Genomic DNA, 72,089 nt, shown 5'->3' with positions numbered 1-72,089 from the left:
TAGCTATCGATATCCAATCAACATGATTTTTTACAAGCATATAGTACTCAACGAGTTCTACATATTGAATGGTTCAGATTATTGAAACGGGATCCTTGGTGGGCTCCCACGGACCCAGCAGTACCGTTCAGCCTGATTTGGGACTGGAGAGAAGCCAGTCCCATAGAAAAAAATGGTAAATTACACTGACATCCCTGAGATTTGGTCTAATTACATTTCACCGCTGACGTTTTGAAAATTACATTCTTACTTCTGTGGTTAATAGTCTCATTTCACAAACCCCCTACTTATATAAAACGCAACAACTCTTAGTAAAAAAACATAAAAAATTACATTGATGGAACAAAAAAAGATAGTGTATGAGTTAAATATCTTCATTCCGTCTAAATAATTACAATGACAGGGGTTAGTGTAATATCCCATATGTTAGAGGGTAATATGTATTAAATTCAAATCTCAGGAGGTGTAAGTGTAATTTATCGTATCAGAAATTATAAAACTTGCTATATTTTTATTTAAAGCTCAATAGAGATCACTATAATTTATCCTACTTTTTATGTTACAAAAAAAAAAATTCAATTATTTTGAAATTCACTAACTTTTTGAAATAAAATTGTATTAAAAAATTAAAAAAACTCGAGTTTGGCTCGTGATTTACTTAAAATTATAAATGTAACTTGGATTGAACCAAATGAAACCTAAACATATTTTAAGACTCGGGCATAATACCTCCTAATCATTTTGGGCTTAAAGAAAAAAATTAGAAGCTAGAATAAATTTTAGAGGGGTTGAACAATGGTACCGAATAACCCCACGAGCAACTTCAAACCTGAATTGTATATACAAAATATATTTTAAAAAGTAAGGGGTTGTTTGGAATGATCTAAATAAATGTACTTTTTATCTTTTTACGAAAAAATGTGCAGAAAAGTAGAGAAGTGATGTGGTGAAAAAAAGATAAAAAGATGGATTATTTAAGGTATGCCAAACTTGGCCTAAGTATATATAAATTATTAATAGTTTGATAATCTTAAAATAATCTAGACCTTTAAATCATATTTACTATTTAGATTATGTATACAATCAACACAAAATAAAATCTATCCATGATCTTTTGTCACTAAAAAATGACAAAATATTACACGTACTCATTTCTATTCATTTATTTCTCATCTTATCATTCATAATATGTTATAGTGTCTATAATATTTAGTATTTTTTTTTTTGGGGGGAAAATTTTATTTTATTTCCATGTAGTATGTATCATGACCCAAATCATGAATTGAAAGTCATTTCGCAATATCAAACCCCAAAAGCATGTGAATTGTTCAAAAGCAAAATTTGAAACTTTGAGAACATAACATGCATGTAAAGATATGAACTCCAACCTTCCAAAACATGTTCAATCGGGCATGATGTAAAACACGATGAATTCCCAAAACTAAGTGAAAACATTAACATGCAAGAAAGAATTCATTGAAAATACTTTCAAAACGTAATTAAATGAACATCCATGCATAAAATGATCTTCCATTCCATTATTGTAGTCCAATTCATGTGTGTAATCACTAAATTCCCTTGAATCCCATGAAATTTTCCTATACAACTCATGAATTCTTCTCCTACAAGGAATAAGCACAAGAATTATGGATTATGATTTTACCCAGATCTCAGATTCAAGATGTAGAAGCTTAATTCTCCTAGTTTCTTCCCAATTCTCTTTTTCCTTCAATGTTGGCTTCAATCTCTCTTCCCCTCTCTCTCTCTCTCTCTCTCTTCCCCTCTCCTTACGTTTGTATGCTCAAGAGGGTGAAGAAGTGTAAGTGTAAGGATGATTATAGAGTTCCATTAGCCTTATATAGGTTTGGATTAAATTAAGTTAATTATTATTTCGTTCCGAATCTAATTCCAATTAAACTCATCATAAAATTTTAAATATTCTCAATTACATGATGGTCTAGTCAATTTCACGTTCGGATGTTGTTAAGACCTTCAATTCGCATATTGAAACAGAAATTCAGACAGATATTCTTACGTCAGACATATATAAGCACAATTAACACAAAACACATGCAATTAACTAAAAATTTCTTTTTAATTACTCATTAGGCATTCTTAATTATGGTTTATTGACTAATCACAAATCGAAGTTGTAACAGTATGACTTGATAGTACTTTACCCCTATGTGATCTTGGATTAAAATGCAACCTTATCACTATCAATTTTAACAATAAAAGACAATTATATCATTTACGGCTTCTTCTTCTATTTTTGGCTTTCTTTGTAAATAAATAAATAATTTACCTCCATGACTAAGCAAAAAAATTGAAAACATAACACAACTAATTTAAGAAACTAGTGTTTTCTAAATATTTTTTTAAGAAACTTAATTTTTAATTTTAATTAATTTATGATTTAATTTGTTAAATATATATGTACATATTTAATTTAAAATGTAATTAAATAATAAATTGAGTTAAAAATTATATTAAAGTACTTTTAGAATCTAATTTTATGGTGATAAATTAAGTTATTTAAGTTAATTTATGATTTAATTTGTTATATATATCATGTATATGTTTAATTTAAAATGTTATTAAATAAGGTAATTTTATATAATAAATTAGGGTATTTAGTTTAATTTATGATTTAATTTATTATATATGTATTTGTATGTTTATGTTTATTTTAAAATGTTATTAAATAAAAAATTAGGTTAAAAATTAAAAATTAAATTAAAATAGTTTGATGATTAATTTTTGTAATAATAAATTAAGATATTCAGGTTAATTTAATTATATATAATATGTATTCTTAATTTAAAATGTTATTAAATAAGAAATTTAGATTTTTAAAAAAAAGGTAAAATAAGGTTAATTTCGCCTTATTACATTGAAATTTAATTTTTATTAATTTTTTTTCCTTTCCCATTCTCAAATACTAGCATAATTACCTGTGTTATACACATGTAGAGATGGCAATTTGAAACCGGCCCGACAGGGACCCGACCCCCCGACCCCGATGGGGACGGTTTTTCCCCGAAAAATACCTCCGACAGGCTGGGGATGGTATTAAAAATTAAATCCCCGATAATTTTCGGGCCGGGGACGGTGATAGCTCCTCCAGACCCGGCCCCGCCCCGAATCTCCCCGAACCATCTTTATAGATATATACATATGCTAAGCTTTATTATATTATAGATATATACATATGCTAAGCTTTATTATATTATATATTATATATATGTGTTTAGGCTAGGCTTATCAGATCTGTCTTTCACTTTGACTTTTCACTCTCTCTCTCTCTCTCTCTCAACTCTCTCACTGAACTCTCCACTCTTTTCTCTCTCACTGAACTTTATCAAGTCTTGAGTGAACGATCCACCACACAATCACTTCGCTGCTGCGTGAGAAAAATGGAGTGAGAGGGAGCTGCGTGAGAAAAATGGAGTGAGAGGGAGAGAGAGAGAGCCGATTCTTCGCCGGAGCCGATCTCCTCCGCCGAGAGAAGAGACCCTCCTCCGCCGACTCCTTCGCCGATCTCCTCTTCACAGCGTCGATATCTATCCCTATCTCTTTCTCTGTGTTATACACACATATATATGTATATATGTATATATATATATATATATTATAGATTGAAGCTTAGATCTTGAGATCTATTCTATGATGATGATAATATGTTGTTGATCTCTTTTTTTTTTTTTGGATCTGTTGGTGTTTTTTGATCTGTTCTGTTCTTTTTTTTTTTTTTATCTGTTGTTGATGATAATACATGATGATCTGTTGGTGTTGGTGTTGATCTCTCTGTTTCTCCATGTTGATCTTTTTTTTTTTTTTTTATCCTTCAGCTTCAAAGCAGTTTTCCAAAAAGAAAAAAAAAAAAAAAAGGTCGGGGGTTGTTCGGGGTCGGGGAAACCCGATCCCCGTTGGGGGCAGGGACAAGGGCGGATATACGTTCCCCGTTGGGGATCGGGGCCGGGGACGGGGGGATTTCCACCATCGGGGATCGGGGACGGGGAGTGTGATCCCCGGCCCCGCCCCGCCCCGCCCCGTTGCCATTCCTATACACATGTACAAATAAATAAAGAAAGATTAATTTTTAAAATTAAATAATAATCTAAAAAAATTATCTACAATATTTAGCAAAAATGATTTAGAATCAATTAAATTTTATTCATTTTTATCACAGTTACATATAAGAGATTTTTTTTTTATTCTTATGTCATTAATTGTGTGCTCTAAATTCTTAATAACAAATATATGTTATAATTTAAGTGGTAAAAATTAAAAAATAAATCACAAAAATTATATGTATGATCAAATATAAATACATTTCGTCTTATGAGTTTCGTAAATTTAATTTATCATATGATAGTGGTAAATTACATTTTTCAATATAGTAATTTTTTCGTGTTTTGTGAAGTCTAAAAATTATAATTTGTCTTATGTTATAATATTTACGTAAAAATGAATTAAAATTCACTTGTGATATTTAATTTGGACTTAACATTAGATTTACGCTAACTTGTCATTCACCTAATCATTAAAAATTATCTTGTTCTGTTCTTAACTTATATGAATCATTTGACCTATCTATTTATTAAATTAGTAAATAAATATTTGTAAATATTTTTTTATAATAAAAATAAGAAATATGGACTTATTTTATGCATACTTATTAAAAAAAACTATATATTTATGTTTAAAACAATTAAATGAATAGTTATATATATTTATGTATAAAAAAATTATTTAAGATAACACCACCCTAAATTGTAGGTCATATTCTAGTCCTAATAAATTTAAATTTTATATTTAAATTATTGTCACGACCCAAACCCGCCCCTATGGGTTTAGCACCGTAACTGGCCAGTAATCTGAGATTACCGAAGGCCTGCTTAACAGTAAAACAGTAATACAGAGTACAGGGGCTGGCGGAAGCCAAAACAGTAATTAAAAGATGTCCAATGAGCTGTGACAGTCTGTATGCAAAAAAACTTTTCATAACATGTTCACATTCAGAACAAAAACAGTATATACATACATCATTTACAGGAATTCAGGTTAGGGACCAAATCCTCATCATAACAGTATAGTACAAATATCATTCAGTGTATACATAACAGAGACAGATAGGGTGAATCCGAGACACCCCAAAAGCAGCCTTAGCTGGAACAGATCTAGAACCTCGAAGTGAGGCGCAAAGGTTGGCTTGACAAAACAAGGGCTTAGCCTGACGCTTCTAGTAACGGTCCGGTGCCTGAACACCTACATATATATATATATATATATATAAGCAGTGAGCTAAAGCCCAGTAAATAACATATGCGTCAAGAGGTTAAGAATGAATGTCCTTTCAGTATTTAAAACAATCATTTGAACAGTATAACAGTTATTCGATCGTAGCAGTCATAAGTGGTACATCCAATAGCAAACAGTACAGTAAGTCTTAACAGACCGAACAGTCAGTTGATGGCCATCATATCAGTAAACAGTAGTGGTTCCAAACATGGGAACCGACAGAGATCTCTGTGACAGTAGCAGTACAGTATAGTAACAGTAAATTGCTATGGATGCCACGAATACAGTTCGCAAATAAGACAAGCATTCATTCAGTAAGAAGTATCATTTCAGAAAGCAGTACAGTTGATCATTTAGAAAATATTCATGATTGAATATATCTTTACAACATTGTTACTCACAGAGCACTAGGCTATAAGCAGCTAGAGCGTCATCGGATACCAACCCTACACAGTTACAGAACGAACACACACTAAGCTACACAGTTGGGAAATAATAACTTAATCCCTAATTTGCCTCGATGTGGTTCTATATCAATATCCTCATTAAGATGCCTTAAACTGGGCCTAAGAATACCTAGGATGAAATAAGGATGCAAAGATGAATTTAAAAACACTTTTCAAAATTTTGCTGAAACAGGGTCCCACTCGAGCGTGGGTTTCCCCGCTCGAGCGGACATGCAGGCAAAAGAGCCCCGCTTGAGCGGACTACAAAAATACTGGATGGGTGAAATTCACGCTCGATGGCGCGCTCGACCTCCGCTCGAGCGTGAGACACAAGTCCTCGCTCGAGCGTGCATTCTCCCGCTTGAGCGGACTGTAAACACATGCAAAGTACTGGATACACGTATTTCCCGCTCGAGCGTCGAGCGTGGAGTTCCCCGCTCGAGCGTGAGTCCAAAATCTGGAATTTCCAGATTTGAACCTCAAGCTCAAAACTCAACTTCAAAGCATCAAATTCGATCATTTTGGGCTAATTTTCTGGAAAACACTTGTAAACTTATAATATGACATGTTTCAAAGATCAATTTGAGAAATCAAAGCCCAAAGGTAGTTCAATTAAACACAATTTCAAAGAAGTTTTCATGAACATGAAGAACATATGACATGCATGAATTCTAGTGAATTCTAATGCCTCAAAACATGATCCAAAGCAAAATTAAACTCAAAACCATGATGAACTCCTGGACTAGAACAAGAATGTAAACTTGTATGCAAGATTTCATGAAAATCAACTTCAAAATGCAAGAATATGTACATGCATGCATGATTCAAGCTTCAATTCAACAATTTAAGCCATAACCTGGCTCTAAACTCCAACAATCCTCTAAACCATGCAAGAACCAACCCAAAATATGAACAAGAAGGTAAATTCTCTACCTTAAGTCTCCAATTTCAAATGTAGAAGCTCAATATGCAAGGAATCCTTCAATCTTCTAAGCCTCCAAGCCAATTTTTGGTTGAAATCAATCTATTTCCTATCTCTCTCTCTCTAGTCGGTTTGGTATAAGGAAAGGGGCTGAGAATAAAGTGTCAAAAACTCCTAATCAAGTCCCAAATATTGATGTAGAGAAAGGCCACTCAATGGCAACTAGGTAAATAAAGCCAACTTATGTAATTTAACATTATTAAATCTAATTTAATCATATCAAATCACATTTCAATTAAATATACTATAAAATCACATAAATTCTAACTAGCATAAAACATTATTCGATTTCAAATTCGGTCGCCGATAAGGCCTTCAATTTACAGTTTAAAGCGCAAAACATGAACAGATCATTCAACAGTCAACAGATAAAAATGCACTTAAGCTATATACTCAATTAATCAGTTTATAATTTCAGTCAATCAGTCATTTAACATGCTTAATCATAGATTAGCACTAATCAGTGGTGAGGGTTGTCACAATTATATCATAGTTTATCAGTTCGTGACTGATATGAGCTAATTTGGGGGTTTTAATATTGGATTAAACATTAAAAAGTAGTCAATAAAATTTAGTTCAAGTCGATTTTTTTACCAATAATTATTGATTGAAGCCTAGTCCTTAGAGAATCTTCTAGTTCATGTCTAATCCACGAGTTAGTAGGCCTACCTATTTATTTAATTTTTAATTAGTAAATATATATTTTTTAAAAAATTATAACAAAAATAGGAAATATATACATATTTGTTTGGTATATTTATTAACAATTTCAAAATTAATTAAGAAATTATGTACTCATTCTTAAAATGATAAATTACATTGGTAATCCCTATATTTTAACTCTTGTGTTATTTTTGTCCCTGCAATTTTAATTTGCTCAATTTTGACCCTAAATTTATAATTTTGTCCAATTGTTATAATTGTTAGTTTTTTTTTTTTTTTAATATTGAAAATACACACATGAGTAGTATTTGTTATACTTTTATAAACAAAATTATAAACTTGTTCAACTCGATAAGTTAATCTCAACCAACTCAATAACTATTTTCTTTCAAAGATCTTAACAGGTATTATCAATTGGACCAAATTAATATAAAATCTAAAATTATGGGTAAAAATCAAACTAATTGAAATTACAGTGACCAAATTGGCACAAGAGACAAAATGCGGGGACTATTGATATAATTTACCCTTCTTAAAATATGTCTAATATTGATTGTATTGATATTAAGATATATTTATATTTGAAAAAACTATTTAAGACCAGATCAAGGTAGAACCTGAATAAAAAATTAATCGCTTATTAAAAATATTTAATAATTATAAATTCAAATTTGATCAATTTTTCATTTAAATTTTTTCATAGAATTAGGTTGTTTGATAATTTTAATTTATAGTTTCAATTTTTCCTTGTATTTTTTTAAAAAATATTTTAAAATTATATATAATTATAATTTCTTTTGAAATTTCTTTTTCAATCTCAAATTAGTTATAACTTGAATTTAGTTAAAATTTATTTTTGACTTCTCATCTACAAAAACTAACAATAAACATAAATTAATTTTTTTTGAATATTGTAAAAAGGTCAATAAAGAAATATATTATCAATAATAATAATAACAAAACATATTTTTATTTATCATGTGACGTCTCATCATTGCATTGATAATAGACATTAATAATAAATTTCATTACGATAATACAACAATAATATATCAAATGATAAGTAACATGTGATCACAATAATTTTTTATAGTTATACAAAAGTACCCAAAATTATATATAAAAAACAATATATGATCCATATTCAATTTTTATAGGATTTGGGGTGCCTGCTGTGCACCCAGTACAACAGGCACTGCTATATGCAGCCTTGTGGACTTATTTCGGGGTTCGTTTTGATAATCCGAATCGTTCACATTTTAGACTATATTGAGTAAACCATACTTGTAAAAAATTTAGTTAATCGGATAACGTTAACCCTTTAATCCACTCACATTTGTATTTATTTTAATACTTTAAATCACAATGCCATTTATTTTTGAGAATACAAATGTGAGCGGATGAAAAGGTTAACAATATCCGATTAACTTTATTTTTTACAGGTATGTTCTACTTGTTGTACTCTAAAATGCGAACGGTTTGGATTATCAACCCCGAAATAAGCCCATAAGGTCGCACAACAGTGCCTGCTATGCTGGGTGCACAGCAAGCACCGCAGTTCAACACAGCAGACACCTTGTCATGCCCCCAAAAATGATACCAATAATCCAACTCATAAACGATGAGAACACAAACGGAATTAATATACTTTAATATATCAGAGTTTGTATTACAAAAGAAATTACATGTATTGTACTTTCATAAATGTTAATTCTGAAACTACAGCATATAACACTAATTAATAATATCAAAATAAATGCCCTACAAGCTTACATCTTTCCAAGACATAGCTTAGTTACAACTGAAGAGAGTCATAAGCTCTATACATTTAAAACTCTCAGCTTGAATGAACAGTTAAACACAAAAACAATAAAAATAGGGCCTCCAGCTCCTAAGTCCTCCCAAGCTACGTTATTGGAGGAAGCATATTACTTGTACCTGAAAATGATTTCCAAGTAGGGTAAGCCAAAACCCAGTAGAGAAAAACTAACACAATGTATGAGGTTTAATTAAGATATAAGTGTCAGATAAATGCTCCACATACTTAACCAACTTACATCTTTCCATGACCATTCAATATTGATATCCACATTTCAATCCATTTCCATTATTTATTTAAAATCAATTCATGAGTCTAGTTCATTGTTCTCTAAACAACCCAAATGAGACTACAACTTATTGGTTCACAATTCAATGACATTTATTATTCAAACACTTCAACTTTGTCATTTTACGAAATGAATCGGCACCCATATATACACAAGATTTCAGGACTTTCACCCTGGACACTTCGGCCAACTTAATTTTAAATGGAGTTCATCCCCTATCTCCTCCCAAATAATGGAGTACATCTTTTATCTCCTTCAAAATAATGATACATATACAATGTATTAAAAGTATCATCATATACAATGACTATCCACAATACATATTCAATGTTTCAATTGTACCGTCATATTCAATGACATAATTTAAATGATTAGTTTCAATTCACCTAATTCTCATGCAATTTCTACAACAATCATGTTATCCTCCACCGATAGCCCAAAATAAATATTTATAGACAGATATACAATCTATATAGCAGATAATTTATCAAATTTCCATACGTGAGTGATTTAACAAATCCAACTGTGCCATTTATTCATACATCCTCCCAATTTTACATATTTCATAACAATTCCATTATTTATACAAAATAATCATTCAACACAAGTTATGGCAAATTTCTCCATTTTTTCAAATATCAATCCAAAGGCTAAATGTCACCATATTTAAAGCCTCATATCCATAAATCACAAGAGAGCCTCATATTCAAAGCCTCATATTCATTTTGTAACCCAACATAGAAAACTCTTATTTTTAATTGAGCCCAAACCCTAATTTACCCAAAATCACTCCAAAATCTCATCATTTATACATAACAACAAATATCTAGGTTAAAAACTATATGAAGGTGTAGAATATCCCTACCTCAAGAGTAGAAGCCCAAAGGAGAAAAGAAAGAACTTCAAAAATGCACAAACTCGTCTTTACTCGGATCAAAAGGAAGCCCTTGAGATGCTCAAACTCTTTATCAAAGGGAGTAGGGTAGAGAGACCCTTAGATCTAGGTGTATTTGTAGAGAGAGTGTGTATTTTAGAGAGAGAATGAGCCGATTTAGGGTTTTGGGGTGAAAAGATACAAAAATTCTGTGTAAAAATGAGCTGCTGCGAACTGATATACGCGAGACTCGCTCGAGCGAAAGAGTTGTCGCTCTAGACTAAACACAAAAAATGACCTCATTCGAGTGCAAGAAGCGTCGCTCGAGCGCAGAATACATACCTTCAGAAGTTTTACAGACGCTCACCCTCGCTCGAGCACAAAAAAGCCTCGCTTGAGCGAAGAACTTCACATTCCCAAAAATTCTGCGACTAGGAAAAAAAATACCGAGAACTCTCAAATCTCGCTCGAGTGAAGAAGCAAATTTCACAAGGCTCGCTCAAGCGCAAGGAGCCTCGCTTAAACGAAGAAGCAATTTTCTAGACAACAGTAACTGGAACAACTAGCAACTAACTTGCTCCGAACATGCCCAAGACATTTCAATACTCAAACCCAAAGAAAAATGAGAGAAAACAAGACATGGATAACAATATTAAACCATGAAACCCGAGTCCGGAATATAACAAAGGTCGGGTCAAAACTGGGATCGCTATACACCCCAATTCCATTTTTATATGGTAAAATTAACACTTAGAGGGTTCGGTTGGCAATGATTTTTTTAGTTGGTTTTTTGTTTTTTTTGACTTTTTTAGTCTGGGACTTTTTTGTTTGTTTGGTTGGTTTTCTTGTTTGGGTTTTTTTGGCTTTTTGCATTGGAAATGATATTCTCAAAGTGAAATGACAAAATTGCCCTCTGCTTGGAAATGATGTTTTTTTGACTTTTTGTTTGCGTATGGGTCAGTTTGGTAATTTTGCATCCCAACTCAAGTGTTTTGGTATTTTATGATTTTGTAGTTTTTTTAGTCCATATGTGATTATTTAGCTCCACGACAAATGCCAAACCGGGGTTTAATCTCAACCACATATTAGTTTTCTAAATCAATTCATCACCCAAACTATCTACTATTCTTTTAATATTCACTTTTTCAAAATCAACCCAAATAATGCTCTGGCCGAGCTCATCATTACCCTTGTTGTTACCATGCTCACCACCTTCACTAACCATTATGCAACTTCGGTCTAGTTTTTTATCTTTATAAATATAAAAAGACAATGTTGTGAAAATAAAAAGATCACGTTAGAGGTTTAAAGAGTTAAAAATGAAAAATAAAAAAAATGCGTGATTTTAGTTTTTCTTATTCCATATATGGGTGTTAATTTTTTTTTTAATCCATAAATTATGAAATAGTGTACATTATTTAAAATTTTATTCATTGATGGGCAAGTCAATTAAATGTTTTTAATTTTTTACAAATAAGAAATTTGAAAATTTTGTGTAAGAAATTAAAAAAATGGCCAAATCATAAAGAACAATATAGACCCCCAATTCTAAAAAAAAAAAAAAAAAACTCATAACTATATTATCAATTCACATATATCAAAAGAAATAATAACAACAATATAAACAATACACAAACATCCACCAAAAAAAAAAAAAAAAAATTTCAAATCAACTCCCAAAACAAAGATAGTTAACATATATATATATATATATATATATATTTATTATCAATTTAGTTGGGAAAAAATACATTGGGAAAAAAAAAAATCATATAGAGGGGAAAAAAAAAATACTCACATGAAAATATAAATTTACAAAATAAAAAAAAAAATCACAAACAAACAAATTTGAAATAAGTTTGGACTATTGACAAAGAGAGAGAATAACCATTGCATCATTGCATTTGGGGAAGAGTTGGCTTGGCTGGAAAAAAGATCAAATATTGAGTATTTTAAAGAGAGAATTGTATTGAATTTTTAATTTGATTGGTTTTTTAAAATTTTAGATTTATATTATTTTCGAAAAAGGTGAGTGAGATGAAGGTGGCTTACCATATTATTTTGAATTTTGAAATTCAAAATCATAGATAATTGGTGTCTTTTTTTCCTCTTTTTTTTTTTTTTTTAATTTGAATTGTTTTGATCAACATTATTTTTTGAAAGGTGAGGGTGACTTATCATATTGTTTTGAATTTTAAAATTCAAAATTGTAGATAATTAGAACTTTTTTTGTTTTTGTATTTTTGACTTACGGAACTTACCAATAGATTATTTTTTTTTTTAAATTTCTTTAAATATTAACAACTTAACAAAATTAGTTTGAGAGTTTAGAACTTCCACAATCATTATTATTAAAAAGACCATTTTCTTTATATATATATATATATATATAGATAAGCATGTGGGACACACTCTCTGTTAGTTTTGATGGAAAATATAACTGCAACATTTTAATTCAAAACCATATGGGATGTATGTGACTATTTTAAAAAGACAATGAGATAAAGTGTTACTGGATCATACCACAAAGAGATAAAATAGATTTTGACCTTTATTTTTTAAGTAATAAAATTAACCCATTTGACCCGTTCCAACCACCAATCTGATTTGACTCACCCTTGATATGATACAACCAGGTAAAGGCGTTAAACGAATCAAGTTATTCGAGTTTGACTTGTTAAAATTTCGTTCGAGATTAACTTGTTATGTAAATAAGTCAAACTTGAATATGATTTTAAACTCGTTAAATTTTTAAGCAAAACTTAAACAACTTACTACTCGACTTGATAAATGTATATGCACTATAGAAAATAGACTATTAAAGCTCGATTCGTTAAAAACTCGTTTGGAATTAATTAATTATGTAAACAAATTAAACTTGAATATAATTTTAAACTAATTAAATTATCAAATAAAATTTTAACAACCTATTAATTGTCTTGAATTAGCTCAACTTAACTTGTTTTTAACCCCAAGGCTAAAAAAACCTTAGGAATAAGACGAGTTGGGCGAGAGATTACAAACTCACATTGTGACCATCCTAATGGACTATGTAGCGGTATTATGAGTATTAAGTGCTCGTTTGGCTAAAATTTTGGAACTAAAAAAATATAAAAAGATAAAATAAATTATATAAGTTAATAAGATAAAATATTATTTTTTACTCATAATCATTACATTTTTTGTCTTACAAAAGTTAAAAAAGTCTCAAAACAAAAATCAAACAAGGCTAAAAAAGTTAGCTATATTAGCCAATGCCAAACAACTCTAAAGGCCTCTTTCTTACAAAGTTAACAAAAATTGGAATTAGAAAAAAAATAAAAATAATATTCCTTCTGTCTTAAATATTATTATTTTTATAATGTAATTATTACGCTTAAAAAATATAAATTTTCAAAATTATTCTTTGATTTTTTTTAGAAATATCAATTATCATTATTAATGAATTTAAAAAAAAGGTAAAATAAGAAATTCGTATTATTTTAATCATTCGACTAATATTTTGAAATAATAAAAATTAAAATAAAAAATTAAGGGTGTGTTTAGTTTATGTTTTGAGATAATTTTTTTTTTAAAAAAAATAATCGGGGAAAGAGTTTAGAAATCTTTTTTAGTTTGTTTAGTTGTATATTTTGAAAATAGTTTTGGAGTTTAAAAGTTTGAGATGGTTTGATATTTTGTTATAGTTGAGTAGATATGTGTGAGAAAAAAAGTGATTACGAAAGAAAGAGGAGAGAGAAAAAATAATTGATTAATGTGAAGAGAAAATGACTTTGAATTTAAAAAAAAACAATTTAAACTAAATAAAATTTTTAAAAAATTTCACAAAAATTATATTTTGAGATACAAACAAGACACTCCACTATTTTATTATTAATTTTTTTATGAGAGAGAAAAGTAAATTATAATTTGAAAAGTGAATTATAATTATAACCCACTTCCAAAACACTCCATAATATTTTAAGACGATGAGTATTAAAAAAAAAAAATTGAAAATCGCGAATATGTACACTGCCGACCCATATATATAACCAGGCAAGGCTCCACTTGCTTCTCTGCGCCTAGCCCAATAGTTTGCTACATTTTTGTTTTTTTTTTTTGGTTTAATTTTCTTTCCCCCCTTATAATAATCAATAATTTTGATTCATCAATTTAGAGATTTTGATTTGATAGGGTTAGAAGGCGAGCATTCAATCGGAAATCAGAGCAATCAAAGCTCTGAATTAGGGTTTCCCACCTGCGTTGATTGCCGCCCTTTCATCTTTTTACATATAAACACATATATAGTCGATATATATCAGTAATGTCTGTAAATTTCTTTCTTCATTGTTGATCAATCACAAGTTTTGATTCTCTCTCTCTCTCTCTCAAGAAATTCATCTAGTTAATTCTCAGCGTTGTGATCTTTTCGTGGGTACATAGTAAAGGGTTTGATTGTGAAATTTGATCAAGATATCGATCTAGGGTTTTGAGTATTTGAATATTGTGAGGGCGATGGATAAGAAGAAGGTTGCAGCTCCGCTCGTATGCCATGGGCATTCTCGTCCTGTGGTAGATTTGTTCTACAGCCCAATTACACCAGATGGGTTTTTCCTCATCAGTGCCAGCAAGGGTAACTGTTGAATTTCTCTATCCATCTTTTTGTTTTTTGTTCTTACTTTGCGATTACATATTTGTGTAGAAAATTTTCATTTCAACGGTTAGAAATTGGTATATATTCTGATTATATCAATGCCGATGAATTGTTTTCCCCTTTTTGTTTGGTTTTTGTCAGGAGAGAAAAGAAAAGAAAAGAAAAAAAATGATTACATAAGTTAGGAGAGAAAAGATTGGTTAAGTTATAAAAAAAAAAAAAAAATGAAATGAAATGATACCATGGTATATTACCAAACTAACTTTTTTTTTTTTTTGTTGATATGTACCAAATTAACTTTTTGTTATTTTATTTTTTATAGGCGTTTGTCTTTTAATTTATTTTATATCTAAAAGGGTAGTTTTGGTATTATGATGAAATGGTATTTAGTTAGTTTATTTTCTCTCCCAATCTCTCCAGCTTTGATGATATTAGATAAATGAGTTTCTGCCCATTTGGTTCCATTTCATTCTATATCTCTCATATGAGCTTATCCAAACAAGTGATATAGATCAAGAGAAATGTATATCTTTTCTTTTTTTCCCAGATCACCCAATCCAAATGGGTTGTTAAATTCAAGTTAGAAATTGATCGAAGAGTGTGAAAGATAGCATTGTTTGTTGGTATGGGCCACTGTCCACTCTTTAGTGTAGAGAAAATTGATTTAAGGGTTTGTAATTTGATCTGAATTAAGTTAATTATATACATATTTATGCATATTTGGAGAGCACCTGAACGCGTTGCTACTTAGTACTTATTTGAGAGCTGAATTTATGGTTGCACTTATCGTTACTTTTAAATATAAACCAAAAGAGGCATAAAGCAGGATAATATTATTATTATTATTATTATTATTATTATTGGTGATTTATAAGTTATAGAATACTTTGATTCTACTAAAATCACAATTTGAGGATAAAAATTTAGGGATGCACATTCATGTGTGAAAAATGTGATAGATAGTTGATGATGAGGTGATTTGCATGTGCTATGCAAATTCAGTAACTCAAGAACAATTTGTAGGCAAGGTTGTTGAAATTAGGATCCTACATGGGATTGTTGTGTGGGTCTCGTGATCAGATCATAGTATTAGATCGAGGATCATGAGATTCTACTTTTAGTACAAAATGAAGTGAAAAATTAACGCTAATTATAATTCATGTTAAATATTTTAATTATTAAAGAAACTATAAATTTGATATAATGCATTTTATATACTAACATAAATTATTACATAGTATTTAATAATAAAATTTATTAATGACAATTGATAGAATGTTCACTAGTATTGATTTTAGTTGGGAATCAAGTTTTCAATTCTTCCTTTAACCAATTTTATTCCAATAATAAATTGAATTTGCTAACTTTGATTCTAGAGATCAACTAAAATTTTAAATCTCCATTTAAACATTTTAAACATATGATAAAATTGTCAATCTTATGGAATAACCCATAATTATGGTTTGTATTTTTTGCATTTTTGGTGGGTAATGTGATGTTCATAATGTCAAAATATTTGTTTGATTAATTAACTATTGTACATTAATTCCCCTTGTCTAAAGGGGACAGGATTACTATAAGTTGAACTTTTTGTGTGCATAATGGAACTTGGTACACCGAATTACCAATAATCACAGTTAGTCTTTAACACATTCTGTAATTCTTTTGTTAGTCTTTAATTTTGCCTTTTTTGGTGGCTTCACTTGAATACTGACTACCATGTTCATATATTTGTACCAAAGAAAAAACTACCATATTTATACATGCAGTCCTGTTCCTTCGCATTATTGTTATTTATTTTCACAACTCTCTACCTCTCTTGTTTGTTTGCTCCTTTATCTTTTTGTGATGAATGTATCAATCACTCAAAATTGGTGAAATAAGTTGTTTTATGTATCCAAAAGCCATTTTTCCCCAGATTGTCTAAGTTATATAACCTTATCTGTAACTCGTATATTTTGTATGAGGTAATGTACAAAACAATTATGTTCTTTGTAATGTTGAATGTATGTAATTTTGTGCAATAAAGTATTTTCTGTTTATTTTCTTCATGCTCATTGTTGTGTATTATTTAGATTCCACTCCTATGCTAAGAAATGGAGAGACTGGTGATTGGATTGGAACCTTTGAAGGACATAAAGGTGCAGTATGGAGTTGCTGCCTTGATACTAATGCTCTACGGGCTGCATCTGGATCTGCTGATTTTACTGCGTACGTGATCAAGACTTGTCGTCTTGTAGATATATTTAATGTAAAAGAGTTTGATTATTTATTAATGTCTTTTTATGTCTACAACAAGTGCTGTAAGTTTTGTTCGTTGCAATTGTACGACTGTATATGCTTATGATTATTACCGTTCATAACTGTTGGTTTACAATTACAAAGTACTAACATCAAAGTTTCCATTAGAAGTGTGGTCCAAAGCTTCCATTCTTCTAGACACCGTGATTGCTTGTATTCACCTTTTTGTATTTGGTTTTATAGTTCATGTTTGTTTGCAGGAAATTATGGGATGCATTGACCGGGGATGAATTGCAATCTTTTGAACACAAACACATTGTTCGGGCTTGTTCCTTTTCAGAGGTATTTTTTTATTTTTCTTTTATATTTGTATTTTTTGCACCTTTATCTTTATACATTTGGGTGGTTTTGTTTTATGCTTTCATGATAATAGTATTTTGTTTGCAAGTCCTCAAATCCCAAATGAGACCTTATTTGACATGTACAATACCCCTTATCTCCCCTATATGCAATAATCAAACATGGCCTAATTGGCTTATAGTTTTTATTTTGATCTTCCTTTTAAAGTTGTTCTAGTGAGTATAACCAGTCTTGTATTTTTGTTTGTTTTTACTCTTTCTGTAAGAATGTTCTTTTGGTTGGTCACTACTGCTTTCTTGTTCTTATGGATGGTCACAACTGCCTTCATGGTCACTTTTGCTTTTTTATCGGCTTCATGGTCATTTATCTTCTTGTTTCTTTTACACTCTTTGGATCTTTGATTGGTAAAGGGAATAGAAAATTGAGATGGAAATGAGTTAGTTAAAGTTTTTGTATTCATACTTCTTTTTTCTTTTTGGTTCTTTTTTTCTGTGGTAACCAACTAAAAACAATGGATTTTTTGATAATTATTTCTTCTCTTTTTTCTTACCCAACCAAAAGATAGCTTATTTCACTTATTTTCTTTCCCAATATTTTCCCTATTTATTTTCCTTTCCCTGTACAAATCCAATATCCAAACATAGCATTAAGGTTTCAAACTTGTGTAACATAACTTGTTATTGTCAATGCTTTATAATGACATGGTTGGTTCACCTTTCCGACTTTGTTATAAAAATATCTGAATTCAATGTGTGTTGGGTATGAATTACTAATATTCTACATATAAGAGGATAGGGGATATTATTTTAGGCCTATTTCTTTCAAGATTATTAGATTTAGTTTGAATTAAAGTTTTTCAATTATCATGCAGGATACACACCTCCTACTCACTGGTGGTGTTGAAAAAATACTCCGTATCTTTGATTTAAATCGACCAGATGCACCTCCAAGAGAAGTTGACAACTCTCCTGGTTCAGTAAGAACTGTTGCGTGGCTCCACAGTGACCAGACTATATTAAGTTCGTGTTCTGATATTGGGGGTGTGAGGTACGCACAGAATAGTTAACTATCACTGTGTTTTTTTTGCTGTTTTTTTCTCTTTCCATTTTCTCTGCAATCAAAGTTGACTTTTCCTTATTGATTGGTTGGAATGTATGCACTGATATTTGTTGATTGAATATGAATTATAATAATATTATGCATAACAAGTTTGAATATTTGACATTTGCCTATGTGGCTTCAGGTGAATGCTAACCACTCAGAACATTATAACTGCTGGAGTTGATATAATGCCCTTATCTCATGAGTCATGAGATACTTGACGCCTAGAAAGGCTAGAATAGATGGTGAAATGACCTTGTTTTCCTAAGATTTTGCACCCTTAGAAATAAGGATTTACAATAACATTTTAGAACTACGCTATTGTGTGTCTATGTGTGTCATTTTGTTGATTTGATTGTGGAACCCCTTGCTATTACTAATATTTGTTGATTAGCTAGCGTTATTCGTGTCAACTGTAATTCTCATATCACATTCCATAACATATTTGATCTCTCTTTTTTCATGACTCCGTTGCTTTTATTGAATGTTATCTGTGGTGACTTATTTACATCACCATCGGACATCATATCCTGAATATGTCCTACTTTCTCCATGAGTCACGAGATACTTGACACCTAGAAAGGCTTGAATAGATGGTGAAATGACCTTGTCTTTCTAAGATTTTGCACCCTTAGAAATAAGGATTTACAATGACATGATATTAGAACTACACTATTGTGTTTCTACGTGTGTCATTTTGTTGAATTGATTGTGGAACCCCCTGCTATTACTAATATTTGTCGATTATCTAGTGTTATTCATGTGAATTTTAATTCTCATATCGCATTTTTTAACATATTTGATCTCTCTTTTTCATGACTCCATTGCTTTTATTTAATGTTTTCTGTGGTGACTTTTTTACATCTTCATTGGACATCATATCCTCATGGTGTATCCTGCTTTTTCCATTTGCCGCTTCAGAAACTATTGGAAATTTCACTCCCCACCTCCCCTCCACCCAACAAAAAAATAGTAAGGAGAGAGAGTTCGGTTTAGAGTCCATGTTTTTTTGGCAAAGTAAAATCCATTTCTCATATATCCCCAAAGGAAACAATGTAATTTGAAACAAATTGTCAAGCGGCATGGACCAGCCTCTCCCTGAAACTTGGGTTTGGAGAGATCAGCTACGCCCAATTATCTGTGTACCACTACCACATCTATGCCTATTTGTTTGATTGAGTGGGTCACTAAGATAAGAGTGTCCTCTCACAACCTTTTCAAGAGGTTCTAAATAGATCGTTGCAAAGCCTGCACTTGATTTGCAGCAACTTTTGTAGTACTTGCAAAGTGCATGTAACCTGTTCAGAAACATACATCAGTTCCAGTGTACAGAAATGTGTTTTTGTTTCCTAATTTTATTTTTAACTTTAAACTTGTTCTTGTTTTGATATTAACCATTTTTGATTTCCATCTTTTCTTGAGTTTGAATCTTAAACGAATGAATATGTAGTAATTTATTTGTTATTCAGCATGTTCTGTTCGTTTACTATCCTGATAAATAGCGCTATTCTATAGGTTATGGGATGTGAGAAGTGGCAAGATTGTCCAAACTCTTGAGACCAAGTCCCCTGTAACCAGTGCTGAAGTGAGTCAGGATGGCCGCTACATAACTACTGCAGATGGGTCTACAGTTAAATTTTGGGATGCAAATCAGTAAGTATCAAGTTATATTCTTTGCTTATCCTGGAAAAGAATGTGCATGAATATATTTCATGATATTTTCACCTGTTGATTTTTCAGTTTTGGATTGGTGAAGAGCTACAACATGCCTTGCAATATCGAATCAGCTTCTTTGGAGCCAAAGCTTGGTAATAAGTTCATTGCTGGAGGAGAAGACTTGTGGATTCATGTTTTTGACTTCAACACTGGAGAAGAGATCGGTAAGTATCCTTGAACTAATATAGGACCACAATAATGAAGAAACTGTTTTTGTTAGAACAGTATCCGGGCTGGGGATTTAGTTTTGTTCTTGGCTGTTTGTTGAGTTTTCAGAACTTGAAGACAAGAAAAGAAAAGAAAGAAATTTAGAGAAAATCATATGAAAACATTGAGGTAGCGTTTGATAGAGTTTTCTAAATATGATTTGAGAATAGAGTTGTATTTTGAGTTTGTGAGTTTTGAAAAGTGTGGAAAATTTGTTTGGTGAATGAGTTTTGAAAAAAGTTTTGAATTGAGTGGGAAATTTTTGATGTGACATGATATTTGATACAAAAATTTACAACTCATAACCAGACATACAATTCAAAATTCTATTCAAAGCTTAAAAAAAATTTAAAAGATTCTGAAATTTTTTTATTTAAGATATAAAAAATAATAGGTGCCAATTGTTAAAAAAAAAAAGCACTGTTCCGGTTAACCAGCTAGACGTCCGAGGATGACCGGTTTGTCCAAATTTTCCCGCCTTGGAAAGAGTTTTCAAAAGTGCCTTCAGAATTAATTTTTGAAAATTCTAAACAAATAAGACACTCAAAACAAGGGGTGGAAATGTGTTTGGGAAACTTTTTGACTTTTTGGATTTTTCAAGGGTTGTCAAACTAGCCCTAAATAATGAAGAAATTGTTTTTGTTAGAACAGTATCCGGGCTGGGGATTTAGTTTTGTTCTTGGCTGTTTGTTGAGTTTTCAGAACTTGAAGACAAGAAAAGAAAGAAATTTAGAGAAAATCATATGAAAACATTGAGGTAGTGTTTGGTAGAGTTTTCTAAATATGATTTGAGAATAGAGTTGTATTTTGAGTTTGTGAGTTTTGGAATTATGATTTGAGATTGGAAAATTTGTTTGGTGAATGAGTTTTGAAAAAAGTTTTGAATTGAGTGGGAAGTTTTTGATGTGACATATGATATTTAATACAAAAATTTTCAACTTATAATCAAACATACAACTCAAAATTCTATTCAAAACTTAAAAAAAATTTAAAAAATTCTGAAATTTTTTTATTTAAAATATAAAAATAACAGGTGTCAATTGTTAAAAAAATAAAAATAAAAAATAACACTGTTCCGGTCGACCGGCTGGACGTCTGAGGATGACCGGTTTGTCCAAATTTTCCCGCCTTGGAAAGAGTTTTCAAAAGTGGCTTTGGAATTAATTTTTAAAAATTCTAAACAAATAAGACACTCAAAACAAGGGGTAGAAATGTGTTTGGAGAGCTTCTCCAAAAACAAACCACCCCCCCCCCCCCAACCCAAAATCCATTTTTCTCAACTTGTTTTGCCAAACTAGTTTTTGAATTTTTTTTTTTCAAAAAACATATTCTAAAAAACAAAACCAAACAGATATACCAGTGGATTTGGGATTAATGCACAAACTAACACCTTGATTCAAATATTGGATAAATCACATATTGTTTGGTGTCACACACGTAGGTTGTGTTTGGTTGAGGGATTTGAGGAGAGATTTGAAAAGGGAAAGGGAAAGGGAAAGGGAAAACGTGTGTGAAACTAGGTGAAATTTAGATATATTTTATTCACATTTCACTTACATTTTTCCTTTCCTATTCCAAATCCCTCCAATCAAACACAGCCTTAGACAAATTTAGAGAACCTACCAGAAAGCATGTGAAGATGAAGCTTGAGCAGCCTGTCCCTTCTGCAGCTTGTTAGTTATGCTTATTGCTGATTTTTATGCCTTTGGCTAGACATTTTTAGGGCTGCAAATGAACCGAGCTGTTCGTGAGCTCGGTTCGGTTCGGTTCAGTAAGGGCTCAACTCGGCTCAGTTCGTTATGCAAACAAACTAGCCTGAGCCAGATTTTTAAGGCTCCTTTAATAAACAAGCTTGAGCTCAATGCTAGAACAAGTTCGGCTGGTTTATTATTCATTTAAATTGTAGGATAAATATATTATTTGATATAAAATGTGTTGTAGATGTATATTTTACATAGAAAAATGTTTAACGAGCTAGCCAAGATTATCGAGCCAAACTTCATTATCGAGCTTTGAGTCAAGCTCGAGTCTTGCAAAGGTTGGCTTAGCTCGAGCTGTCATAGAAAAGAAACCCTTACTTTTTTATCTGTAACCCTGCAGAGTTTACTTGGTGATGATTCTCTACTCTATCTCTAAATCTTCGTCAGTTATTTGAGCTTGACAATTACATTGTTACAGGCTGCAATAAAGGTCACCATGGTCCAGTCCACTGCGTGCGGTTCTCGCCCGGAGGGGAATCCTACGCCTCGGGATCAGAAGATGGAACTATCAGAATATGGCAGACGGGCCCTTTGAATCATAATGAGAATGATGCATCTGCGAATGGTCCGACTGAGAAATTGAAGGCTGCGGCTGATGAGGTTGCCGGAAAGGTAGAGGGCTTTCATATTGCCAGAGAAGGGAAAGAAAAGGCAGCAGATGCCTGACTGTGAACTTTAGATATGGTTTTTTTAGTTCTTACCTTTCTGAGCACGTTGATGTGATTTTCTTGGGGATTTCTTCTTTTGGTTAAATATCTGCTAGTCCTCTCTTTTTTCTTTTTCTTTTTTAAATTAATTTTTTATTTTTATTTTTATTTTTCTAGCGTGGAGCTTTTACTATGTTTTTGGGAATCCTTAATGTTTTTTGTGACCATTTCTCGTCATAGATAATATGCAGAATTTTAGAGGATTATATGGAGATTGTATGTGTTTTACGTTCTTTTAAATATCTTAGTATGTGCCTCAAGTATAGACGTTAAGAAGATCATATTTTTATAAAACCAAGGGATGACAATGGGTTGGGGGGTTTCCGTTTTACGTTTGAATTCTTGATTTTAAATTCAATTATTTTGTTGATAAAATTTTATACTTTACTCTAATTTTGGTAGTTTTGACTTTCATAGCTTTATAATTTACCATACCCAATTAATGTTATCCTAATTTTTTAAAAAAATTAAAATTGGGTCGGGATAAATAATATATTTGGGTCGAGTAATTTTGTCATCCTATTGGAGAGTATGTTTATCTTCTTATTTTTTAGATTGAGACTGTGTAGTTCATGTATTTGAATGGAAATTTAGAAAAAGAATTTGAATGGAAATTTAGAAGGAAAAAAGAAAAAGAAAAAAAGAAGAGAAGTAATTGAAATGTAAATGAAATATAATTATATTTTAGATTTTTTTTTGTTGTAAATTTTTATTTAAATTTATAATTCAAATACAACATAACAGGTTATGCATTTGAAACTATCAATATGTCTATAAAAATCATGTGTTGGTAACTGAATATTTGAGAGTTTTTTTATGTTACATTTTCAGCATCTCCTTACTTTTTTGGGTTGTCTTATTTATTTATTTATTTATTTATTTTTTGAAATTTAAAAAATGTGTTACTCATGTCATACTTGTAAAGAATTTGGTATGCTTTTTTTTTTCTTTCTTTCTTTCTTTTTTATTTTTTTTGGATGTTCACTGTTTCAATAACACAAATACCTTTGAGTGAGGGGAGGATCTCTGGAGATAATTTACCGGAGTGTATTTAAATGCACAGGTTCTTCTATTTATAATTTCATTTTTTACATTCACTTAAAAATTTTATTATGCTATTTTTTGTTTGGTGCTTCGGAAAAATTATATCAAACTTATGAATCATGTAGTAAAATTTTGAGATAGTAATTGAAGAAAGATTAAAACATAAAACAATGATTTAAAAAAAAAATAAAAAGCAAATTTAGTTTTATGCCAAAAAAATTTCGTGCGAAATGGTATTTATATATATAAACAAGGACACTTACAATCTTTTTAAACATACTTAACATTTACATCATGTTAATAAAATTCATTAAAATAACATGTCATAATTTTTGGTACTAAACAAAATAATAGTCTTGTTAGTAATTGAATGGAAAAATTCACTTCTCCCTTAAACTATCACTTGTATCACTTTTCCAAATTATTAATTTGAACAATTATCACTAAAACTATTAACTCAAAAAAGTTAATATATTTGTATGAATATTACACCTGTCAACATATAAAAATATTTATGCACATTATTTGTTTAATTTGATCATACCCAAAGACAATAATTTCTTATAATTGATTATATTTTATGTTTTATTAAATATTTTTGTGTTACATATTATGTAATAGAAATACTTTTCCAAAATAAATAAATGCATTCAATTAAACACGTGGCTACCAATATTTTAGTACTATCCATTGAAAAATATCAGCTTTATTAAAAAATTAAGATAAAAATAAACTTAACATCAATAATTTAAAAGATATTTATTTGAATTAATTTAAAGACTAATAAAGTAAAGGAAAAAATTCAAAAAAAAAAAAGAGAGAGAGAAAAGCTTAGGTAGCGTTTGGTAACATTTATGTTTTTTTGTTTATATTTACAAATTTTTTATAAATTAGTTTTTGTTTATTTTTAGAAAAACATAAACTATAAATGTGTTTGGTTTGAACAAAATGTTTAAAAAAATTTAAAGACATAAACTAAAAAATATGTTTATTCAAGCCTAAAAAATTTATATTTATTTTTTATTATTTATGACAATGGGCCGATACACATTATTATAATTGAAAAAAAAAATTAAAAAAATAATTGAATAAAAATTATTGAAAAAAATTATTTAAAAAAAATTAATTGAAAAAAAAAATTGTTAGTCAAAATTTTAAATTTCTATTTAAAAACCAACGTAAACTCATTTTTTGAGTTTACGTTTTTTTCTCAAATTTACAAACTAAGACAACTATTTATAAATCAAACAAATTTTCGTGACTATTTTTTAATTTTTTGTAAATATAAACTAAAGACGAAATGGTTATCAAACATGTCGAGAGTTCAACCATTATTATAAAATAAACCATGAATTTTAAATTTTATCAATTTAAATTTAAAATTTAAAATTTATTTTCAATCTAAATCATTAATTTATTTTCGTTAAGTAAAATCGATAAAAAAATATTAATCGTTTGGCTCTTGAGTTCTTTTTTAGATGGAAAAATGATAATTTCTTTCGTTTTCCCATCTTAAAAAAATAAAATAAATAAATAAAAGAAGAAGAAGAAGTTGTTTAGGAATTGATTTTTTTTAATTTTTAATGAAAAAAATATGTAAAAAAATAGAGAGAATTAATTAAATTTTTTTAATATATATATTTTTATTTTTTTGGTTGGTTAGCAAAAATAAGTCAAGGTAAGTATATATAAAATGTTTAAAATATATTTTTTCGTTGAGTTTAATGATTAAAGTATCATTTTTTGATTAATTCGCAATTTGCTTAAATTGAAAATAAAATAAAATATTATGATTTAATTTGATAAAATTAAAAATTAAAAATTAAAAAATTATTTTATTAAAGTTGAATATTTAAATAATCACACCTCAGTGGCATGAAGCCTCTGTTTGGGAAGTTGAGATTGGGGCTTTTTTGATTAAAATAGCCATAAAAAAATAAAATAAGCTTTTAGGCCCAATAAAACAAAATATCAAATCTAACTTATAATCATCACATTCTTTCTCTCATAAAAAGTCAAAAAGTCATTCTCAAACGAGTTTTTTAACCCCAGGTTAAAATAGTCAAAAAATCAAAAAACTAACCCACTTCCCAAACGAATTCAAAGGAAAAATATTTACAAAAAAGTGAAAAAAGTTTATGCTTTTAATTATTAATATTTATAATTTTAGGGATCTTTATTCATAAATTTGTCTTCAGCTATTTATATTTCACTTAGTCTAAATTATTTGCTTATATTTACTTACTAAAATATTCATTGACAGTTTGAATGCTCCATAATGTGAACATTAACAATGTTAATTTTTATCACTTTTTTATAAATATTTTTTCTTCATGCCACTGACTTATCCCTTATTATTTTTTGGGCAAACTACACTAATGATCCCTATAGTTTAGGCCTTATGTCACTTTGATCTTTAACTCTTCAATTGTGACACATTTGATCATGAATTTTAAATCTTATTTTAAATAAGGACAATTGAATATACCATTACTCAATTTTAAAGGTAAATTTGTCAATTTGATAAAATATAAACTAATTTGACCAAAATAAATGTCAAAAAAATATTTTTAAAATTTTAAAAATAATTTTTGTCCACCAAAGATAAAATTATGTAAAATAGATAAATCTTTTAGACATTTATTTAGTTATTTTTTTTACCATATTAATTTTTATTATGTTTTTAGATGATGATCATGTAATGGGTGGTTGTTAGGCTTTTAATATGTAATCGATATATTTAATATCTGAAATGTTTTTAGTTTTAGATTTTTTAATTTAATGGATTGGTTTAATAATAATATCAAAGTTATCGTCATGCTTGACTTTTGAAAAAATAGAAACTAATTTAATGAAAATAAAAAAATTAGACGATGAACAAATTAACAGTTGACAAAAAAATTTTTTGATCACAAAGCTATCGATATCCGATCAACGTGATTTTTTATAAGTATATAGTATTCGACGAGTTCTACACATTGAACGGTTCAGATTATCAAAACGGGACCCGTGGTGGACCCCTACAGGCCCAATAATACGATCCAGTCTGATCCCAAACTGGACAGAAGCCATACCTATTATTTTATAATCCTCCTAAAGTGAAATAGTTTGAGACGAGAAAAATGAATTTGTCCATTTAAGCCTGATTTGGGAAGGAAGAAAAAAAAGAGCAAGTTTTTCACTTATTTCCAAAAAGCTCATTGCTTATCATGGCCTATTTTGATAATAAGGAAAAAAAAAAACAATTTATTGGCTTATTGATTTATTTAATTCATATCATCTCTCTACTCTGTTACACGTTTTTTCAACAAAAAGTTAAAAAATTAGTTTTTTTTTTCTATTTTCCCTAAAAAAAAAAAAAAGTTTCTAATGAGAAGTCTTACAGGAGTTCTAAACTCTAATTTTTTGATTTTAAATAATTAAAAAATCTTTTATTGGTTAGTTTAATTGAATCAAAAAATAATAATAATATTCGTTTCTACTTTTTAAAAAATTATACTTTTTTTTTGTTTTTCGTATTTTTTTGTTTTCACTGATTTTTTTTAATATTTTAAGCATTTTTAAAATTTTTTTTGGACACACCTAATATAAATCCACTTAGAAAGTATAATATTTGTGAATTTTTTTTTAAAAAAAATTCACTTAATTCCAAAAAATACAAAAAAATACGAAAATTCAGTATATTTTTCATATTTTTGTGTATTTATTAATTTTTTAAAATATTTTTCACAAATAATTTACTATTTAGATACATCTAAGTAAGGTACATCTAAAAAAGTAAAAAACCTGCCTAAAATTTTAAAAATATTTACTAAAAAAAAATAATTTTCTATTAATCATTTGGCTCTTGAGTTCTTTTTTAGATGGAAAAATGATAGTTTCTTTCATTTTCCCATCTTAAAAAAAAAAAAAATCAGGAATTGTTTAGGAATTGATTTTTTAGTTTTTTATGAAAAAAATGTGTAAGAAAATAGAGAGAATTAATTAAATTTTTGTAATATATATATTTTTATTTCTTTGGTGGTTACCAAAAAGAAGTCAATTTAAATATATATAAAATGTTTAAAGTATAAATATTAGCAAACAAAAAGCTTCCTTCTAATAGATTCACATATATATTGGCAAATAAAAATTATACATTATGATGTACAAAAAATATGAAAAATAAAAAATTGATTGAAAATAAACAAGAAATGAACCACATGCATACATAAAACAAGCTAGCACGAGAGATGATACTAAAGTTTTGAGTCTGTCTCACTTTTCAATTTTTTTTACTAAATGAATGATTAAATATCTCACATGAATATGGAGTTTACACTTTTGTGAAACCTACACCCATAGAAGATGACGTGGGTAGGCCCATAAAGGCTACAACCCACTATGAACAACCCAAGTCTGCCACTTAGGGCCCAATACATAACCCAACTGATAAGGCCCAGCACCATCTGGAAGTCAACATGGCATGAAGGACCAATGATATTCAGACACATGGCAGGTAAAGGGCAAACCACATCAGCAGACAAAGATCTGCAAAGTTATTGCCACTGCACATCGCCATTAATGCAGCCCCTCACTGCATTTATTACGACAACATCTCTCCGTCGGGACAGCACGCCCTCACCCTGAACAAGGTAAGCTACAGCATAGACTTTTGGCCAAGATGACAGGCCAGAAGGGACAACGAAATGATTACCAAAGGATATAAGCAGACGTTGAAGACAAAAAGAAGGTTAAACTTTCTATCTCTAATTTATCCCTACTCTCTACCTCTCTTTCTAACTTGTTCGTCGGAGGGTTCGCTGGGGGACTCCCCGTTTCCCGTTGAACTCGTGTGCAGGTTCTCAGGTGGGCTTGACCACTCGGATATTGGGTCAAAAAGCGTGGATCAGTCTGACCCGTTCTGCCAGGAGACCGTTGTGTCATTAGAAGACATTTAATCATTCATTTAATAGAAAATTTTATATATCTAATATTATCTTATTTAGTAATTTTAGAATAATATTTCCATCACACAGAGTAGCTTCGAGTGATTTGGTTCTCTGAACACATCCCCAACAACAAGCTTCCACTCTCCCATGAAAGCTCTTCATTCATTTGTGCTTGGGCTTCCTCATACCTTATCAAATCCCTTCTCACAAATCCTTTGTCGTTAGAGCATCTCCAATGGTTGTTGCTATATTGGGATTGCTATTGTTATAATTTGGAAATGAATAGTATTATTTTGTCAAATTATAGCAATGGTGCTCCAATGGTCATTTGCTATTTTTGGCAAATCTCAACCAACTTTCCCTCCAACTTTGTCGGTGTTGTTTGGATATAAGTTTTTTGTGATTTTATTTTTGTTTATTTTTTGTCTTTTGTGACATTTTTTTACCTGTTTGTTAAAAAAATTATATATTTATATTATTCCCAACTAAACAAATATAAAAAATAAAAATAAATAAAAAATTGAGAAAAAAAATTTGTTCGATTAATTCACCCTACCAAAAAACATATCACCTCATATTTAATAAATTTTTTTAACTACACATAAAAAATAAACAGAGCTTTTGTAAAAAATAAAGCTGTTGTAAAACATAATTTAATTTAATTTATTTTTTGTTAAACAAACCAAACAGAGCCCAATGACTCTTTATTTACACTGAGGCATCACCTTATTTTGCCATACATCTAGAATGATCCACTCTTCTCACTCTCATTCTCTCCCTTTCAGTCGCTCACTCCATGGCTGAAATCAAGAATGATCCTCCATGGCCGAAATCAAACAGAGCACAAACCAAACAGAGCACAAGCCACTCTCCATTCTCCTCCATGGTCGAAACCCCTCTCTCACTTCTCACTCTCTCTCCCTTTCAATCTCTCACTCTGTCTCCTCCATGATTGAACCCCTCTTCATGGTCGAACCCCTTCTCCTCCATGATCCCCTCCATGATCGGAACCCGATCTCCCCATTTTCCTCCAAGATCGGAACCCCCTCTCTCTGGTTTCACTTTGTCTCCCTCTCAATCCTCACCTCCGATCTGTGTACTCTCCGTCTCTGATACGATTTCCATCTATATACATACTCATATATATATATATATATATGTTTTGATCTGTCTTGATCTCCATCTATATGATCTGTCTTCATGTGTTTTGATCTATCTTGATCTCCATTTATATCTGTCTTCATCAATTTTTCTATTATATATATTTATATGAAATATATATATATATATATATATATATATTTGTCTTCAATTTTTTATATCTGTCATCAATTTTTTGATTATCCGGTATACAATTTTTTTTTGATATATATGTTTTGATATCTGAAACTGATTTGCTGAAAAATGAATTAAAAAAAATAATTTGAGAAACCGAATTTGGGTTTGTCAATTTCATTATGAAATTTGCTTGATTCTAAAAATTGGGTCTCCAATGGTCTGATTTTTGCTGACCTGGCAAGCTTGGCATCTGCTATTTCACTTGTCAAATTTGAGAACACATATGGCATCTGCCATCTTTGGCAAGTGAAATAGTAGACCGTTGGAGACTCATTTTTGCCATTTCTGTCATTTTTTAGCTTTGGCAACTGATATAACAGCTCCATTGGAGATGCTTTTAGTTCCAAGCAATTGGCCCTGTGGGATCCACCACCCCCATCCACGTCGCCCCCATCATCATTACACAGATTTGGATCCAATTCCAACGACCACCACCATCCTAGTGACGGAATCAAAAAAATTAAATTAAACAAGATATTTATTAATTATAATATTAAATTTTTTTATAAAAATATTTCACGTAAATTTTTTACGATTGATTTTGAGAAATATCAAAAAAATAATGTTATTTGTAACTAGTGTATAATTGACAATAAAAAAAAAATATGGATATAAGTTCTCGTTTGACAAGTGATTTTTTTAGTCAAAAATTCAAAAAGTTATTAAAAAAACTAAAAAATCAACAACTTGTACAAAAAAGTCAAAGGTTTTCTTTTCTTTTTATTTTTTGCATATCTTTTCGTAAAAAACTAAAAAGTCATCCCAAATATATTAGTTTTTCTTACATCATATTTTAGTCAAAAAGTTACTAAAAAAGCCTGTTCCCAAACGAGACCTAGTCTTAAAATAAGTTATATAATGATAAATTATTTTTTTATACAAAATTTGATTAAAAATTATATATAATGGTCATAGCACATCATCATTGGTATGTGATCTCACCCACTAATAGTAAATAAACACATACAGAGTGAACCGCACATGTCAAATGTAATTAACAATCCAATAAATTTCATACATTTACAGTAAAATTATTTATACTTGCATGTCACTAATAATGACATCACCTTTCCATTCAAAAATTTTCATAGATAATATGGTTTATAGTAGTTTCTTCATTTTCAATCAAAATAACCATTATTGTTCTCATAATTTTTAAAATGTCATCGACATTTCACTCTAATAATATTTTTATAAATTTTTTATTTAAAATATTTTCTTTATGTTTGCCAAATGAAAAAATAAAACAAAAATTCCAAAATCCAAGGAAGGCACGTGACTCTCTGGTCCCTTACTCCCTCCGCCATTAACCATCACGACGGCGTGGCGACGACGAAACCTCATCACAAAACTCGACAACCTCTTTCTCTCTCCCTCTCTCTCTCTCTCTCTTTAATAGATGCGGTGATTACCGTCACTGATTCGTCATCGAGCCCAAACGCTGGGCCATTTCTATGTTGTCCCACAGCCTCCATCATCTACTACTAATAGTATACCTTTCTTAGTTGTCCACGCCACATTCCTCAAGTGTGGTGGCTCGAAAGACTGTTAGAAGAGAGCATCGAGGGGTGACAACAATTTGCAAAGACATTCATTACAAAATTAAAAACAAACACAAAGACACCGAAGGAAATGGATCACCTCTTAGGAATAAAGATGGAATCTGACGGTTGGATTACTTAACTGTTCCATGTAACAAATAACAATAATATTCAATTACTTGATTTTATGCATAAAAATTAAGCATCTGAAATATGTAAATATATTCCTAGGGTAAGTTATTTTAGTCCAATCATCTCTTCAAACACCCCTAAATATGAAAAGAAAATTATTAATTTAAATTTAGACTTCCTAAGCAGCCTATACAATCTATACCATAAAATTTCGTCATGTTCTAGATTCTTCTTCATTTAGAAAACCAAAAATCTTAATCAATCTACCTAAAACCTTAACTATTTTTCTAATATTCAACTATACAAACTTTATTTGACATTGTTGAACAAGATTTTGTATTTTCTCCTAGTATTTGGTTTAAATAATTCATAATGTAAGATATATCAAACGCAACGGATAAAAAGATTCAAGCCATACCTTAGGTGATGGAATCCAAAACGATGAATCTTGTGGGTAAATCACGTGCTTCACAAACCACAAACTATGAACACCCAGCAATAGAGTGACACCACAGTATGAGTATCACCCACAGTGTCACCCACACCAGTCATAGGACAAAGGCTTGATTGTTTTACAAATGGGAGAGAGTTAGAGAAAGAGTATGGGAAAAATATCAAATCGTTATTCTAATCATCCCACATCTCATATATAACGTATTTGATATAAAGGCTGTAACGCCCCCAAAATATGATACAAGTAAACCATTCATAAGATCTATGAACATAATGAAGATTTTATACTTTCATTCATTAGAGTTTATATTACAAAGATATTACATGCATTACACTTTCATAGATGTTCATTCTAAAACTACAGCATCTAACACTAGTTGATAACAACAAAATAATTGCCCTACAGGCTTACATCTTTCCAAGATATCGATTGGTTACAACAAAAAGAGTCCTAAGCTCTATACATATAAAGCCCTCGGCTTGAATAAACATTTAACACAAAAATAATAAAACGGAGCCTTCAGCTCCTAAGTCCTCCCAAGCTATGTTCTTGGAGGAGGTATATCACTTGTACCTGAAAATGGTTTCCCAAGTAGGCTGAGCCAAAATCTAGTAGAAATATGCTAACACAATATATGAAGTTTAACTGAGACATGAGTGTCAGATAAATGTTCAATACACATGACCAATTCGCATCCTTTCCATGACCATTCAATATTAGTATCCACACCTCAATTCATTTCTATTCACCTTAGATCAGTTCATGAGTCTAGTTCATTATTGTCTAAACAACCTAAATGAGATTACAACTCATCGGTTCACAATTCAATAACAATCATAATTCAACACTTTAAGATTTCGGGACTTTCACCCTGGACACTCCGGCCAACTTAATTTTAAATGGAGTCCATCCCCTATCTCCTCCCAAACAGTGGAGTACATCCCCTTCCTCCTCCCAAATAATTATACATATACAATGACTATCCACAACACATATTCAATGTTTCAATCATACCGTTATATTCAATGACATAATTTAAATGATTAATTTCAATTCACCTAATCCTCATGTAATTTCTACAACAATCATAACTATTCTCCACCGATAGCCTAAAACAGATATACAATCTTTATAACAGATAATTTATCAAATTTTCATAGGTGAGTGATTTAACAAATCCAACTACACCATTCATTCATACATCCTCCAAATTTCATATTTCCCATATCAATTTCATTATTTATACAAAATAATTATTTAATACAAATTAGGGCAAATTTCTCCATTTTTTCAAATATCAATCCCACGGCTAAATTTCACCATGTTAACCCAAGTTAACCTCATATTCAAACCCCACATTCATCCATAGAGCCTAACATAGAAATCCCTCTTTTAAGTTTTGAATCCAAACCCTAACATTAACAAATCTCCCAAATTCCACCATTTATACCAAAACAACAAATACCTAGGTTAAAACCCATATTAAGGTGTAGAATATCCCTACCTCAAGTGTATAAGCTCAAAGGAGATGAAAAAAAACCTCAAAAGTGCCCAAACTCGACTTTGCTCGGATCCAGAGGAAGCCCACAAGATGCTCTAACTCTTTATCAAAGGAACTAGGGTGGAGAGGTGCTTAGATCAAGAGGTATTCGTAGAGAGAGAGTGCCGGATTAGGATTTTTTTTACAAAAAGGAAATCAAAAAGTGATATAAAACTCCTCTGCTGCGAACTGATATACGCGAGGCTCGCTCGAGCGAAGGAGTTGTCGCTCGAGCGACCAGACACAATAAGTAACCTTGCTCGAGCGCAGAATACATAACTTCAGAAGTTTTATAGACGCATATCCTCGCTCGAGCGCAAAAAGTCTCGCTTAAGCGAAGAACTCAACCTTCTCAGAAATTCTGCTGTAGACGCTCCATTTTGACCGACCCTAAGACTTAGGCGCTTTCTTTTGATTACCCGATGATAACAATTAGAATGTGTTTCTCACAGAATCCTCAGTAAAAGAGATGGAATTTGAACGTTAATCCTAACCTTCACCATGATGGCTAAATTGTTTTAAACTACTAAATATTTCATTAGTTTAGTTTTTTTGTAATTTTGCATAATTTTATGTGTTTATTCATATTTTTGGTTTTTTTAATATAAATTGATATAAATTATATATTTTATATATATAAAATAAAATAATTAAAAGTTATATTATTATATGATATGTTTAGTATTTTATGTATAGTTATAGTATTATATTATATGTGTAGTATTTTATATATAGTTATATTATTATCCTAGATGTTTAGCATTTTGGTATAAATTATAGATTTTATATATTTTATATATTATATTATAAAAATCTTTTGATGTCGGCTACCGACATCCAAATCAAACAATGTAATGCATATAACTATATATTATATTATTATATTATTACAATATATGTTGTTGTTTTGTTGCTTATATATAGTGGAGGGTCAACAAAGGGTCCAGGGAGGAGGGAGTCTAAAAGAAAAAAGTCAAAGGGGGAGAGGCTAAGGAAGAGAAAAAGAAAAAAGAGAAAAAAAAGAGGGAGAGGCTAATCAGAGGAAGGGAGAGGGCTAATCAGAAAGAAAAATGAAGTGGTGTGAAACAGTTTGAAAAGGAAAATTAGTTTTTTTTTTCAGAGAGGGAGAGGGAAAATAAAATATTTTCTTTGATATTTTTATTTTCATTTCATCAATACACCATTCAAAAACCAGCCACTAAATCTGTAATTCCAAATTTTGGTATGAGAATTGAGAACACATTCCACAGACTTGAGAGTAATCAAAAGAAAGTTTGTGACTCAAAAAATTCATCATTTTCCCAAAAGGTGAGTTTAATTTAAAAATGTGATATAATTTGTTTAAATACTTCATTTACTTCTTTTCATAACTATTTTTTTTATCGCTTTACTGGGAAGGCTGCACCACCCACATATCTGCTGTAATTTAAATATTGTATATAAACTGTTGTAATTTATTACTTTAAATAATTTATCCTGTCGAATGAATAGTAACCTCCGGCGGTAAATAGTAACTTCCGGCTGTGAATAGTAACCCCGATGATGAATAGTACCTCCGGCGGTGAATAGTACCACCGGCTATTTAATTTCGCTCACTTTCTATAGCTTAATTTCAGCACTATTATATGCTATTTAGGGGGCTGTTTAATTTATTTTAATGATTTATATTTTAAATATCAAGTTTGTTTGTACTAACCAATTAATCAACTTCGCATAATTATTTCTGCAACCTCCCTCCCTTCTTTGCTTATTTCGATTAAAAAGTTGTGAAAAATTAAGATTGTGGTTCAAGTATAAAAAAGGAACTCTTCTATGCCTAATGGTTCAATCTATTCAGAGGTTCATTACCAAAGGTATAAAACGCTCTATACTTAATGGTTTAATCTCTTTGGAGATTGACTACCAAAGGCATAAAACGTTTTATGCTCAGGAGGTTCATTACCAAAGGTATAAAACATTCTATACTTAATGGTTTAATCTCTTTGGGGATTCACTACCAAAGGCATAAAACGTTTTGTTCTTAAGAGGTTCATTACCAAAAGTATACAATGTTCTATGCTCACTGATTTAATCTCTTAGGAGATTTACTACCAAAGGCATAAAACGTTCTATACTTAACGGTTTAAATTCTTTCGAGGTTCACTACCCCAAATGTATACATATTCTTATACTAAAGCACAATCTTTTATTTTTCATTTCTCTTTATTTATCAGTATATTTATTTTTAAGGGACTAATTGACCCTTGGAAATCACAAAGGAAAGTGTTATTATCACTTATTATCAAGTTTGGATTTCAAGTCATTATCACTCAAGTTTGGGTTTTTCTAAGTCATTATCACTCTTTTGAGTTTGACTAGTCCTTGTTGCACATCTTGAGTTTGACTTGGAATCCCTTATCACTTGTAAATAAGTTTGACTTTTCCTTTATAATTTCTCTCAAAGAAAATAAGATTTGTTTCTTGGGTTAAGTTGATGCTTGTTTCTCTTTATTGCTGTATGGGGAGCAAATATCCCGGCAAGCCCATACTCCTTTCTTCCGAGCCCCGTTTATGTCCGATCACCTGCGAGCAAATAACGGTGAGCTACCCGGCGGTGTGTGGCCGGAAAAACTCTCCGACGATCAAGTTAGCACACACCTTAGGATAGAGAGAGAGAGAGAGTGGATTGTTTGAGTGTAGGAATTTTCTTACAAATTGTCCATCCCCCTAGTATGGGGGGCGCAGACATGCTTATATACCTTCTGCGCCCCAAATCTACTCTCAGTGCCCTCTCAACACGTGGCACTGTTATCCCATCTGTCAGCATACACCTTGCTGAGCTCTACCTAACCCAACTGCCCATCCATTCTTCTGGGAGCTTGGCAGTCGGGCAATACCATCTTGGCTATAATCTGCCATGCTGCGCTTCATGCCCAAGTACCCCAACAGCTAAGCTCAGGTGAGGACCGGACTCGGCGGAATCTAGGCAAAGCCGAGATCGGGGCAACTCACGCTTGTCTGCGGTCGACTCACCTGCCGAGCAAACAGGTATCTCGGTCCAACATTGCCTTTCCTGGCGCTGGACTTTTCACCTGACCGGAGTCGCACCCACGGATCCTTGCAGCTCGGTCAATCCATGCGTTGCCTAAACCGAGCAGCTTCCTCCAAGGCCGGGCAATACAGCTCGGCCCAACACCCATTCGGCCCAAATCTGCACGGCGCAACTCTGTCTGACCCAAATCTGTCCGGCCTTTACCACGGCCCAATCCAGCTCATAAATCTCCCTCTCAATTGCCCCTTAATTCCGTCCGCGAAAGCGTGACTGGGATTACTCATTTCGACCGGGATAACACTTCCTCGGTCCTCAGAATGCTAAATGGCGACCGGGCTAGTTAACATTCCTGTCTGTAAACTTGCCCGGTTATACTCCTCGGCTGACGTCCTCTTCTTTGAAAGTAGCCCGGTCGGTTCCTCAACTCTTCAACCTGTCTCTTTAGTTCTGACGTCGCCATAAATGGGGACACGTGGTGGGCTGCCATTGGTTCTCGAGTAGCCAACCCGCCGTTTTGCCAGAATTTGAATTTGAGCAGTCTCGTTTCCTCTATAAACATCCCCCCTCATCTTCCTTGAGGTCTTACTGACTCACTGCCATTCCAAGCAACCCAAAGCTCTTGCCTCTCCTTTGCCATTCTCAAACTCGCGTTCGAAGAAGAAGCAGCCACTGCTCCATATTGGTAAGCTCTCCAACCCTTGTTATTTGTTATTTTCATTGATACTTCATATAATAGGGTAGTAGAACGTAGTTCTTAGGACATAGGACATAGAAATCATCCCAAACCTCCCACTAATCATGGTGTTCTTCATTTTTGCTGATGAACTTCGAAGAACTGGGGCGGTCCGGGCTCCAGGATTTTGCTTGATCCAAAAAACCACCCCCGACCGAGCAAATAAAATGTTTGCCCCAACCTTAGTGAAAACCGGGGTAGGCAAAGGGTTTGGTCGATCGACCGGGCTAATATCTGGTCCGGTTTACGGCCGGGCTCCTTGGCTAACCTTCACAACCGAGGTGGTTTGGCACAATCTATGACCGAGCTAAAGTCAAGCTCGTTTCGGGCGACCGCGCTTCCTCTTACACTTGACAACCTTTTCCTGCAGAGTCCAAGTGGACCCCTGACCACTTCCGAGGCTCTCAAAGACCGAGCAGCCAACAATTCACAAGTCAGTGCCAAACCTCCTCAGTCGAGAAAATTTGGCCGGTCCTTCATGGGGAAATTTCGATTTCTCGTAGATACTCCGGCTACACTGGCTGCGTTCAGGGAGGAGTACGGTATCTCGGCCGATGTCCACCTTGAACTTGCAGAAATTGAGACAACGCCTTGGGGCAGGGAGGAATGCCCCTTCACCGTGCTATCAATCGTCGAAGGGGGCCTTCGCTTCCCACTCAACCCATTGATCACCGAGTTCCTCCGCCGTACCGGGCTTGCACCCACTCAAGTGTCCACCAACACCTACCGAATAATAAACGATGTGCACGAACTTAACAACCGGCTAGGCACAAACTTAGGCTTAGCCGAGATATTGCGACAATATACTCTCGGTCACACCGGCGATGGTCTCGCTTACTATCTTAAGATCAGGCCGAGCAAAGAAAAAATCGTGACCGGAACACCGGACAAAGATTTGCACGATGACGATTTCTTCTGGGTAACTGGTAATTACGAAACAGCCGAGGTACCGGGCTGGTTCATAAGCAAGAACTTCGGTTCCACATGTAAGCCGTGCTGTCTTGTTTGGTCAATTTGTTTTAATTATTCTGCGCTTAACCATTTCCCTGTTCCTCATGCAACAATTCAAGCCTTGCAAGCAAACTACCAATACCCCAACGCAGAAGCAATCCGGACCGTGCTCTGCTACAGCCACCGAGATTGCAACGAATTGCTCGGCTACGTGCCAACTTACAGATACTCAGCACCACGCCGGAGTAAAGTTACAGACTTTCTCCGTGCTCCAACTCCTCCCCGAGACCCAACTTTGCCAGACGTCCCGTTTATCCAGTTATCCAAAGCCGAGGAGATGGCAAAAAGGAGTCGCATCAAGAACTTGCTGACCGCGACATCGACCGAAATACCGAGCATTGTGCCCCATTCCCAAGTTGTCGGTCAATCCAGTGGCCCTGTGGTTGCCTTGGTGTCTCCAGATGCCGGGCAATATAGGCAAGAAGCTCGCCGGACTAGCAAAAGGCCTCGCGCAGACCTATCTACCGAGCTGGTTGCCGAGCTCTCCATCGAGCAACCCACAGAAGCCGCAGACCCAGCTCCAGCATGGCGGCCGCAGCTTAAGCACCGGGGAAAAGACATCCCGGCTAACGCTTCGATCAAGGGTGATAAAGAGCACCTGCTTGCCTTTGATCTCTCAAAAGCCCTGCTTTTACCGAGCGATGTGGTCGGTAGCGACCACGTTCCGGACACTCGGCTTGTGAAGTCTTCAGTAAAGTCCATGGCTAGGGTAAGTCTCAATCTTTTGCTGAAATTCTTGTTAAGTGTTTGCACGGTTTCTAATTTGTCCCAGCTTTCTCCTTGCAGGCTATCCAAAAGCAGCACCTGGTCCTGGAGCGAATCCACCGACTGCGGCAGAAGGCGAATGACACTGCCGGCCAAGTCCAGAGTCTGCAGACCGAGCTCGGCCGAGCAAAGTCCTCACTTCAAGTGGCCAATGCTGACAACAACAGGTTGCTCGGCCAGCTTGGGGAGGCCGAGAAGAAGATAGACGAACTTCAAGCCGAGCTGGATGAGCTCAAGGCGTCCAGGGAGAAGGAGTGTGAGGATGCCAACAATGCCGGCTTCAAAGAGGCCGAGGATAGCTATAAGAAGTAGGTCTTTGCTACTCAGGATATTTATTTCAAAGCGGGCTGGAAGTCAGCCTGCGAACATCTCGGTCAAGGCCCTGACACCGATGTGTTTGCCGCTCCTCTGGTTGCCTTCCTACCGGTCTACCTCGTGCCTTATGCCAACGACGTCTTCAGTGCATTGCAAGCTGAGGCCGAGGAGGAACTTGCCAAAGAAACCAAGGTAAATGCCGAGGAGGGAAGCGGCGAGGATTTGCCTGGAGAAAAAGAGGCCGGTGCCCAAGAGCGAACAACGGTTGATCTGGAGGCCGTTGAAGACGAGTTCTCCCATCTTTCCCCCCTAGTGTAGTTCTCTTTTTTTTTTTCATTTTGTGCTTTGTGTATGTAACCGGGTTCTATGCCCCTTCTTTGTACTTATTTTCTCATCAATGAAAGAGCCTTAATTTCACAAAAGTTTGCACGATTTTCTCTAACTCTAACTTTAGCAAAACATCTCGGTTTAGACCACCAGGCCTAACCGGAATGCACATCGCGGTATAAGTAGCAAAATTGAACTTCGTCAACCGGAATAACCATCTCGGTGGGAGCATCAAAGTTGAACAAATCACCAAGTCTTTCAACTGGAGCAACACATCTCGGTTTAAAATACATATGTTGAACAAAACATCAACTTCTTCAACTGGAGTGAATCATCTCGGTTTTAATCTCTGAGTTGAACAAACTATCAACGCCTTCAACCGGCGTAACTCATCTCGGTTGGAATCTTTGAGTTGAACAAACCATCAACGCCTTCAACCAGCGTAAATCATCTCGGTTGGAATCCCAGAGTTGAACAAACCATCAACTCCTTCAACCGGAGTAAGTCATCTCGGTTGGAATTCCAGAGTTGAACAAACCATCAACTCCTTCAACCGGAATAGGTCATCTCGGTTGGAATCCCAGAGTTGAACAAACCATCAACTCCTTCAACCAGAGTATATCATCTCGGTTGAGAATACCTAAGTTGAACAAAACATCAACTCTTTCAACCGGATTAAATCATCTCGGTTGAGAATCTCAAGTACTGCAAGCAATCAATCAAAATGCTGAAGCAAAGAAGACACTTCTATATATTGACAAAAAGAATTACATTCTGAAGTGTGAGGCAAAAAATTCCTTTGCACAAAAAGAAAACAAAAGCTAGAAATAGTACAGTTTGAGATTGGCCACATTCCATGGCCGCGGGATTGCTCTACCATCCAAATCCTCCAAGTGGTATGCCTCCTTGCCCGCCAGACCGGTTACCTTGTAGGGTCCTTCCCAATTTGCACCTAGCTTGCCTTCTCCTGGCACCAGAGTATTACCCATAACTTTTCCCAAGACCCAATCACCCACCTTGAACGGTCTGGGGTGCACCGTCTTGTTGTACTTCCTGGAGAACTCTTGCTGGTAGGCAGCCACATGGATAAGAGCCTTTTCCCGGCATTCTTCCACCAGATCTAATTCTAGAGCAATGGCCTCAGCGTTCAGCTCGGGCTCAAAACCTTCACTTCTGAGAGTGGGCATGCCAACTTTCAATGGAATGACCGCCTCCATGCCATAAGCCAGCGCAAACGGAGTTTCCCCGGTCGACCTCCGAGGGGTTGTATGGTATGCCCAGAGGACGCTGGGGAGTTCCTCAGCCCACTTTCCCTTCACCTTCTCCAGCCGTTTCTTCAGCCCGTCAAGAATGGTCTTGTTCGACGCCTCGGCTTGACCGTTGGACTGTGGGTAAGCTGGGGTGGAGTTGTAGAATTCAATCTTCAAATCTGCACAAAACCCTCTGAATAGGCGGCCGTCAAACTGGGTGCCGTTATCAGAGATCAAAATTTTGGGGACGCCGAAGCGTGTTACCACATTCTGCCAGACAAACCGCTTCACGTCTTTCTCCTTAATGGTTGCCAAAAGCTCAGCTTCAATCCACTTGGTGAAGTAGTCCGTTGCCGCGATAAAGAATTTGCGGCTGCCTGGTGCGGTTGGGAGCGGTCCCACTATATCTATCCCCCACATTGCAAAAGGCCAAGGGCTGGTGAGGGGAAGAAGTTCTCTGGCCGGCTGGTGGATTTGATGTGCAAACTTCTGGCACTTTTCGCACTTGCGAACATATTTCTGGGCGTCGGCCTGCATGAACGGCCACCAATAGCCTTGTGAAATAGTTCGGTAGGCCAAGGACCTGCCCCCAATGTGACTGCCACAGATGCCTTCGTGAATTTCATACAGGAAGGTTTCCACGCTACTTGGGTGCACACACTTCAGGTAAGGACCGGTGAAAGACTTTTTGTGCAAAATGCCCGAAGGAGAGAGCCAAAACCGCTCTGACTTTACACGCACTTTGTGTGTTTCCTTCTTGTCGGTTGGAAGAGTCCTTTCTCTGAGAAAAACGATGATAGGGTCCATTCAGGACGGACCTAGGTCGGCGCAGAAGACTTCCGTCTGCCCGGTTTCTTCAATACTGGGTCTCGGTAGGAAGTCGATCAAAAGAGGGTTGGGATATGAGCGGTCGACCATAGAGGCCAGGCCGGCCAGCTCATCTGCCCGGTCATTTTCTTCTCGGCCAATCAGTTGGACTCTGATCGCCTGGAATCGCTTGATGTGGTCCCTGACCAAAGCTTGATACTTCATTATTCTGTCATCCTTGGCCTGGTAGACCCCAGAAACTTGGTTAACCACAAGCTGGGAATCACTGTAAACCATTAACTCTGATGCCTGCATCTGGAGCGCGCTCTTGAGACCGGCCAAAAGTGCCTCGTACTCAGCCTCATTGTTGGATGCAGGGAAGCCAAGGGTGATAGAGTGTTCAATTGTCAACCCGTCCGGTGATATCAAAACAATACCTAGCCTGGCGCCGTGATGGTTCGAGGCTCCATCAACAAAAAGTTTCCACATCTCCCCTACGAAGAGTTTCCAGCATTCTGAGGGTCCTAAGAGGCTTGAAGGTTGATGGGGTCACAACTGCTCGGCTGTGCGGTTTCAAGTTCTGTGTTGATTGGTTCCAATTCAGTCCCCTTGGATGATTCGGCACTGGACTCAACAAGTTGATCTGTAATGCTCAAGTCTGTAGGCGAATCACCAGGTGGCGGTACTATGTCGGCCGCAGGCTCTGAGCTGTGTGGTTCCATTTCTTCCCCCCTGGTGATGCAAGACCGGACAGAGCAGGTGGGTCGGTGATACTCAACTCCGTCATCGCATCACCGGGTGGTAAAACCGTACAAACTGAGGGTGCTTCAGTGGTGCGCGCAGACTCTGCATTGCTACCTCCACGGACTGGTTGTATCTCGGATGGTCTTGTGTGTACCTCATCATCTGCCGCGGTAATATCGACCGGGCACACCGGATGAGTTCCAGGTGAGAATTCGGCGACGAAGTCAGCCAAAGTCTAGGCTTTGATGGCTGTGGGCGGCTGGAACTTTACGTCAAACTGTTCCAACTCAACTGCCCACTTAAGAATCCGACCGGAGAAGTCTGCCCGCTCGAATAAAGCTTTGAGGGGGAACTTGGTCAAGACGATGACGGTATGTGCGTGGAAATAGTGTGCCAATTTTCTTGAAGCCATCATTAATGCCAAAGCAAGCTTCTCCAACGGCAAGTATCTCGACTCTGCCGGTAGCAAAGTTTTGCTGACATAAAAGATGGGGAGATGCTTAATTCCTTCAACCCAGACGAGCACCGCACTGACTGCATGCTGTGACACGGCCAAATAAAGATAGAGTACTTCTCCAGGCTCCGGTGTGACCAACAGTGGCACTGAAGACAGATACTCCTTGAGCTCAGCCAAAGCTCGATCACATTCTTCATCCCAGGAGAACTTTGATTTTAAAGACTGAAAGAAAGGGCGGCAGCGATCTGATGACCGGCTTATAAATCGATTAAGCGCGGCGGCCATTCCGGCCAGATGCTGCACGTCTTTCGCCGAGCTAGGCTGTTTTAACTCTTGCACGGCTTGGATTTGTGTAGGGTCTGCTTCGATACCCCGGTTCGTGACTAGGAATCCCAAAAATTTCCCGGATCCCACGCCGAAGGCACACTTGGACGCATTCAGGTGTAGCTTGTGCTTTTTGAGAATGGTGAACATCTCGGCCAAGTCGGACAAATGATCTGCCTGATGCCGGCTTTTAACCACCATATCATCAATGTAAGCTTCCATTGTCCGGCCTAGTAAAGGAGCAAACATCTTGGTCACCATCCTCTGAAAAGTTGCCCCGGCGTTTTTCAAACCAAAAGGCATGACTCGGTAGCAGAAGAGTCCCCTTGGTGTAGTAAATGAGGTGATTTCTCGGTCGGGGCCATGCATGGCAATCTGGTGATAGCCGCGGTAGGCATCCAAGAAACTCAGCCTGTTATGTCCAGCCGTCAAATCCACAAGCTGGTCAATTCTAGGCAAATGAAAGCTATCTTTCGGACAAGCTCGGTTGACGGTCTTGTAATCAACGCAAACCCGCCACTTCCCATTCTTCTTCGGTACCACCACTGTATTTGAGATCCACCGAGGATAGTGCACTTCTTGAATTGCTCGTGCCTCCAGCAAATTCTTGACTTCCTCCGCAACCACCTCGGCGTGATGCAGTGTCGATCTCCTTGTTCACTGAATGACTGGCTTGGTTTCGGGGAAGACATTGAGATGATGGCAAATAAAACTTGGATCGAGGCCGGGCATGTCGTAAGGCGACCATGCAAAAACCTCAATGTTGGCCATCAAAAACTCAACCATCTCGGTCCGTTCTGTGGCAGCAAAGCTAGAGTCGAGCAAGAAGAACTTGTCCGGCTGCTCTGTATCAATTCGCACCTCCACCAATTCCTCGACAGCTTTGTCCTCGGCCTTGGTGCCCACATCATCCAAGACACACTGGTCCTCCAGTCCCTCAATCATCTGAACAAATCCCTTGGCAGCCCGGCTACCGTTGACTGCTACGAAGCACTACTTTGACATGACTTGATCGCCTCAAATCTCCTCGATTGCCCCCATAGCCGAGGGGAATCTCATTACTTGGTGAAAAGTCGATGCCACGGCTTGCATAGCGTGTAGCCACCCCCTTCCAAGGATCAAATTGTAAGTAGATGGCACCTGTAACACCCAGAACTCCACCTGTTTGACCATGGATCCCGCTTTGACCGGCAGGATAATCTTTCCCAAAGGCCACTCCGGTTGTGAGTTGAAGCCAACCAATGGCAAATTCGCCGGGGCCAAATCCGTATCTCGGAGCTTGAGCTGCTTGAACGCGTCGTAGTACATGATCTCGACCGAGCTTCCCTGATCGATCAAGATCCATTTGACATTGAATTCCTTGACGCGGAGTGTTAACACTAAGGCGTCATTGTGCGGTGTCTGAATGCGCTCCAAGTCCTTTGAAGAGAAGCTGATCACATCTTTCGCTTCCGTCTTCCCCCTCTTGAGCGCAGGCTGAACTGACAAAACTTCCCTCATGTGCTCTACCTTCTTGATCATACCACGGAGCTCGCAAACTCGCGCCGGTTCCACTATGCCGTGGATGACATTCACAACCCCCTGTGGTGCATCTCGGTCATCCGGTCCCCGCGGATCAACCGGAACCTGATTTGCCTTAACGCCCCCATCAATGTAAAGATCCAGGTGCCCGGCTGCGACTAGCTCTTCCAAGTGTTGCCTCAAAGGCAGACAGTCCTCTGTTTGGTGGCCTCGCTCCCGATGAAATGTGTAACGATACCGCGGATTGAAGCCCTTTTGTCCATCGCCCAACTTAGCAGGAAATCGGACATATTCCTCGTCTCGGATCTCGCTAAGTATGCGATAGATTGGAATCTTGAAGACCGTGGTTATGCCAGTCTGTGCCTTCAACCTTCTGTTTGCGTCGGTCACATCATCCCGGGGGTAGTCATCCCGGTCATTCTGACGTCTTCTACCCCGGTTTTTGCGATTCGAACCACGGTCCGATTCCTCTGCTCGGTCACTTGAGCGGCTGGACTCTTGCCGAACTGCGTGCACTTTACCTAATGCCTTCTTGTCTGTTGTGACCGTAGTTGCCTTCACGGTAGATACTAATGCATCATCCTCGACTCGGATGTGCTCATTGATGCGCTGCATGAGCTGGCCCATGGATGTCGGTTGGTGCATGGTAAACGAGTCCCGCAGTCTATGTCCGACCGGGAGACCACGCTTGTATTGAGTGATTGAAAGGTTGGCCGGGCAATCCAAGATCTCGTTGAAGGTCTCCCAATACTTGGAGTTGTATGCCTTTAGCGTGTCGCTCGATTCCATCTTGACACTTCGTAAGTGATCGACTTCCTTTGGTGTTTTTGTGTTGGTTTTGAAGCGTGTCACAAAGGCCTCGGCCAACTGATGCGACCTTTGTATGCTCCCTTCTGGCAACCTCTCGAACCACTTTAAGCCCAGCTCGCCCAAACTTGACGGGAAGATTAGGCACATAAGTCCGTCATTTCGCCTATGTCCGGCCATAACCTGTCGGAAGTGGCTTACATGCATGTAAGGATCTGTTTTTCCGTCGTAAAGTGTGAACTTAGGCTGGTGGAAGCCTGCCGGAAGCGGTGTTGTTTCTATTTCCAGGGAAAAAGGGGTGGCGCTCAGCTTGGCCAAGTCCGTATCTACAAAGAGTGGCGCTGCTTGGCGGGGTGGAGGCATTCCGACCTCCTCGCTGGCGTGAACCCCGTAGGATAGCCGTTGAAACGCCGGCACCCTTTGAGCCTCCCGCCGGTGAGTTCGTTTCTTCAAGACTGCCCGCAAATCCTCTGAGTGAGCAGAATATGAATACCTCGCCGTCATCACCGGACGCGAGGGCTGGTAGGTGCTATCCTGCGTGCTGGAATTTTCCGCGTGAACTCCTAAATCACCAACTTTGTAGCTTCTGGTAATGGAAATGGATGGAGTGTGTTACTGACTCTGACTGCCTGAACGGCGGGACGGGGTGCGCTCACTGTGGTCTACCACTCCATCTACACCCTTCCCCTTGACATGCCGCTTCAGATCCTCCATCTCCGCCGTCATTCGCTGGATGACAGCGTCTTGGTCCCTCAACTTACTTTCCAGACGTCTGGCGTGTGAGTCTCTCCTCCGCCAATGACCGTCTGGACTCTGTGAATGTCCATGACTTCTTCCGTGCTTATCCCGCCCGTCTCCTGACTGTCCTCCGGTGGGTGTCCCCAAGTCTGCCATTGGATGGATGGCGAGAGGTCTTTCTCTCCTTCGGGTGAACCCCGGGGTGGCTCCGTCTATGGCAGACAACGGAAACTCATCGTTGTTAGCCATGGACGGCGATCAGATGAGCCTGGAAGACAAGGTTTTGTCTGTCAAGTTTCCCATAGACGGCGTCAATTGTACGGGGAGCAAATATCCCGGCAAGACCGTACTCCTTTCTTCCGAGCCCCGTTTATGTCCGATCACCTGCGAACAAATAACGGTGAGCTACCCGGCGGTGTGTGGCTGGAAAAATCCTCCGATGATCAAGTTAGCACACACCTTAGGATAGAGAGAGAGAGAGTGGAGTGCTTGAGTGTAGGAATTTTCTTACAAATTGTCCATCCCCCTAGTATGGGGGGCGCAGACATGCTTATATATCTTCTGCGCCCCAAATCTACTCCCAGTGCCCTCTCAACACGTGGCACTGCTATCCCATCTGTCAGCATACACCTTGCTGAGCTCTACCTAACCCAACTGCCCATCCATTCTTCTGGGAGCTTGGTAGCCGGGCAATACCATCTTGGCCATAATCTGCCATGCTGCGCTTCATGCCCAAGTACCCCAACAGCTAAGCTCAGGTGAGGACCGGACTCGGCGGAATCTAGGCAAAGCCGAGATCGGGGCAACTCACGCTTGTCTGCGGTTGACTCACCTGCCGAGCAAATAGGTATCTCGGTCCAACATTGCCTTTCCTGGCGCTGGACTTTTCACCTGACCGGAGTCGCACCCAAGGATCCTTGCAGCTTGGTCAATCCATACGTTATCTTAACCGAGCAGCTTCCTCCAAGGCCGGGCAATACAGCTCGGCCCAACACCCGTTCGGCCCAAATCTGCACGGCGCAACTCTGTCTGACCCAAATCTGTCCGGCCTTTACCACGGCCCAATCCAGATCATAAATCTCCCTCTCAATTGCGTTTTGGACTTAGTGGACGTAAATATCACTTTTCCACAAACAAGAGAAAAGATAAAGAAATGGAAAGGTAATAAAAAAGGCTAATAAAATTGGTTAAAATTAGATTGCAACCGACATAAAGAACCAATTTGATTAATTGAATTCGATTGGACGTTATACCGAATTTATTGTGTCAGGGCTTATTGTAATAAATTAGACAGCCCCTTTCATTTATTATTCATTCGGCTTTGTAATAATTATTTATTCGGACATTTAGACATTCGGACCCTCCTTTGCGAGGAAAAATATGTAATAAGTTGTATGTCTTCCAACACCCATTCTTTCTCCCTTTCATTTCACTGCTTATGATGGTTAGATTAGGGACATCATGTTTAAATTAGCATTTTCCATGATTTGCATCCATTCGTTTACATGCATAAAAGTTCGGCTCATCATATTATTCAAATGTCAAATTCAAAAACTTCGAATCCCTATCAGAAACAATGGACACAGGCACTCCATGCAGTCTAACAATTTCATCAATATAGATTATAGCCAATTTGTCCGCATTATAAATTGTTTTGACAGGTAAGAAGTGAGCAGATTTAGTCAATCTATCAACAATAACCCAAATTGAATCCATACCTGTATTGGAGCGAGGTAAACCAACAATGAAATCCATAGTGATATGTTTCCATTTCCACTCCGGTATCGGTAAGGGTTGCAGTAAGCCTGCGGGTCGTTGATGTTTGGCTTTGACTTGTTGGCAATGAAGACACTTGGACACAAAATCAGCAATTTCCTTCTTCATTCCCAGCCACCAGAAATTCAGTTTCAAGTCTTGGTACATTTTCGTATTCCCTAGATGGATAGACAGTTTTGAATTGTGGCCCTCTTGCAGAATTCTTCTTTTCAATTCGGAATCACTCAGTACACACAACCTTCCCTGAAATTTCAACACATTATTCTCAAATTTGAAATCCGGCCTCGGTTTAGATTCCCGTTCTTCGATGATCTTCTTCAAGAAGTCATCTTGTTGCTGTTTCTCTTTAATCTCTTCAATCAGTGCCGGTTGAGCAGAAATAGCAGCTAAGGTTCCACCTTGTTCACGCAAAACAATCTCAATTTCAAGTCTCTCAAGGTCACATAGCAATTCTTTCTGCCCGGTGAGTAAACAGGCTAAATTTCCAATTGATTTTCGACTCAGTGCATCAGCAACGGTGTTAGCTTTTCCTGGATGGTACAAAATTTGCAAGTCATAATCTTTTATCAGTTCTAACCATCTCCGCTGCCTCATGTTCAGTTCTTTCTGTGTGAAGAAGTATTTCAAACTCTTGTGGTCGGTATACACTTCACACATTGCCCCATAAAGGTAATGACGCCAAATTTTCAGTGCAAACACGACTGCAGCAAGTTCCAAGTCATGGGTCGGGTAGTTCTTTTCATGCGGTCTCAGTTGTCGGGAAGCATATGCAATCACCTTACCATTTTGCATTAAAACACATCCCAAATCCTTATAAGAAGCATCACTAAATACAGTATAACCATCTGTACTTGAGGGTAGGGTGAGAATCGGTGCAGTCACAAGTCGAGTTTTCAACTCTTGAAAAGCTGATTCCCTCTGATCGGTCCAGTCAAAAGATATCCCCTTCTAAATCAACTAAGTCAGTGGTAGGGCAATTTTGGAGAAATCTTTGACAAACCTTCTGTAATACCCGGCCAAGCCTAGAAAACTTCGGACTTCGGTAACATTTGTCAGTCTAGGCCAGTTCACTACTGCTTCAATTTTCTATGGATCAACTGAAATTCCATCTTTACTGATTACATGCCCCAAAAACATAACATTGTCAAGCCAAAATTCACATTTAGTCAGTTTAGCATACAGTTTCTGTTCTCTTAGGGTCTGTAGGGCAATTCTCAAATGATGTTCATGTTCCTTCATGCTTTGGGAGTAAATTAAAATGTCATCTATGAATACAACAATAAAGTCATCAAGGAACGATTTAAAAATTCGGTTCATAAGGTCCATAAATACAGCAGGTGCATTGGTAACTCCGAAAGGCATAACTAAGAATTCATAATGTCCATACCTCGTTCGAAATGCAGTCTTTTCAATGTCTCCTGTCTTGACTTTCAACTGGTGGTATCCAGATCTACGGTCAATTTTGGAGAACACTTAGGCACCCTGTAATTGGTCAAATAAATCATCAATACGAGGCAATGGATATTTATTTTTCACTGTTACCTTGTTCAGTTCACGGTAGTCAATGTAGAGTCTTAGTGAGCCGTCTTTCTTTTTCACAAATAAGACTGGTGCGCCCCACGGTGAAGTACTGGGCTTGATGAACTTCTTATCTAACAGTTCTTGTAATTGAACTTTCAACTCCTTCAATTCAGTCGATGCCATTCTGTAAGGAGCTTTAGATATTGGCTGCGTACTCGGAATCACATCAATGATGAACTCAATCTCCCTATCAATCAAATCCCCTGGCAGATCATCTAGGAAAACATCTGGGAATTCTCTAACTATAGGAATACTGTTCACATTAGTTTTATCATCAGTAGGTACAGTCAATACAGAACATAGATACCCTTTACACCTCTTTCTAATCAATTTAAAAGCTTTCATGGACGAAATCAGATATGGGGGAGGTACTACACCAACTCCGTTAAACACAAATTCAGGCAGTCCAGGTGGACGGAAAACAACTTGTTTTGTTACACAGTCTATGGTAGCATGATATTTTGTTAACCAGTCCATTCCCAATAGTACGTCAAAATGATCGATATTCAAAGGCAGTAAATCAATATACAAATGAACATCCCCAACAATAATTTCACATGCAGGGTATATATAAGCACAAGTCATGGATCCTCCAACAGGTGAAGATACAGCTAACAAGTAATTCATGGGTTCCAACGGTCCATTCAATTTTCGCGAAAAAGCATGCGATACGTATGAATGTGTAGACCCCGAATCAATCAAAACATATGCATTTTGAGCACAAATTGAGAGTATACCTGACACAACGGTCTCGGTATTCTGTACATCTCCCGGTACGAGTGCGAACACTCGGCCTTGCCTCATAGGCTCTTTTCCAATCGCTTTAGTGTTGGGTTTTGGTGGAGTAGTTGATGCTGCTGCACTTGGTGCAACTTTGCTATTGCCTTGGGGAGCATAAGGGCAATCTTTGACCATGTGGCCCACCTTGCCACACTTGTAACAAGCCCTAGATATTTTATAACAAACCCCTTTATGCTTCTTACTACATTCAGCACAGGGCGGTATGGAACCATTTCCCTGATTGGAACTGGTTGTTGACCCTGTATTCTACTTCTTATTCGATGAATTGTTTCTGCCTTTCTTGAATTTAAAACCCCGTCTCTTACCACGCCATTCAGACGTTGGTCTTTCAGTCTGTTTCAATGCTTCAATGTTCGACTCAACCATTATTGCTCGGTCAAGAACATCCACATACTTAAGTAGTTTCAAAACATTAATTCTGTCCAGTATTTCCACATTAAGGCCGCCTTCAAACTTCCTAGCCTTCTTGTAGTCAGTGTTAACAATGTGCGGTGCATATCTGGCGAGTTCAGTAAACTTTGACTCATACTCAGCGACGGACATGGTACCTTGTTTCAGTTGTTCAAATTCAGTCACATTTCTGTCCCTGACACACTGTGGGAAGTATTTCTCAAAGAAGGCTCTCTTAAACTGAGCCCAAGTCATAACGGTGTCGGTGTCACGGACTAGCATCCACCACCTTCTGGCCTCTTCTTGTAAGGTGAAGGTAGCCAGTAGCACTTTGTGTGCTTTAGTACACGGAAAGACTTCAAATAACTTTTCTGTTTCAAGCACCCACGCTTCGGCCTTTAAGGGTTCAAGGCCTCCCTGAAAGGATGGCGGTTTCATCTTACTAAACTTCTAGGTCAAGGCAATTATATCATCATTCACATTTTGTTCCGGCTGTACCGGAGGAGGTGGGGGCTGTTGGTTCTGTTGTTGTTGTTGCCTTAAGGCCTCAGTTAGCAGTTCAACAGTTCTTTCTAGCCTTGCCATTCTGGCTTCGGATGATTCAGGTCATTAGCAGTTCTTGCATTATCCATTTCACTTTCACTATATGCAACATGGTAATAATAAACATAGGAAGTTGCATACTTTAAACATTTAAACATTTTAACACATATATTCATGTCATGTCCACACACACTTTTCATGCTCACGCAATGCCCTATTCACTTTTATAGGACATCCTATAACTCATTTGGACATGTGTGTGCGGTATAACTCGTGGTTTAATAACGCTCTGATACCACTCTATCACGATCCAAACCCGCCCCTATGGGTTTAGTACCATAACCGGCCAGTAATCCGAGATTACCGAAGGCTTGCTTAACAGTAATACAGTAATATAGAGTACAGGGGCTGGCGAAAGCCAAAACAGTAATTAAAAGATGTCCAATGAGCTGTGACAGTCTGTATGCAAAAAGACTTTTCAAGACACATATACAATCAGTACCAAAACAGTATGTACAATATATACAATCATTTAGGACAAGGACTTAATCCCTATTAGAACAGTACAATACAACATCATTCAGTCTATACAGAACATAAACAAAGAGGGGGAAAACTAAAACACCCCAAGCAGCCTCAACTTGAACAGTTCTGAAACTTCAAAGTGAGGCACAAAGGTTGGCTTGACAAAACAGGAGTTAAGTTTGACGCCCCTAGCAACGGTCCGGTGCCTGAACACCTACATATATATATATGAGCAGTGAGCTAAAGCCCAGTGAATAACATATGCATAAAGAGGTTAAGAATGAATGTTCTTTCAGTATTGAAAACAGTCATTTAAACAATATATCAGTCATTCAGTTTGTGGCTCATATTTCAGGCCATAACAGTCATTCAGAAACTATAATAGTCATATGTGGTACATCTAATAGCAAAACAGTACAGTAAGTCTTAACAAACCGAACAGTCAGTTGATGTCCATCATATCAGTAAACAGTAGTAGTTCTAACATGGGAACCGATAGAGATCTCTGTGACAGTAGCAGTACAGTACAGTAACAATAGGTTGCTATGGATGCCACGAATACAGTTCACAAATAGGGCATCATTCATTCAGTAACAGTATCATTTCAGAAAACAGTACAGTTCAATTGTTCAGAAGATAATCATTATTGAACATATCTTTACAACATTGTTACTCACAGAGTTCTGGGCTACAGATAAGCTAGAGCGTCTCTGGATGCCAACCCTACACAGTTACAGAATGAACACACACTAAGCTACACAGTTGGGAAAATAATAACTTAATCCCTAATTTGCCTCGGTGTGGTTCTACATCAATATCCTCATTAAGATGCCTTAAACTAGGCCTAAGAATGCCTAGAATGGAATGAGGATGCAAAGATGCACTTTAAAAACATTTTCAGAATTTTCAGAAAATAGAGGTCTCGCTCGAGTGTGGGTTTCCTCGCTCGAGCGAACATGCAAACAAAAGGCTCCGCTCGAGCGTAAACTTTCCCACTCGAGCTGACTGCAAAAGTACTGGATGTGTGAAAATCACGCTCAATGGGCGCTCGACACCCGCTAGAGCGTGTGACACAAGTCCTCGCTCGAGCGTGCAAAACCCCGTTCGAGTGGACTGTAAACACAACAAAAGTGCTAGATACACAAATTTCCCGCTCGAGCGCCACTTACCCCGCTTGAGCAGGAGTCCAAAATCTAGAATTTCCAGATTTGAACCTCAAGCTCAAAATCAAGTTTCAATATACCAAATTCGATCCTTTTGGGCTAATTTTCTAGAAAACACTTTAAAACTCATAATATAACATGATTCAAAGCTCAATTTGTAAAATCAAGGCCCAAAGGTGAGTCAATTAAACCCAATTTCAAACCAAACTTCAAGAACATACTTCAAATGTAACATGCATGTGTTCAATCAAATTCAAAGCATCAATTACTTGCTTAAATGAGCTCAATTGCCTCAAAAACAAGATGAATTCATGGACTAAACTCAAGATATGAACATGCATGTGGAATTTCATGAAGAACAACCTCAGAATGCAAGACCATGCACATGCATGCATGGATTAAGCTCCAATTCAACATTATTAGACTAAATCAAGACTCAATTCTACCATAAATCAAGAACCATGCGAGAACTAACGTGAATACATTAATGAGAGGTTGAATATCCTACCTTGGGTTCTCAATTACAAGTCTAGAAGCTCAATTTGCCAATTATCTTCCAAAATCCCTAAGTCTCCAAGCAAATCAAGATGAAACCAAGTTTTTCTCCTAGCTCTCTCTCTCTCTAGTCGGTTTGGTGCAAGCAAATGGTTGAAGAAGTGTTGATTCTAAGTCTCAAAATATGATATGGAGTGGGCCACTAAGTAACAAGGTTGTAAATAAGTCCAACTCTTGTAATTTATCAATATTTAATCTAATTTGATCATACCCAATCACATTTCAATTAAATATATCATAAAATTACATAAATTTTAACGAGCACAAAACATTAAGCAATTTCGGATTCGGCCACCGATAAGGCCTTCAATTTGCAGTTTATAACATAAAACACGAACAGATAATTTAACAGTCAAACAGATAGACATGCATTTAAACTAATACGTTCAATCAATTAGTTCAGGATTTCAGTCAGTCAGTCAATTAACATACTTAATCATAGATTAGCACTAATCAGTAATGTTATCAGTAAACAGTGTTGAGGGTTGTTACACTTCTCTCGCGTAAGAAGCGTTTGGATCTCAAGTTTACATACTCCTCGTGCATAAGACGCGTTTGGATCTCAAGTTCACATACTCCTCTCGCGTAAGACGCGTTTGGATCTCAAGTTCATATACTCCTCTCGCGTAAGACGCATTTGGATCTCAAGTTCACATACTCCTCTCGCGTAAGATGCACTTGGATCTCAAGTTCACATACTCCTCTCGCGTAAGACGCGTTTGGATCTTAAGTTCACATACTCCTCTCGCGTAAGACGCGTTTGGATCTCAAGTTCACACACTCCTCTCGCGTAAGACGCGTTTGGATCTCAAGTTCACATACTCCTCTTGCGTAAGACGCGTTTGGATCTCAAGTTCACTTTCCTCCTCTCGCAGACGAAGCGTTTGGATCTCACATTCACTACATCCAACATTTATGCTTTCATTCAGTGTCACATCATTGTCTTGATTGCATTTCATTGCATGATCATAAGTTATGTTTTGCATTTCATTGCATGATCATAAGTTATGTTTTACATATCATTCTGCATCTTGCCCCTGAACTACGCAGGTTTGACTCCTTGCAAACGGGATAAGTAGGCAACCTTCTGGTTCAACCACTTGCATTTGCATCTTGTTTGTTTTCCCAAGTCTTACGGCCTTGTCAAAAGGGGTCGTCTTCGGGCTTTGACATTCACTCGCGTCATGAAATGACTTCGAGCTCTATCAAAGAGGGGCAACTGTAGACATCCCATTTTGACCAGTCCTAAGACTTGGGCACCTTCTTTTGATTACCCGATGATGACAATTAGAATGTGTTTCTCACAAAATTCTCAGTAAGAGAGATGGAATTTGAACTTTAATCCTAACCTTCACCATGATGGCTAAGTTGTTTTAAACTACTAAATATTTCATTAGTTTAGTATTTTTGTAATTTTGCATAATTTTATGTGTTTATTCATATTTTTGGTTTTTTCAAATATAAATTGATATAAATTATATATTTTATATATATAAAATAAAATAATAAAAAGTTATATTATTATATGATATGTTTAGTATTTTATGTATAGTTATAGTATTATATTATATGTGTAGTATTTTATATATAGTTATATTATTATCCTAGATGTTTAGTATTTTGGTATAAATTATAGATTTTATATATTTTATATATTATATTATAAAAATCTTTTGATATCGACTGACCGACATCCAAATCAAATAATGTAATGCATATAACTATATATTATATTATTATATTATTATATATTGTAGACACCCCATTTTTGACCGACCTTAAGACTCAGACGTCACCAAATGAGCGCTCAGTGATGACGCATATTGTGCTCGTTCTGAGGTTGCAAAGTCTCGGCTGAGAGCCTTGTCTCCGAACTTCGGGGCTCTTTTGTGCTTTGCCTCGGTTTGCGAATCAGGTCCCGTTTTCTTTGTTTTCTCTTCCCGAAGGGAGGGAGAGGTCTTGTAGACCATCTCTTAGTGGCCGTAGGCTACGTTTCGTGGTTGTTGGCCATTTTTTCCCGTTTGGAGACCAGTTTCCGATTTTTCGGAGCCGTCAGCCGTGTGCCTTGGTTCGGGACCACTTAACTATCTCCGTTTGCTCTGGTTTTTGGCACACACCTTGTTTCCTCTCTTTTGAGGGACACTATGGCCCGAGAGACCACCTTCGTTGTCGCACGCCACTTCCGGTACCTAACAGCCTATTTTCGGGGCCCCGGGCCGCGTGTTTTGGCCCCCTGAACCCTCGTTTTGCATCGGTTAGGGTTCATTTTTGGTATGGACCCTATTTTCATTGTTTGGGAGGTGGTACTATAGTGGGAGACCAGCAATTCTTTTGGAAATCATTTTCTCTCTCCTCCAACCAATTTTCTTGACAGAAAGCTGGTTTTTCTCACTTTTAGGCCATAATTTCTGGTCTCCCATACCACCATTGTGTTGTACTCATCTGGGAGGCCACCAATATGGGTAGGCCGACCAGCTTTTCTTCCTGACCCTTTTGAACCTTGCTAGAAAGCTGGTTTTCCTCTCTCTTGAGCCACAATTTTTGGTCTCCCACCATACAGTTGTATTCTACTCATCTGGGAGGCCACCTTCCTGGTATGGCCGACCAGCATTTCACCTTGACCCTTTTGACCCCTGGTCGATCGACCAGGGGAAGTGGTCGGCTGACCACCTTGGTTGGTCGGCCAACCTTCAACTTTTTGGCCTTCCTGAGTACAACACAACTGTGCCAGCTGTGAAGCACTTGACCCTTCCTCTGGGATTTTGAGCCTTTTGTTTGTCTTCTTAAGGAAGATTTGATCCTTTTGCTTAGCTTCAAGGAGAATCTTGACCCCTTTGGTGTAGCTTCCTCAAGAAGCTTGACCCTTTTGGTTAAGCTTCTTGAGGAAGCTTTGACCATTTCTTGAGGCTTCTCCAAGAAGCCTTGGCTCTCTTTCTCTATAAAACAAACCTTCCCTCTCCATTTGCAAGGGTTAGAAAATTTAGCCAAGGCATATACATACTCTCCTCCATATCTCTCTCATCCAAGCTCAAATACTCTATTGTTCTTGGCCATAACACCACACCTCCTAGCACAACACCTCCACCATTCATCCAAGCACCTTGGAGTTGTTTTTTAGAGGTTGAAGGCTCACCTTCTTGGTCTAGAACTTGCTGCATTGCTGTGCTACAAGGGTAAGTCATCATTTCCCCCATTTTTATATTATTTTGCTTCATAACTTAGCCCTATTCACAAACATTTCTGAGTTTCGTCTTAAACTGAAAAGTGTCTTATTTTGAGCTCCTCTTGAAGTTTGTTTAAGGATACTTTTCTGTTTGAGATCATCTACCTCCTTGTATGCTCCATCCCTCTTTGTAGGCTTATTTTGCTTCCTATCTTAGCCTTACTTGCAAGCATTTTAGAGATTTGTCATAAACTGAAAAGAGTCTTATTTTGAGCCTCTCTTGAAGTTTGATTAGGGGCATTTTTCTTTTGGGGGTCATCTACCCCCTTGTATGCTTGTTTGCATCTTGTTTTGAGCCTTGCATCTAGGCCTTTGTTGCATGCTTTGTTTGGCCTTCTAGCCACTGAAATCCAGTGGATTTTCAGTGGCTATCACACTGTTTTGAGAGCCAAAATCAGAGGGGGGTGACCCCCTCTCTCCTTGTCTTGTTTGTTAGCCTTTTTGGCCTTCCAAAGGACCCCCATTTTGCATGCTTTGAAGTCTTGTTTCAGGCCATTATTTGTGAGTTTTTAGGTCTGCCTTAACTCTGTCCGGAGCCCCTTTGGCCATATTTTGTGTCTATCATGCATGTGTGGAGCAATCCTCCTCAAGGCCTTTCAAAGGGGCTTTCATTTGCATGCTTCATTGACCCATTCCAGGGCCTTTTTGGTGGGTTTTAGGACCCTCATAACCTATTTTCAGAGTTGATTTTTCCATTTGGTGTGTCCGTCATATAGGTGTGGAACAACCCCTTGCATGGCCTTCCAAAGGAACACTTCATTTTTGCATGCATTGACTGAGTTTTAGTGGTTATTTGGGCATATTTTGGCATGGAATACTTCTTTTTTTGGCTGGTTCGGTGAGCCCTCATGTGCTTCACATACTTGTAGTGTAAATCATGGTTCACTAGCTTATTTCACATGCTTTGTTGACCCTTGATTTTAGCTCTTTTTTGGCCATGCCTTAAACTCATGTAGTGCATATTTTGGACTGCCTTAGCTCTGTTTTCGGGTCTCGTGGTCGAATGATGTTTGTTTTGCATGCTTGTAGTTCAATACCCATGCTTAACTTTGAGTTTTGAGGCTCATTCCATGCATATACTGAGGTGTGTTCATGTTTTGGGTCCATTACACATCATATTTCAGAGCTTGTTTGAATGCCATATTGCTATGTTTTGTACTCTTTAAATACGTTTGAGAGTCGGGCTTGTATGCCTCATTTACCGACCATTGAATGAGCTCCATTTCTTTACATTCCAAGCCATCATTTTAGGCCATTTCCCCACTGTTTCAGACCTGCCTAGGGTCTGTTTGGGGTTGATTTTGCCATCAATGCATTGTTTTGGGTACCTCTAGAGTAACGCACTTCACTAGTTTCAGTACCCGGGTGTAGACGCGCCCTTGGGCCTCACTACAGTTCGGACTCAATTGTCACGGTCCTGTATCTAATCTCGCGGAGTGCAATGCAAGACTGATGAATCATCAAAGAGTCCAAATCCGGCAAATCGTTTTTGAAAATAGATTTTTTTGAAAGAAGTGTCAAACATGGACTGCTTTGCCAGATACAGAGTCGCCACCTAAATATTTTATTTTGAGAAATTTAGGAAACCCTGACTCGTTGCCTAAGGCCATGTGTCCGTCATCACCAAAGTTGCCTTGGCTCGGGAATTTGGGTACGATTGGGAAAGGACACTTTGTGAGCACCCCCGCTCGCTCGATCAAAGATCGGCCTTTACTAACCATGATATCGAGTTTTGAAAACATTATGCGTTCTTATTTCGATTAATTAGCTAGAATTACTATGTGATGCACACAGCAAAACAAGTATAGACTGGATCGCCTGAATTGGAACAAAACATTGCATATCCGTTTGTTTGGAAATGTTTGAAGTTTGCTACTCGCAAGTAGGCTAAAATGCGGATTTCAATGAATTATCTCAATTCAAGTAATCCAACCTTCACCCACAAGCATTCAGGCAGGTACATCACATAAGCAGGTAGCCTCATGGTAAGCATGCTGTCATGTTAACAATCACACTCATGCGAGATGTTAAAGCATAGATACTTACATCGTACTCCACGCCAAAACAGAGAACTCGTTAGCAATCATGCATGATCCGAGTCCATGTTAAGTACCTAATGTATCGCATACAGAATGCAGTCTAGAATAGGCTCGGCTAATCGTAGGACGGCATGTGAAATGCAACAGATAACACGTATTCAAGTTAGACTTGAAATACTATGCAGTTAGTATGATGCGCCGAGCCCGGTGCATGCAATACAGATGAATGAATGCACGCATGCATAGCATAAGGTATGCTAATTGAAATATGCCCTAAATCTAACCATTATAAGCGGTTAAATAAAAGGGAGAAAGAAATGGGGTTGGAAGACATGCACATACGCACCCACACTTATTACAAATTTGCCCTCACTCGGAGGGACCGAATAAATAATACACGCCACCTAATTAACTAACTCAGAAGCTAATTAATTATTACAAAACCAAATGAATAACTAGCTACAACTAATTATTACACAACTTAATTAATTAACGAATCAATTAACTAATTAATGAATGACAACCAGCAGGCAGGGAAAGCAGTAAACAGTGCTATTCCAGCTCTGTTTAAAGAAGAGTAGGGTATGCATGCTCGCTTTGGTTCTTCGCCTCGAAACGCCTTCCGGTTGCTCTTTAGAGGCTTTGTTTGCAGGGTGTCTTCCAGTGCTTGTTGTTGGACCTTACCAAAACACTGCAGGGGAAGTCATCAGTGGCCTGCCAGCCATGTAAGGATCACTGCCGGCCAAAGGTGGTCCATTGCCGGCAAAGGGTGGCACACTGTCGGCCATCAGTGACAGGTTGCCGGCCACTGGTGTGCTGTGACACCAAACTGCAACGAAGCACAAAATAGAGAAAATGGAGGGTTTCCCAAGGATATATATGCACCGTGGCACTCCAAATCACCTCAAGACATCAAGGGAGAGGCTTAGTCGGATCCACGACCATCAATCACACATCCCGATGCATGATGGCCAAAGATCCAACTTGTGCCAATCAATATGAGAATGAATGCACAAATAAAGCAAGTAAAGCCTAGAACTCTATCATGAATCATCAAGAGCTTCGGCGATCGAGAATTGAGACACGTTCCATCACTTGAAGTATGAAACGCCCCTCGTTCCTCGTGCTCTGATTAACACTTAATCCAAGCAATGCAACACATAAGCATGGCAAACATGTAACATGACCTAAATGTGCAAACATGCAACTAAACCAAGCATGCAACAAGCATATAAGCATGATGTGAGGTGATGACCTTGGACAACATAACAAAATGCAACATGAACATGTGAGCATGCAAGGTATGCAAAGCTAAACAAGTATGCGACAACATACGAAATGAAACAAGCATGCGACAACATGGTAAGATGGGCTTACACCAAAGATGGACGGCTCTCAACTAGGTCCAAATCAGTAGCCAAAACGATGAATTAAGCCAAACAACACACTCAAGCATGCAAAATGCGAAAGGTTCATCAAAGAGGCCTAAAAGGGCAACTCTCAAAAATGCCTAAGAAGTGACAAATGTGCAAGCGTAACAACACTATATGCACTGAAATGAGATGATAAATGATGCTAAATCATTTAAATAGCTCAAGGATAGCATGTGCGAATCACCGAAACACAAAGCTTGCAAGGCCAATTACACTACAGCTACATGAAGGATATGGCAAGGGCAACCCAAAACAGTCCTAGTACATACTGATATGAGACTAAAACATGCACAGAAGTAAGCCAAAGCAAGCTAGCGTACAATGCTAAAACATAGGACATGAAAGGCTACAAAAGAGGCAATGCACTATACCTATGAGAACCAATCATGGCATGACTTGGACAACCAAAAACAGAGTTACATCATGGTATATTAGGACCCAAAATGTATTGAAATGATGAGCCAAAGGCTTAGGCTTAATGGCATGCACAAAAGCTTATTCTTGAGGCATAAAGCACAAGCTATACAAAGCATTCAAGGCATGTCAAATGCGAGTGAACAACAATATTTCATGGACTGAAATAGTATGTGGAATGAGGGCAAGGCATGCAAACATCACATGTATGGCATGATAGAGGCCTCAAAACCCGAAACTAGCCTAAGCATTTACACTATAGCTATACAAAGCATGAGTGATATGGCCATGGTAGCCCAAAACAGTCCTAGAACACTTCAAAATAAGCATAAAATCAAGTTTGAGCAAAGCCAAAATATGCTAGTATGATGAGTCAAAACATCATGCACAAAGGGCTAGTAAACATGATTTGTTCTACACCTATATGGAGCATGCAAAGGATGATTAAACCAACTATGGATATGGTCATAACATGCCAAATGATGACCAAATACATGCTGGAACGTAAACTAAATAAGCTAAAATGACATGGCATGACATGGCGTGGCATGGAGCATATGAAGCTAGTTTAGGGGATTTACATTACAAGTATATCATGCAAGAATGGAGTGACAAAACCAACCCAAAACAGGTTCATGGCATGGTAAAACATCACCAAAAACCCACTGAAATGGACTCAACACAAGCTAAGCACACATGCTACTTTGATGAGCTATGAACGGAGTTACACTACACATGCTAGATGCAAGCAAGACATGACCAAACCAGCCTTGGACAGGGCCAAGGCAGGTCCTAGAAGTCACAAAAAAAGGCCTGGACCAAGCCTCAAAAATGCATAGAGGGATGGTCCTTTGGAAGGCCAAAAATGCAAGTAAAGAGGAACACAAAGAGAGGGGGCTACCCCCTCTAATTTAGGACCTCAAAACCACACCTCTACCACCAAAATCCCACTGGATTTCAGTGGTAGGAAGGCCAAACCAAGGCTAGCTCGGAGGCCTCAAGATATGGCCTCAAGATATGGCTTAAAACAAAGCCAAACAAAGAATGCAAGGGGGCTACACACCCCAAACAGCAAAATGACCTTAACCAAACCTAAAAAGAACTTAAAAATAAGACTTTTTTCAGTTATAAACAAAGCCTAAATCAATATGCAAAGAGGGCTAAAGCAAGGTGCAAAAAAGTGCAAAAATGGGAGAAATGCTCACCCTTGAAGACCCTCTTCGAAACCAGCAACTTCAGGGGGTAGAAACTCACTTTCAGACCTCAAGAAGACCTCCCAAGAAGCTTTTTCCAATGGTGGTGGTGTATATCTAGGTGTTGCAGTGTAAAAATGCAAGGAAATTCAACTTCAAAGCATTAAACATAAACAATATAGAAAGAAAGGGAGTTTTTTGCTCTCCAAAACTCAGAACCTCTGGCAAAGAGAGAGCCCTCTTGCTTATATAGAGGAATGTAAAGCCAAAGCTTCTTCAAGAAGCTTTACAAGGGCTTCATCCCTCCATACACACGTGTATAGAGGGGAGCAAACAAAAAACCAGCTGGCTCAAAAGATCTGGAGGAAAACCAGCTGAGACAAGGGGGGTGCCGGCCATCATCAATGGCCGGCAGTGGCTCACTGATGGCCGGCAGGGCTTCACCAGTGGCCGGTAGGAGCAAAGCAACGGCCGACAGTTCCATGCCATGGCCGGCAGTGCACCAAGAAGGTCACTCTGAAAGGACCTAGCCAAGGTCCAAAAATGGGGCAGAAATGATACAAGGTTTGGGAAGCTCGAACCTGTGACGTTCCGCCGCGACAGTCAAGTACTCGGCGAGCAGTCGAACTAGTCATTGGATGTACCTGCAAGCAAAACCAAGTCCCGAGGACGGTAAAAAATGGAGTGTCTACACCGGGCCCCCTAGCTTGCATTGTGTGCCATGTTTGCATGTTTCGATATCATTTTGTATCATGTTTCAGAGCTGGAGTTTGTGTGCTTGTATGCCATATTGCATCCTTTTCCATGCTTTGGTAGAGTGGCATTTGATGCCTTAGGATCGATCCCTTGCATCGTGTATGTTTGTATGTGTTTCGGTTGTCTCATTTCCATCATATGGCCACTGATGTGAGTGCGGCTAAGGTCCACTCATGTTGGTGTAAGTCTATCATGCATTGTGTATGCCATTTCAGTCCATAGCATTACGTATATTAGGTTGTATGTTAGAGCATTGTGTATGCCATGTTACATCACGTGCATTGTGTATGCCATCTTAGTCCATAGCATTGCGTACGCTAGGTTGCATGTTAGTCGCATTGTGTATGCCATCTCATTGCATTGTGTTTGGGATAGAAGTTAGCCCAAACACGGGAAACGAGGGACGTTTCGTACTCAAAGTGACGTAACGTGTCTTAATTCTTGGTCGTCGACACTCTGGATTATCCATGATGAAGTTTAGGCCTTGTTGTGTTTTCATGTGCATTCATTTCATATTGAGTCGTGCAATTCGACTTCTTGGCCATCATGCATCGAGATGCGTGATTGGTGGCACGAGGATCGAGGATTACATCCCCTTGAGCTTGTACAAGGACGGGGAGAGTGATCTTGCACACATATGTTGAGAATATATTGCCCTCTCTCTCTCTTGCCTTTGTTGCAGAAAAAACCAGAATCCAAGGGCAGAAAGTGGTCGGCCGACCAGGTTTTCTGGCAGGCCGACCACCTTTTTTTGTTCCCACCACAAAGGGTGGCTGGCAGGTGTCTCCCAAGCCAATATCTGGTCGGCAGCCTTCCCAGGGTGGAGTTTCAGCCTCTTGGAGCCTTGTGCAAATTTCTAAAATCAGTTGCAAACAAAGGCGAGACGAGACATCGCGATGAAATTTCCCGACAAGGCGACTCGAGCATGCATACATCCATCATCACCCAAAACAAAGCTGAGGCCGCCACATTCATGTAGTTTACATGCTTATTTAGCTAGTTTGTTAATTAGTTAATGTTGTGTAATAATTAGTTGTAGCTGTTATTTATTCAGACTGTATTATTTATTTGGACCCTCCGAGCGAGGGCATAATTGTAATAACTGTGTGTGTGTGTGATGTATGTTTTCCAACCCCATGTCTTTTTCCCTTTTATTTACCAGCTTATGATGGTTAGACTAGGGCATGTTTCAATTAGCATACTTATGCTTGCATGTTTGCATCATTCATCTGTATTGCATGCATCGGGCTCGGCGCATCATACTAACTGCATCGTATTTCAATTCCAAGTTGAATACATGATTTTTGTAGCATTTCATATGCCATCTTAGAATAGTCGAGCCTATCTTAGTTGCATTTTCGCATGTGTTGCATTAGGCATTTTTGTATAATTAGGATCATGTATACATTTCTGACATAGCTTTTGTTTTGGCATGGAGTACTCGGTAAGTTTTATGCTTTAGCATCCTTGCATGCGTGTGAGTGACTGCTACGATAGCGTGTGTAGACGTCCCCGAACGCTCCCGGGAGGAACGAGCTCCCGTTCTGTTCATTTTGGGGTCACTACAGCTCAGGACTCTCAAATTTGTCACGGTTCTAAATCTGAACCAAAGAGTCCAAATCCGGCAAATCGTTTTGAGAAAACAGATTTTCGAAAGAAGTGCCAAACATGGACTGCTTTGCCAGATACAGAGTCGCCACCTAAATATTTTATTTTGGGAAATTTAGGAAACCCTGACTCGGTGCCAAAGGCCACGTGTCCGTCATCACCAAAGTTGCCTCGGCTCGGGAACTTGGGTACGATTGGGGAAGGTCACTTCGTGAGCACCCCCGCTCGCCCGGTCAGAGACCGGCCTCTACTAATCATGATATCTATTTTTGAAAACATTGTATGTTCTTATTCTGGTTATTAGCCTAGATTACTACGTGATGCACACAGCATAAGTATAGACCAGGTCGCCTGAATTGGAACAAAACATTTCATGTTTATTTTTGAAAGATGATTTGCTACTCGTAAGTAGGCTTAAAATACAGATTTTGCCACCCTCAGGTGGGCTTAGAAAAGATGGTTTTGCCACTATCTAGTGGGCTTAAAGCAAACATTTGATGAATTGTCCCAATCTAAATAACCTAACCTTCACCCACAGGCATTCAGGCAGTTATATCACATAAGCATTTAGCCTCATGGTAAGCATGCTATTCATGGCAGTCACTCACATGCATGCAAGGATGCTAAAGCATAGAACTTACCGAGTACTCCAAGCCAAAATAGAGACTACATTAGAAATTATGCATGATCCTAAGTATACAAAAATGCCTAATGCAACACATGCAAAAATGCAACTATAGCAGGCTCGGCTATTCTAAACATAGCATATGAAATGCTACAACTAACATGTATTCAATTTGGAATTGAAAGTACGATGCAGTTAGTATGGTGCGCCGAGCCCGGTGCATGCAAAACAGATGAATGATGCAAACATGCTGTCATACTGTCATACTGTATACTAATTGAAATATGCCCTAATCTAACCATCATAAGCAGGTAAATAAAAGGGAAGAAAGACGTGGGGTTGGAAGACATACATCACACTCACGCACACTTATTACAGTTTTGCCCTCGCGCAGAGGGTCCGAATAAATAATACAGTCCCAAATGAAAGAATAGTACAGTCCAAATATTACAGTCCAAATAATGTACAAATTCCTAATTAATTTACAAATTAACTAAGAAAGCTGTAAAACTGGCGTGCAAGCCAGGGACTGCCTTGCTTCTGATGAATGATGCATGTCTGGGCTACCTTGCGCGGAAATCCACTAGGATGCCCCGATTAGCCTCTGTTTTGTAATTTTTCTTGGAAAGCGCGCCAAACTCCGGAAGTTTGCTGATTCTTCATTTGCTGCAACAGAGAGCAGGAAAGGGGCATAGCAATGTATTTTCACAAATATATGCATGCCTCGATCCTCGTGCCACCAATCACGTATACCGAGGCATGATGGCCGATGAGTCGAATTGCACAACTCAATATAGAATGAATGCACATGAAAACACAACAAGACCTAACTCCATCATGGATGATCCGAAGTGTCGGTGACTGGGGAATTGAGACACATTCCGTCACTCGGAGTACGAAATGCACCTCGTTTCCTGTGCCCGGGCTAACTCCTATTCCGAACACGATGCAATATGCATGACATGCATGAAATGCAACTAAGATACAATCCTAACATACACAATGCTATGGAATGACATGCCTCGAAATACGTGCACACGGGCACGCAAACCGAGGGAATGCATGAATACGATCTAAGATACAACCTAGTATGCACAATACTATGAAAATGAGATGCTTCGAAGTGCGTGCACACGGGTACGCAAACCGAGAAAATGACATACGCAATGCAAATGACATGGAAATATGATATGGGCTTACACTAACATGAGAGAGCCTCAGCCACAGTCACATAAGAGGCCGATGGATGAAAATGAAGTGCCTCGAAATGCGTGCACACAGGCACGCAAACCGAGACAATGGCATACGCAATGCAATATGGCTAAAATGCCATATAGAATGCAACATGGACTTATACTAACATGAGAGAGCCTCAGCCGCACTCACATAAGAGGCCGATGAATGAAAATGAAGTGCCTCGAAATGCGTGCACACAGGCACGCAAACCGAGGCAATGGCATATGCAATGCAATGGCATGGAAATGACATATAGAATGCCACATAGACTTATACTAACATGAGAGAGCCTCATCCGCACTCACATAAGAGGCCGATGGATGAAAATGAAGTGCCTCGAAATGCGTGCACACGGGCACGCAAACCGAGGCAATGGCATATGCAATGCAATGGCATGGAAATGACATATGATATGCAAACATGCAATTTTTAGTAGCAAAATGAGGGGTAAAACAGCCCCGAAACGAGGTGATTAAGGCCGAAATGTACATCATTGAGGCCGTTAATTAGAATCTCTTAACTTCACTTGCTGGTCAAACTGTATATTTTTATGTGTGTTGAGTGTCAATCAGGTTATACATCGTCAGAGCATAAAATGAGCAAAAAGACAGAATTTGGCAGAGTTGACTTTTCCCGCACGTGCGTTGACTTTTTCTGCACGTGCGTTGACTTTCCCGCACGTGCGTTGACTTTTTCTGGGAAAGTCAAACCGACGTTTTAAACCTGTTTGGACGAGATTGGAAGGAAAAAAAAAAGAAGAGAAAAAGGCTGGATTAGGGTTCTGAAATTGTTTTGACCTAAAGAGGGAGGCTAGGGTTTGCAAAAAGAGGAAGAAACAAAAAGCTTCAAGGATGTCTCCCATGGTGATTCCTTCTCCTTCTACTTTCTTCCACTCCTCCATGAGTGGCTAGTCTTCTTTTCTAGGGTTTTGATGAAACCCTAGCCATGTAATTATGTAATTTTCTCTTTTGATTTTATATTATGTAAGGTTTGAACCATTGTATGGTGTTTTAGAAATTCTTTATATATGATCTTCATTATCTTCTCAAATATTTAACTTTCTGTGATTGTTGAATATTATCCATACATGAGTTTTCTATTCCTTCACATTCAAGGTATGGGACGAACCATGCTACGAGGAACGAGTCGTATCACTACCCTAGTTTAGAGTGAACGATTCGTATTACTTGAGATGGTTCGTGCTCGTACATTGAATGTGATGATCTTCTTGTTAAATGCTTTGAGCTTGTAGTTGTGAAGCATTAATTCGTTCAAACCATAGCATAATTAATTTCAATTGGAAACCCTAATTATGTGGTTAGTGGTGAATTCTCAACCCTAGGATTTTTCCCCAATTTAGTAAATCCAATTTCATTTAATATTGATAATTTAATTCCTTAGTTTAATTTATTTGTTAATTAAATTAGGTTATGATCATTCAATCTTTTTATCAAAATTAATTTAGGAATTTAACAATTAAATTGGTTTAATTTCACAATAGTCCCTGTGGATCGATACCTGGACTTACCATTATTCTAATAGAATTTGGTATAGTTTAGTATTTAATTTTGGTGTGTTCAACGACCCATCAAATTTTGGCGCCGTTGCCGGGGACTTCTGGCGAAATTAGTTAATTTAAAGTTACATTCTTATTTTAATTTTTAGTTTAGGATTTTATGCTTTTGGTGTTGCTAAGTGTGCAGAGTGTTTGAAATTGGAGCTATCATTGAAGTGTAAGCGGAGCGCAGCCGAGCTTAAATAAAAAAAAAACCGCAGCACTAAAGTGAGTAAACAGAAGCAAACACTCACAAGCAAAGCACTAAAGTGCTAAAACAGAAGTCAAAGCTCAGACAGAGGTTGGGGACAACGTCTACACGTCAACCATCCGGAAGGCGAGTAAAGCGTTTTCGTTAAACCGCTGTGAGTATTTCTTCCTTTGGTATTTTGCTTTCATACTTAGTGCACAGAGTCGAAACTTGTTGTGTGTGTTTGGGTAGTGTATGCACGGACGTCGTTCTTGTCGCCCTGAATTGTGGAGTTTGGACCTTGAACTAGAAAGGACCCTTAGGAGACTTAGGAACTCTGCCCGTATTCCTAGGCTTGAATATTCATACATTGAGCCATTAGAGATGGCAGATCCTAATATCCCGAATGAGCCTAACCGGACACTTAAGGATTATTTTACACCCACTGCATATACATCACCATCATGCATCCAATTGCCCAACACCACTGCTGCTCATTATGAGATCAAGTCCAGCACTATACAAATGCTCCCATCATTCCATGGACTAACTCATGATGACCCTTATAAGCATTTGAATGAATTTCTGGAAATTTGCTCGACAGTAAGGATCCAGAATTTCACAAATGAGGCCTTAATGTTGAGATTGTTTCCATTCTCGTTAAAGGATAAAGCCAAACACTGGCTAAATTCTTTACCTGCTAATTCAATCACAACTTGGGACCAATTACAGCAACGGTTCTTGGAGAAGTATTTTCCCATAGGTAAAACCAACCAACTTAGGCGAGCCATCACAAACTTTGCTCAAATCGATGGCGAGCAATTCCATGAGACTTGGGAAAGACTTCGAGACCTTCTCCAACAGTGTCCCCACCACCAAGTGCCTAATTGGCAACTTGTTCAAACATTTTATTATGGCTTAACTGAGCCACACCGCCAAATGGTGGATTCGTCTTGTGGTGGGACATTTATGTCTAAAAATGATGCTGAGGCATGGCAATTGTTTGAGAACCTAAGTGATAATTCCCTTCACCATGCCTCCGCAGCCCGGCAAGTCCGGCAACCCATGGTTGGAGCCCCGAAAAGAGGGGGCATTTATGAGGTCGGGCAAAACCTAGAGTTAGCCCAACAAGTAGAGGCACTGTCCCGCAAGATAGACCACTTATTAGCTACGGGACATGCCCCTACCCAGCAAGATCAGCCTCAATTCCGTGAGGCATGTGTTATATGTGCGAGCCCTGCTCATGACTTGAGTGAGTGCCCTTCGGCATCAAAATTGCCGGAGTTAGTCCAAGAGCATGTGAATGTGGCTCAAGGATTCTCCAACCCGGGTAATGACCCATACTCCAACACATATAATCCGGGATGGAGAAATCACCCTAACCTCTCATGGAGACCCCCTTCACAAGGCACTTCTTATAATTCTCCACCACCAAGGCAGAATTTTAATAATTTTGCCAACCAATCATCCTACCAACCACCGCAACCTTATCGACCCCCACAACTGTACCGGCAACCACAACCCCCGCCTGTTCCTCAGGGCAACTCTGTCTTTGAAACTCAGGTGTTGGAAGTTCTCTCAGAACTTAAGGGGTTAGCACCAATAGTTCACTCCCACACTCACTCTATTGCCAAGATAGAGACCCAATTGGGTCAAATAGTGAACTACATGAATCGGAGAGAGGAGGGAAAATTACCAAGTCAAACTGTGGCCAACCCTAAGGGACAATACGGGGCAGAGAGTTCGGGTGGGAATGGTAAGCAACATGAGCAAGTGCAGGCGGTGGTTGCTTTGAGAAGTGGTAGGGAGTTAGAGCCTCAGTCGGTTGCGCCAGATGCAACTAGAGTTAAGAAGGGTGACCATGGGGGTACACCCAATGAGAGCAAGGGTGAGGGGGAAACACTTAAGAGGGATAAGTTAGTCCCTAGCACTCCATATGTGCCTAAGGCACCCTTTCCCCAATGCCTCGATGCACCGTCCCCTTTTAATAAGAAGGCGGCATCTATGGAGGCAATGATGGATGTCTTTAAACAAGTAAAAATCAACCTCCCCCTGTTGGAGGTGATTAAGCAAATACCATCATATGCCAAATTTCTGAAGGACCTTTGTACGCAAAAGCGTAAATCTAGGACACATGTGTCCCAAAAGGTCCTACTCACGGAGCAAGTAAGCTCCATCTTGTTGAATGACACACCTCCTAAGCTTAAGGACCCGGGTGCCCCAACCATTGCATGCATTATAGGGGACCATTTCATTGATAGGGCCTTATTAGATTTAGGGGCTAGTGTCAATTTATTGCCGTACTCTGTGTACGAGGAATTTGGGCTTGGCGAGTTGAAGCCCACTACTGTCACTCTTCAATTGGCTGATCGGTCCCTCAGAGTGCCACGTGGCATGATTGAGGATGTGCTAGTTAAGGTTGATAGGTTCTACTTCCCTGTTGACTTTTTGGTGTTAGATATGGAACCGGTAACCAGTTCTAAGAAACAAATCCCAGTGATCTTAGGCCGACCTTTCTTGGCTACGGCCAATGCATGCATAAATTGTCGGACCGGGGTTATGGAAGTTTCATTTGGCAACATGCAAGTGAAACTTAATGTTTTCCAAGCATCCCAACAACCTCATGAGAGAGAGGAGTGCTTATTAGTGGATGTTGTGGATGAGATTGTGGAGGAGGCTTTGCCCTCCATTCTTGTAGAGGACCCTTTAGAGGCTTGTCTAGGTCATTTTGGGTTTGAAAATTTGGATATTGATGGGTCAGTTAAGGAGGTTTTGAAATTGTTGGATGCGGGTATCATATACCCCATCTTAGATAGCAAGTGGGTGAGTCCCACACAAGTAGTGCCCAAGAAATCGGGCATCACCGTTGTTGAGAATGAGGAAGGAGAATTAGTCCCCACACGAACCACTACTGGGTGGCGAGGCTGCATTGATTATAGGAGACTAAATTCCTTGACTAGGAAGGATCATTTTCCTTTACCCAGGGGTTTGATGGACCCATTTTATTATGATTGATAGATTGATTCCTTATTCTCTTTTCTTTTCTTTCTATGATTATTTTGTTTTTCGTTGTTCTCGTCATGCTTTATTTGCGTCTAGGAGACTTTAAATCCTCTAAATGTGTAATTCCTTTGGTGTTTGCCGTGCCCGAACGGCATCTGACGGTCTGGTATAGCCACCTAACCGTGTTTGTAGTGAGTTCCTAGGAGACCAACTGAGACGGTGGAAACTAGAGTTCGAATGGCAAAGCCTAGAACACAAAGGTTTGGGATTTCCGAGACTAGAGTCTGGTTTAAATGCCCAGGGGTGTGGAGATTGCTTCAAAACTACCTCGGCTTGAACTCTGTATGGCAGCCCCATAGATTGAGGTAGCGTTATGCGCCTCGATTCTGGATACCAAATCAACCTAGTCTGTCACCCTGTTGGAGAATAGGGAAAGTTACAAATACAGTTAGGGAGAAAAGTAGTACCCGTGGTTATCGCGTGAAGATCATACCTTTAGTGGGCATTCCGTTATTTTCTTATGTTTTATATTTATTTCGGATGCCAATTGAAGGTAGAAATACTCAGT

The 72,089-nt window shown here is 37.4% G+C and overlaps 1 protein-coding gene across 1 annotated transcript; it reads left to right on the top strand.

The window, feature by feature from the left end:
* Nucleotides 1–14,350: 14,350 nt before the first annotated feature.
* LOC114291882 (uncharacterized) lies at nt 14,351–23,308 on the top strand. The gene is made up of 7 exons (XM_028235761.2): nt 14,351–14,989; nt 17,086–17,221; nt 17,512–17,593; nt 18,483–18,658; nt 20,228–20,365; nt 20,453–20,592; nt 22,814–23,308. Exons 1-7 carry the CDS (start codon nt 14,872–14,874, stop codon nt 23,059–23,061), a joined length of 1,038 nt encoding a protein of 345 aa, XP_028091562.2. The 5' UTR covers nt 14,351–14,871; the 3' UTR covers nt 23,062–23,308.
* Nucleotides 23,309–72,089: the final 48,781 nt, after the last annotated feature.

This window comes from Camellia sinensis, chromosome 15 (assembly GCF_055761805.1).
Source record: "Camellia sinensis isolate YWXY chromosome 15, ASM5576180v1, whole genome shotgun sequence".
NCBI classification, from domain to species: domain Eukaryota; kingdom Viridiplantae; phylum Streptophyta; class Magnoliopsida; order Ericales; family Theaceae; genus Camellia; species Camellia sinensis.
The sequence above is the reverse complement of the archived record's forward strand: the minus strand, read 5'-3'. Positions and strand labels throughout refer to the sequence as shown.

What these genes read in the sequence shown, in the direction of transcription:
- LOC114291882 (XM_028235761.2), top strand. Translation starts at nt 14,872, where the DNA reads ATGGATAAGAAGAAGGTTGCAGCTCCGCTCGTATGCCATGGGCATTCT. An exon ending in GGGCTTGTTCCTTTTCAGAG is followed by an intron (nt 17,594 to 18,482) that starts GTATTTTTTTAT and finishes ATTATCATGCAG; the next exon opens with GATACACACCTCCTACTCAC. An exon ending in TCTGATATTGGGGGTGTGAG is followed by an intron (nt 18,659 to 20,227) that starts GTACGCACAGAA and finishes GCTATTCTATAG; the next exon opens with GTTATGGGATGTGAGAAGTG.